Raw genomic sequence first — 72089 nt, 5'->3', positions numbered from 1 at the left:
ATCAGCATAATACATTAATACAGCCAAGTCAATGTTTATAGCAGCCCAATTCACAACAGCTAAACAATGGAACAAATTTAGGTGCCCCTTAATAGATTAATTTATTAAGAAAATGTGGTATATAAACATAATGGAATGTTACTCACCTTTAAAGAAGAATGAAATTATGGGATTCACCAGTAAATAGATAAAGTTGGAGAATATTATGCTAAGCAAAATAATTGAATCCCCAAAAAAGCAAAGGCCAAATATTTTCTCTAATATGCAGTTACTAATTCACAATAAGGCATGGGACACTAAAGAAGAATAGCATTACCTTAGATTAAGTAGAGGGAAGTGAAGAGAGTGAAAGGGTTGGGATGTGGGGATAGGAAAAATAGTAGAATGAAGCAGATGTTATTATTCTATTTATATAAGTGACTACATGACCAAAATGATTGTACAACAATCACTATATCCCATCTATGTATGATATATCAAAGTGCATAAATGCATTCTACTGTCATGTATAACCAATTAAAACAAACAAAAATTTTTAAAATAAACCATAAACAGAACTTCCCAGAATTAAGGAATTTCATGAAAAAAAAAGAAATTTAAGATTTATAAAGATAGAGGAAGGCATGGAGATACAAACCAAAGGTATTCACAATCTCTTCAATGAAATAATATCAGAAATTTCCCAAATCTAATGAGTGAAATGGAAAATCAAATGTAAAAGTCTTCCAAAACTCCAAATTTACAAAATTACAACAGATTCACATGAAGACAATATAATGAGAATGTCTAGCATACATAATAAGAATAGAATTTTAAGGCTATAAGAGAAAAACATCAGACTATATATCCTGGGAAACCAATATGGATCACAGCTGATTTCTCAACCCAGACCTTCAAATCTAGGAGGTCCTGGAATAGCATGCCAAGCTCTGAAAGAAAATGGATGCCAGCCAAGGATCCTAAATCCAGCAAAATTAAGCTTCAGATTTGAAAATGAAATAAAAACTTCCATGAAAATAAACAAATTAAACAGAATTCACAACCAGAAGTCTACACTTCAGAATATTCTCAAAAAGTCCATGAATATTAAATGGAAAAATGAAAAAAAAGTGAAGAGAGGAACTAAACTAAAGAATTATTCTAGCAAAGAAGTAACCAATTCAAATTAAAAACTAGAAGTCAACCAAAATGATTGGAAACACAAATCATATCTCAATAATATTCTTGAACACTATTGGCCTTTATTATAAATCAAAAGACATAGACTGGCAGATTAGGTTAAAATCAAGACCCAATATATGCTGTCTTCTATAGACTCACCTCATAGTCAAAAACATTGACAGACTGAAGGTAAAAGGATGGGATAAAAAAACATATCACTCACATGGACTGTATAATCAAGCAGGGGTTTCTATCCTCATATCAGATGAAATGGACTTCAGGTCAAAGTTAATCAGAATGGAAAAAGATGGAAATTTCATACTACTTAAAGAACTATACATCAAAAAGATATAACAATCATGAATCCCCTACCAATGTGCACCTATGTACATCAAACAAACCCTTCTCAACTTTAAAATTCAAATAGATCACAACACAACAATACTGGGTGACTTTACCATGCCACTGTCACCACTAGATGATCCTTCAAACAAAAATTAAATACAGAAACCATCAAACTAAAAAATATCATTTATATTTAACTGACATATATAGAATATTTCAGCCATCAAAGAGCAAATACACTTTCTTCTCGGCAGCACATGGATCTTTCTCTAAAATAGACCATATCTTATTCCATGAAGCAACCCCTATAAAATACAAAAAATAGAGAAATCGGGGATGAAATAAGAGAAAAAAGTATTTAGAGGTAAATGAAAATAGTGATAAAACACATCAAAATCTCTAGGTCACCATAAAGGAAACACTACAAGGAAATTTCACTGCATTGTGTTTATTCATTAAAGAATATAAAGTAAAAAAAAATAACCTGACATTACATCTGAAAGCCCTAGAAAAAGAACAAGTTAACACCAAAAGCAGGGGCTGGGGATGTGGCTCAAGCGGTAGCGCGCTCGCCTAGCATGCGTGCGGCCCGGGTTCGATCCCCAGCAGCACCACATACCAACAATGATGTTGTGTCCGCCGAGAATTAAGAAAAAATAAATAAATGTTAAAATTCTCTCTCTCTCTCTCTCTCTCTGTACCCCCCTCTCTCTCACTCTCTCTTTAAAAAAAAAAAAAAAAAAAAAAAAAAAAAAAAAAAAAAAACACCAAAAGCAGTAGAACACAGAAAATAATTAAAATAAGAGCTGAAATCAATAAAATTAAAACAAAAGAAAAAATTTTAAAAATTGTCAAAACAAAAACTTGGTTCTTTGAAACAATAAATAAAATTGATAAACCCTTACCCACACTAACAAAAAGAAATGAAAGAAATAGAAAACTCACATGGCTAAAATTCATAATGAAAAAGGAAATATCATGACAGATAATACTGAGATACAGAGGAATAATTAGAAAGTATTTTGAAAATTTATACTCCAATAAAATAGAAAATCTTGAAGTTATCAACAAATTTCTAGGCACATATGACTTACACACACACTAAACCAGGAGGACATACACAATTTGAACAGATCAATCTCAAGCAATAAAATAGAAGATGCCATCAAAATTCTACCAATTAAAAAAAAACCTAAGACCAGATTCTCAGTAGGGTTCTACAAGATCATCTATGAAAAATTAACAACAATGCTTCTCAAATTATAAAAATAGAAAATGAGGCAACACTTCCAAACTCATTCTATGACACTAGTATCATTCTGATACTAAAACCAAACAAAGATCCATCAACAAAAGAAAACTTCAGACTCATATCCCTGATAAATATAGATGCAAAAATTCTCAATCAAAATCTGCCAAATTGCATACAAAAACACTAAAAAGAGAGTGCACCATGATCAAATGGGATTCATCCCAGGGATGCTAAGTTGTTTCAACATGTGGAAATCAATAAACATAATTTATCACATCAAAAGACTTAAAGAATCTCATGAAAATCCTAACAGATGCTGAGAGAGCATTCAACAAAATATAGCACCTCTTCATATTCAAAACACTAGAAAAACTAGGAATATTAGAAATATACCTCAACATTGTAAGTTATTTATGCTAAACCCAATGCCAAATTCATTCTAAATAGAGAAAATTTGAAAGCATTTTTTCTAAGAACTGAATCAAGACAATATGCCCTCTTTCACCACTTTTATTCAACATTGTCCTTGAAACTCTAGCCAGAGCAATTATACAAGAGAAAGAAATTAATAGAATATGAATAGGAAAAGAATTCAAAATATCACTATTTGCCAATAACATAATTCTGTATTTGGAAGAACCCAAAAAATATTCCTCCAGAAACATTCTAGAACTCATAACTGAATATAGCAAAGTAGCATGATATAAAATTACCACCCCAAAATCAAATTTGTTTCTATAAATCAGTGATGAATCCACTGAAAGTAAAATTAGGAAAATGACCCTCATTCACAATAGCCTCAAAAAACAATAAAATATTTGGAAATCAATCTAACAAAAGAAGTTAAAGAACTCTATAATGAAATATATGAACACTAAAGAAAGAAACTGAAGAAGATCTTAGAGATAGAAAGAACTCGGCAGAGCCAAGATGGCAGAATAGAGGAAGTACCTTTTCTGGCTGCTCTGTGGCATGAAACCAAGAAAGCAGTCAGGCAGCTTCTCCACAAGGTTTCATCTAAATGGAATACAACATCTCAGAATGAGCGAGAGGACCCCTATACAGCGGATTTTCACAGAAACCACCAGCACTGCAACCACCTGTGTAGAAATCAGAGCCTCTGCATTCCAGTAAGACTCCAAACTCTGGACCCAAGCCTGCAGTTCTAGTGTGTACAGGGCTCTCAAATGGCGCAGCAAAATCACCTAATCAGCACTTCTGCAGAACTTCAGACTGTGCTCTGCTCCCACACAGGACACTCAGCTGCTATCTAGCCACAGCCCAAGGCCATCCCAGCTCCCTCCACCTCATCAGACACCCAGCACTGGAAGCAGACTAACTCCATCTTGGAAATTTTTTTTCACCATTTTTTGGTGGGTGTGGCTATCAGCACTGATTGAACAGGTACCTGGTTTACAACTCCCCTCCCCTACCCTCCTCAGCTGCAATAACTTGGCAGTGTCTACCCAGCACAAAACAGCTCTCAGTTGAACAGGAGCACAGTTCGACTAGTGTCAGGCTACCCACATGGTGTGAGCCTAGGGGTGAGAGTTCTTGCTGTTGGGACCTGATAAGCAAGAGAGGGGAGGGGTCTAAAGCCTGGAGCCAAACAGAAGATCAGGATGGGGAGCTCCAGGCAGGAGAGGGAGATGATGGGTGGGGGCCTCAAATCTTATCACTCTGGTTACCCACACCACCCTGAGGGCAGAGACTCCAGCTTAAAATAGACAACTCCACCTACTGGAAGAGAAGAGAAGCAGGAAAGAAAATGAATTCTAAGAGTATTTTTTTCTTATTATTTTTCTTCTTTTTCCTCTACCCTTCTATTCTCTGGCCCTCACAACCTCAACATATGTGAAACCAAGAACTTTGCATGATATAGAACTTTGAGAACTGAGTCACCTGAATAATATAATATAGAAGAATTGCATAAGCCCCTCCTTTTTTTCTTTTTCTCTCTCTTTTTTCTTCTTTCTTCTTTCACCCTCCAAATTTTACTACTTTTACATCCTGTAATTTTCTAAATACATGTTTGTTTGTTTTTATGTACTCTGCTGTCCTCCCATGTACTTGTCTACCCTAAATTACTTTCTGTCTATTCCCCTGCTACTAACCCTCTTCATTAGAGTTCTTCTACAAATTTCCTAAGTTATATTAACCCCATATCATCACATCTTTCCCCCTTAGCATATTGTCCTACACCTGACCCCGAGTTCACTGTCTGCTGCCAGAAACTGTAAACCTTCCATGAAACTACTGATTATATTTTAAATAATAATTGAATCCAACATTTCTAGACATTGAGACTAAACTGTAAATGTCTTAATAACAATAATTTGCTCATAGGTGATGTATGGTTGATATTGGGATCTATTAACATTGTCCTTCCCCACAAAGGAGGGATCTTGGAACCATACAAGAACACTACAAATCTATAGGGTAGAAACAATAACACACCAGTCCCACAGAGCTAGAAAGAAAGAAATGTGAGCAACATGAAAAGACAAGGGAAGAAAATACCACAAACAAATCAAGACAACACATCATTAGAAGAATTGACAGCTACAGCAAAAAAAAAAAAAAATGACAGAGAAAGATTTCAGGATATACATGGTTAAAATGTTCTATTATCTCAAACAAGACATAAATAAACATATACAAGCAGTGAAAGATCACTTCAACAATGAGCTACATAAACAAATCCAAGAAGCAAAAGATCACCTCAACAGGGAGATAGAGGTTTTAAAAAAATTAAAAAATAAAAAAACCCAGAAATCCTTGAAATGAAAGAAATATCAAGAGAGGAAATAGAAGAAGCCATCAAAAGATTACCAACCAAGAAAAGCCCAGAACTGGATGGATACACAGCCGAGTTCTACAAGACCTTTAAAGAAGAACTAATACCAATACTCTTCAATTTATTTCAGGAAATAGAAAAAGAGGGAGCACTTCCAAACTCATCCTATGAGGTCAATATCACCCTAATTCCAAAACCAGAAAAAGACATCAAAAAAAGAAAACTTCAGACCAATATCTCTAATGAACATGGATGCAAAAATTCTCAATAAAATTGTGGCAAATTAAATACAAAAACATATTTAAAAGATTGTGCCCCAAGATCAAGTGGGATTCATCCCAGGGATGTAAGGTTGGTTCAACATATGAAAATCAATAAATGTAATTCATCATATCAATAGTCTTAAAGATACGAATCATATGATCATCTCAATACATGCAGAAAAAGCATTTGACAAAATACAGCACTCTTTTGTGTTCAAAACACTAGAAAAACAAGGGATAACAGGAACATATCTCAACATTATAAAGGCTATCTATGCTAAGCCTCAGGCCAACATCATTCTAAAGGGAGAAAAATTGAAGGCATTCCCTCTAAAAAGAAACAAGACAAGGATGCCCTCTCTCACCACTTCTATTCAACATAGTTCTTGAAACACTGGCCAGAGCAATTAGACAGATGAAAGAAATTAAAGAAATATGTACAGGAAAAGAAGAACTTAAATTAGCTCTGTTTGCTGATGATATGATTCTATACCTAGAAAATCCAAAAAAACTCCACAAGAAAACTTCTAGAACTAGTAAATGAATTCAGCAAAGTAGCAGAATATAAAATCAACACCCATAAATCAAAGGAATTTCTGTATATCAGTGGCAAAGCCTCTGAGAAGGAAATGAGGAAAACTACCCCATTCACATTATCCTCAAAAAAGAAAAAAAAAAGATATTTGGGAATAAACTTAACAAAAGAGGTGAAATAAAATACAATGAAAACTACAGAATCCTAAAGAGAGAAATCAAAAAAGATCATAGAACATGAAAAGATCTACCTTGCTCTTGGATAGGCAGAATTAATATTATCAAAATGACCATATTACCAAAAGCAATATACAGATTTAATGCAATTCCAATCAAAATCTCAATGGCATTTCTCATAGAAATAGAAAAAGCAATCATGAAATTCCTCTGGAAAAAAAATAAGAGATGCAGAATAGCTAAAGCAATCCTTAGCAGGAAGAATGAAGCAGGTGGCATCACTATACCAGACCTTAAACTATATTACAGAACAATAGTAACAAAAACAGCATGGTATTGGCACCAAAACAGGCTGGTAGACCAATGGTACAGAGTGGAGACACAGATACTAACCCACAAAATTACAATTTTCTCATATTAGACAAAGGTGCCAAAAACATGCACTGGAAAAAAGATAGCATCTTCAACAAACGGTGATGGTAAAACTGGAAATCCATATGCAACAAAATTAAACCCCTCTCTCTCACCATGCACAAAACTTAATTCAAAATGGATCAAGAACCTAGTAATTAAACCAGAAACTCTTCGTCTAATAGAAGAAAAAGTAGGCCCTAATCTTCATCATGTGGGATTTGGCCCCAACTTCCTTAATAAGACTCCTATAGTGCAAGAATTAAAACCAAGAAACAATAAATGGGATGGAATCAAACTAAAAAGTTTCTTCTCAGAAAAAAAAAAACAATCTGTGATGTGAATAGAGAGTCTACATACTGGGAGCAAATTTTTACCTCTCACACAGCAGATAGAGCACTAATCTCTAGGGCATATAAAAAATTCAAAAAGCTAAACACTGAAAAAACAAATAACCCAATCAACAAATGGTTCAAGGACTTGAACAGACACTTCTCAGAAGAGGATATACAACCAATCAACAAATATATGAAAAAATGTTCATCATCTCTAGCAATCAGAGAAATGCAAATAAAAACTACTCTAAGATATCATCTCACTCTAGTCAGAATGCAGCTATTATGAATACAAACAACAGTAAGTGTTGGAGAGGATGTGGGGGAAAAGTACACTCATACATTGCTGGTGGGACTGCAGATTGGTACAGACAATAATGGAAAGCAGTATGGAGATTCCTTGGAAACCTGGGAATGGAACCACCATTTGACCCAGCTATTCCTCACCTCAATCTATACCCAAAGGACTTAAAGACAGCATACTACAGGGACACAGCCACATCAATGTTTATAGCGGCACAATTAATAATAGCTAAACTGGGGAGGCAACCTAGATGCCCTTCAGTAGATGAATGGATAAAAAAATGTGGCATATATACACAATAGAATTTTACTCAGTATTAAAAAGGAACAAAATCAAGGCATTTGTAAGTAAGTGGATGGCATTAGAGAAGATAATGCTAAGTGAAGTTAGCAAATCCCAAAAAACAAATGCCAAGTGTTTCCTCTGATATAAGGAGGCTGACTCATAGTGGGGTAAGGAGGGGGAGCATGGGAAGATTAGATGAATTCTAGATAGGGCAGAGGGGTGGGATGGAAGAAAGGGGGCAGGGGATTAGAAAGGATGGTGGAATGTGATGGCCATCATTATACAAAGTATATGTATGAAGACTCGAATTGGGTGTTAACATTCTTTATATACAAATAGAGATAAAAAAATTGTTGTATATATGTGTATTAAGAATTATAATACAAAAAAACAAAGTACATGTATAAAGGTATGAATTGGCATGAACATCTTTATATAGAGAGATATGAAAAATTGTGCTCTATATGTGTAATAAGAATTGTATGTATGATATGTCAAGATCATTGTACTGTAAGTGCAACTAATAAAAACAAAAGAATAGTAATGCATTCCACTGCTGTCATGTATTTTAAAAAAATAAAGTCAATAAAAGAAAAAAAGAAAAAGAAGATGGAAAGAACTCCCATGCTCTTGGACAGGTAGAATTAACATTGTCAAAATGGCGGTACTGACAAAAGTGTTATACAGATTTAATTCAATTCCTATTAAAATCCCAATGACATTCTTCAGAGAAATAGTAAAAGCAGTCATGAAATTCATTTGTAAAAATAAGAGAGCCAGAAGAGCCAAAGCAATCCTTAGCAAAAAATATGAAGCAGGAGGCATAACAATACCCAAACTTAAATTATACTACAGAGCCATAGTAACAAAAAGGACTATTTCTTTTTCTTACTGCTGTTTTCAGTTTAAGCAGACAAGATTGGGGGATGTAGAGTACTTTCCATATTAAAATATCCTTCAGGTAATAAATGACCATGTGAATTATCATCCTTTCAAATTTGATAACAGTGACATCCCTTTACCAGAAGCAAACATCATGAATGACTACAAAGTGGGACTATGATCATAAAGGAAAGATCAGACAAGGAAAGTGGCCTAAATCAGAAATCAGGAGGAAAAGGTGTGCTATAAGTAGCGCCCTTATAGAGCAGTGGGTGCCTGGATTTAAGCACTTAATGGATGTCAGCCTCAGTGTTGTCATGCATGAGTTGAGGTTGAGGCAGCAAGGGACTGCTCCTCAGAAGTGGAACTATGCATCACGACAGCAGGGCAAACCTTTGACTCAGAACCTAAAGTCCAGTGGAGCATGATGGACAGTGAAAAGATGGCCACTACAGGAAGACACTGGAGGTGGCCAACACAAAGCATGCCATGGAGCCGCTGGAGTGTCCACATGAGTGGAATGAAGATGGGTTCTGAAAACTGGAGGAGATGGAAGTGACCACCTGGGTCACAAGCTGTGGAATCCAGGGAGTGACGGCCATGGTCTCCAGTATTCACACAACAGGAATCAGAACCAGTAGAGAGCAAGGGTGGTGCAACAGGAATCCACACCAACAGGTGTAGGTCAAATGCACCAAGAACGTGAGTGGGAAAGCAGAGTCTCTTCAACCAGTTGTGCTTGGAAAACCTCACAGCCAATGCAAAGAATAACAGATGCTTATCTCTCACCATGGTCAAAAAAATCAACCTGAAATTAATCAAAGACACAAGACCTGAAAGTATGGGTGAGGGTTTGGATCTTCCAGCATTTTGTATTTTTTTAAGGCATAGACATCTGTTCAACATGAAATTCATGACAGTGTTTCAGAACATAAAGATAAATTTAAATCTGAAAATCAGTCATGCCCTGCTGACTGCTGCAGAGTAGCATTGCATACCACAGAGGAAGTGATGTTGAAAGTCCAAGTTCTAATTGTTCCACATTGTACTATCCACAGAGAATGAGGATGCAGAAGCAATCCTGGCACCTTCAGTGTGGGACGTGTTCAAGGACAGCTGAGTGAGGATGATGTAAATGTGCTTCAGAAGATGAAATATAACAGAAATCATGCTGCTAATCATGATTTTCCAGATAGAAATGGCAAGAGCCCCTGAAGAAGCCTCTTTACTATAAGAGCATGCAATAATCCATGTGTTTAAGGAACTGAACAGTTCACAGAAGAAGAATTACAATAGGTCACAAAATAATGAAAAAAAGTTACATAACAATTAGAGCAATGCAAATTAAATCTACACTGAGATTTTGTCTCAGTATAGTCAGAATTGTAATTATCAAGAATACAAGTAACAATAGATGTTGGTGAGGATGTGGGAAAAAGATTAACTGATACATCGCTAATGGAATTGTAAATTAGGGTGAGCTTTCTGAAAAGCAGTAGGGAGATTCCTTAGAAAATTTAGAATGGAACCAACATTTGACCCGGTTATCCCATTATCCCACTCCTTAGTATATATTTTTATATCCAAAGGATTTAAAATCAGCACACTATAGTGAGACAGCGACATCAATGTTAATAGCAGCTCAATTCACAATAGCTAAGCTATGTAACCAACCTATATGCCTTTCAATAGATGAATTAATAAAGAAAATGTGGTATTTATACACAATGGAGTATTACTCAAGCATAAGTATGAATGACTTTCTGTCATTTGCCAGCAAATAGATGGATCTGGAGACTATACTGCTAGGTAAAATAAACAATCCCAAAAAATCAAAGGTTGAATGTTTTCTCTGGTATGTGGATACTAACACAACTCGAGTGGTGAGGGGAAGAGTAGAAGTTCAGTGGATTAGACAATGGGAAATGGGGGATAGGAAAAGGAAAGACAGTGGAATGAATGTGATGCAATTTACCCCTGTACCCATAGGAAAACAACACAGTGAATCCCACCATCTTGTACATGCACAAGAATGGTATCCTAACGAGAATAATATATATTCCATTCTTGTATAATAAAGTCAAAGTGGATTCTATTGTCATGTATAACTAAAAAGAACCAACAAATTTTAAAAAAAACAAATAAATTAAGATAACCTGGTACTTTGCTATCAATAGTTGGAAAAGGGAGACAAGCATGAAAAGGAACTGCAACTGTAGTTTAATTCTGTCCCAGGGATGGAATTCTAAATTTTCTGAAAATACAACCATACAAAACAGTGGTGGAGAAGGGCAGAGTCCAGCTTCAGCCCTGAGACCACCCAGTGTCCGTAACATCCACTTGGTATCTGGATGTTTCAGTTGTTGTCTGAATACAGTGTTCTTTCTTCAAGAAAAAAAAAGGGAGGCGGTGCTTAAAAAAACACTGAATTGAATAAACATTGATTGATTGTAGACAACAGATAACGAAAGACTAAGGAGACTAACAAGGAATAGCAAGTAAAGGATTATGAAATGTTCAGGAAAAACCTGTGAGAACTGGAAATTCATGATATTTAGAAAGTTAAAGATCAAAGACAATGCATTCTACTCTTTGTCTAAGCAGAGAATGGGCTGAATAGTTGCATCAGGAATGGTCAGGCAGTTTGGAATATAGGGGGGGAATCAGTATATTTTAGAAATGTTAAAAATGTGTTCCTCCTGTTATATTCAGGGAAATGATGTCAAGAAAGAAAAAAAAGGAAATTCATTCATTATTAGGGGCCACAGCATGAGAGTGATGATAAAGATTTGAGAATACCATTCCAGAAAAACTCACAGGAAAAAAAAAGAATTCTTACAGATTTACTAAATAGAAGAAGAATTATTTCAAAATGATTTTTATGGAATAATATGAAGAAATCAAGATTTGTATGTTTCTGTGGTGGAACTGTATGTAAAACCATTGAAGTGAAAGACCTTCTGGGGAGACAGGAGAAGGAGCAGGTGGTGGGTAAGGACGTCCATCCACAGGGGAGACTCAGCAGGAGAGCAGGGGAGGGATGGAGGAGGGTGTCTGCACCCCCTGGGCATCAGACCCCTTGACCAAGGCCAGGTGTGCAGCACCCAGCGCTCAGACTCCGCTGACAGCTCACCCTTTGCAGCGCGACCTTCATGTCTTGGTTCCTCAGAGAGTAGATGACGGGGTTCAAGGGAGGGGTGAGGATGGAGTAAAAGACGGTGCCAGGCGACCCTGGGTGGGGGAGTCTTGAGACACAGACCTCAGATAGGTGAAACCCCTACTGCCGTAAAACAGAAGGAGGGTGATCAGGTGAGAGAAGCAGGTGGACAAGGCCTTCCAGCGGCCGTCCCCCAAGGACATCCGCAGGAGGGTGGAGAGGATGCGGATGTAGGAGAGGACGGTGAGGATGAAGGAGCTCAAGATGAGGCAAAGCCCACCTCCTCCCTGGGGTGGAAGTTAGCACAGGAGAACCTCATGAGAGTGGGGGTGTCACAGAAGAAGTGCTCCACTTGGGGCTGGGGTTGTGGCTCAGTGGTAAAGCACTTGCCTTGCATGTGTGAGGCCCTGGGTTTGATCCTCAGTACCACATGAAAATAAATAAATAAAACAAAGGTATTGTGTCCAACTACAACTAAAAAATAAATTAAAAAAAAAAAAAAAAGAAGTGCTCCACTCCGTCAGGCCAACAGAAGGGCAGGGAAAGGTGTTGACGGTGTGGAAGGCTGAGTAGAGGGTCCAGCCCACCCAGGCCAGGACCACCAGTGCCCAGCACAGTCCGTGGCTCATGATGGTCCCATAGAGCAGGGGCCTGTAGATGGCCACCTACAGGTCATAAACCATGGCCGTGAGCAGAAAGCACTCAGCTGAAGCAAGCGTGAAAAACATAAGCTGAGCCACACACTCGAGGTAGGAAATGACCCCAGGGCCCTGTAGGGTGGTAGCCAGTGCCTGGGGATGGTGACCGAGGTGTAGCTCAGGTCCAGAAAACACAAAATTCTTCAGGAAGAAGTACATGGGTGGGTAGAGGCAGCTGTCTCTAAGCACAGCTGTGATGATGGACATGTTCCCTAGGAGGCCAAAGGCATAGACCAACAGGAAAGAGACAATGACCACTGGCCTCCATTCTGGGATGTCTGAGAAGCCCCTGAGGATGAAGTGAGTCACTCTGGTCTGATTGGACATTTCTCCCCCTCTGAAGTTGTGTTCAGATGCAGTGGCCACAGATAGCTAAGAGGAGGTCAGCTGGGAATATGTCCAGGGAGGTCCTTTGTCTAGAGAAGTTCATCTTCTCTCAATGGAAAAACATCCTAGAAACAGCTTATATAAAAATCATAATCCAGGAAATTGTATTTTGATGAATCACTCTGCAGCCTGTTCCCCAATTACACTGCAGGAAAACAGTGTCTCATAGAAGAGAGGAGAGGAGGGGAGGGAGGGTAAAGCAGAGAGGAGAGGATAACAGAGGAGGCAGATGTCTGACAATTTTTCCTCCCATTCATTGTGGGGGCTTCAGATAAGAGGTCTCATGTATTTATTTCATGCATTGACCCAGGTCACCACTTGGGGTGTTTCAGTGAATAGAGAGATGGGTCTTTTTTAACCCCTTTCATCCTCATGGTGCTCCTGCCCATAGATTTCCCCAGCCTTCCTAGGTTTTATAATCCTTTGAATAATACTTGGGAAAACACTAGCTATAATAAAAAACTAGGAATGGAACCCTGAAATGACACTGCTGTCCCACTCCTTTGTATTCATCAAAAAAAAACTAAAATTGGCCTAGTATAGTGACACAGCCACATCCATCCACGTTTACAGCACAACTCCCAAGAGCCAAGATAGGGGACCAGCCCAGGAGCCTGTGAAGAGATGAATGGATCTAGAAAATGTGGACTAATATGGCTTAGCTTACTCAGCCACCAAGAAGAATGAAATGGTGTCATTTACTGGTAGGTGGATGGAGATGGAGCAAAGGGATGGAGGTGGAGAACTGCATGCTGAGTGAAATAAGCCAGAGTAAGAAAACCAAGGGTGGAATGTTTTCTCTCTTATATGGGTTAGAACAAAATAAGGAATGGGGGAAAGAGTGGACCTCAAGAAGGGAAGACAGTGGAGTGGAAGGGTTGGGGTGGTGAGCAGGGATGGGGAGAGGAGGAGCTGAGAGATGAGGTTCACCAAACTATTCTGTGCACATATGTAAACCCCCAGGGAAGGCCACCCTTATGTTTATCTGCCCAGTGCTAATTTAAAAAACAACAAATAAATAGAAAGAAGGCCATTACAACAGGAAGGAGGTCAGGGAATAGGAAAGGGGAAGGGAAGGGGAAGTACAGGGGGCTGAAAGGTGGCAATTTAGTTTCATGCACATACTAATATTTCAAAATAAAACCCACTATCATGTATAACTATAATGCACCAATAAAATCATTAAAATTATTTAGTAAAAAAAATTTAGTGTCAAATTTCTATAAGGAAAGTCTTATATATGTACTTCATTAATTCAATTTGAAATATGAAATATGTAATATAATTCACAAAATATTATACACTACACTTACTTCAGTACAATATATTTAATGAACATAGATATATTTTAGAAAAAGGAGAAGATCAAAACATGTACTAAGAAATCTAAAGTTCAAACACATTTTCAAACAGTTGCTCTTTGTAGGGACAAGTGCATGGAGTACTGCATACATGGCATATGTTAAGGGCTTCTGGGTGGCAGGCCACTCCCCTTGTGCTAGGCACGTGAGCAGCAGGCCACTTACCCCTGTAGGCACAGCCCTGGGCATGAGGCCATGTGTTGCAGTCCCTGTGCTTGCTCCATAGCCCACTCCTTGATTGGTGGCTTCAAGGACAGTTAGAAGAAATTGCACTGATTGCTGCCTATAATCTGCCTAGCTGCTGCCTGAATATATATACATGGTAACTGCTCAATAAAATCAGACCTGCCTCCTGCTTGGTCTCAGAGGTCTTGATTAGTGACTCTGCAGCCACACTCTCCTCTATGCTGTTCCGTGGACCTCCTTGCTAGAAGAGAGAGAGCCCACACATCTTTTCTCTGCACAGATGTGTCCAGGGGTACCATAGTGACGTTCTGGCTCCTGATCCCTGTTGGGGATGCTGTCCCTCAAGCCTTATTTTTCAGACAGGACAGAACACTTGCTGTGACACAGCAGCAGGAAGGTGCTGGGGAGTGGCCTTCTGCAGACCTATTCTCACTCCTCCCAAGTTCACACTCACATGATTGACACTCCTGACTCAGGCAGGCCCTATGTCAAAGCTCTGACAACTGCTTATCTCAGCAACATTTTCAATAGGGAATTCTTATTTATTTTGGAAAGTTGGTTAAAGTTGGGAAATTTAACTTTATCCTAACATCTGATATGATTAAATATGTGCATGCAAACTTTTCTCCACAGTTACCTGCTGTGGAGAAGTCCTAGAATTATTTAATAGCCTCAAACACATTGACATTAAGTTGAGCACAACGAACATATTGGAGTTAGAATACACAAAAGCAATTATGAGGGATCTTTTATAAAATAACTCTGCTAAGAACCGGGGAAACTGTCTTCTACTGAATGCAGAAATTTAACATAAGCCCTTGATTCCAGGTGTGCGCACCAAATCCCTGCTCCTAGGGGTCTGGTTAGTGTCTGATTCCTACTTGCTGTCTTCACCCTCTGTGGGCCTGATCCTCCAGAGCAGGACAGGGCCTTTTTCCCTATGTGCAGTCTGTGCTCAGTGGAGAATAAAGGAGGGAGCAGCCTGAGTGCAACCTGGTGGAAGTTGCCCTTCACACACTCGGCTTTAGATGTGGTTCTGGAGGAGCTCACTCTAGCATTTCCAGCTGTGTGAGTGTGCAACCTCCTGCATAGGACATTCAGGAACCCTGCAGACACTCACCAGTACCCCACTATGAAATATGCTTGAATATGTTTGAGACAGTTATTGAATACCATTGCATGGTGGAAGCTCATCTGCTGCTCTGAGCCCTTTCTTCCCCAATTTACCCAAAGTCCAGAGGAGACATCTATTCATAGCAGAACCGGAGCACCAAGGGCACAGACCTGTCTCTGATCCCCACAACCACTCTCTGTATTCAACATTACTAAGAACTGAAAGAGGACAGGTGACCACAACTCTCCCCCATTGACTTCAGAACAATCAGTGGGCAGACAGAACTGAACTTGCAGGACACTAAAGAACATTATGTGCTAGAATTTGTCTTAGGACAGACATTTGTATAATACTTCTCCAACATGAACAGAGGGGCTGAATTTATGAAACCATCAAGCCCAATTATGAACTGCCTCCTGAAGACTCACCCCACTGTGAGGAAAGACTGAAGCAAAGGGACAGGGAGGGTGTTGTATGTTATGAAGGCCAAAGAGAGCAAGGGCAGCTGTACACACCTCAGCCAGACTCTAAGGACAGGCAGAGGGGGAAGTCCAGTAATGACACCCTTTTGCTGTTCAAGAGGACTTAACACCAAGCACAGGTCACCTCACACACACCCACACAGGGAAACCATGTCAGGAATGGGAAGGCAGGAAGATTAGTTCCTTGGCAGAATGGGAACTGAGCAGTTTTATGTCTCTGTTTTTATGAGAAGCCCTTGCTAGATGTCTATCTTGCTGATTGACTGGAAATGCCCACATCCTGCAGTGCTGCCAGAACTGCAACCTGCCTTCTGGGTGCAGGAGCCCAGAGCCCACAGGGTCCCTGTCACCTCCAGATGCTGCAGCTGCCAGGAACCATATCCAGAGAAAACAACCAGCTTGTTTATTCCACTCATATTGTAATAGCCCACAAGGCTGCATCTCACAGCTTTACAGGAAACCAGGAGACCAAGGAAACAGGACAAGTCATCTGCAGGTTGATGCCCTGCAGGTCAGGTGGCTGCAGGAGACAGCCAGACCAACAGACAGTGTGGTAGAGCAAGGCCATCACAAAACCTCCGCTCAGGGGAAATGACCAGCATGGCTCAGAATGTACACAGGAGCAAAGTTGAGAGGGAATTGGTTAGAAATTCCAGGATGGTGGGCCTGCTTCTGTCTTCCTATTTTATCCAAACTGATACGACATGATGTACACTCAACAGATGTTTGAAACACTTGCACTTTTTAGGCAGAATAGGACTTCATCTCATTTTATTGCATTGAACTCAGGACTTCAGGCATGCTAGGCAGGAGCTCTACCACTGAGCTACATCTCCACTCTAGGGATTTAACATTTAAAGGACAATTTTAAAATTTTTAAAGGACAATTTAAATTTTAAAATTTAAATTCTCATTGAACCAGTTTGTGCTCTGAGACTTTTCAATAATTTGCATGTCAGTAATAAAAATAAAAACAAAAATATTAAAATTAAATTCTAAACTAGAGCAACCTGGATGGCCATGAATGACAGGAAACAAGGAACACATGCAGGGAGGTGAGAGAGTTGGGGGAAGATGTGGGGTGGATCCTCTGTCTAGTTTGCCACAACACTGACCAGAGTGATAGTTTTGATGCATTAGCTGAACTCTGACCTTTAGGTTTTATCCCTATAATAATAGTGTCTCACAGAATCCACTTCATGGTCACATGAGTACATACACACACACACACACACACACACAAACACACACACACACAAACACACACACACACACACACACACACACACTGTGTGTTTGATAAACCAATCCAGACTAACTCCTCCTACATGTCACTGGTCAGGCGTGGTAGACAGTGTGAGAGTGGAGAGGATTGTTAACATTGGTGAACTCTGGAGTTGAACAAATAGGGAGACAAGGCAGGATGAGGATGACCCAGAGCTGTGCCCCAGAGAGCTCTGCTGCTTCCTTAGCTCTAACTTCAGTGTCCTCCAGGCCCCAGAGGATGTGTGAACAGACATGTCTCATCCAGTCCCCTGTGAGCATCTTAAACCAGGGGTGACGCCACCCTCCTCTTCCTGGTGACTTAGCCAGGCCACACTCCCTGGCCATCTGGGTGAGGTGCAGCATCCTCTGAGGTGAGTTCAGCCAGGCAGGTGGCCCTGGAGCCCAGGGCCATGGCTGTGCTTGGCTTGCTGACCTGCTGTTGAGGTGGTCTGTTAGGTAGGTCCTCACGGAATTTCCTCATCTTTCTCTATCACCTTTTTTCTGACAAATAGAAATGTGTTCTCATCTTCGAATTTTCATATAGAATTTATTTGCTGCAACATCTTAAGGAGTGTATTTTTATTTGGGATTATTTATGGACATAGGAGTATATATTCCTTCTTATGCTTCAGATGGTTGATAGGAAGCTGCATTAGATGTCCCAAGACTACAACTTTGCAGAGGGAGAAAGGCTGTCCTTGCTTCACATGGAGATGACTCCTAGGGTCACAGCAATGCTGGAAGTAAGTGTCCTGAGCATGTTCATTTTTCCCTGATGACACACGGTGAGTGGACAAGACCCGAGCTGTTCATGGCAGAGGGAGGACACTGTTTTCTAAGGACACTGAGGCAGTAAGGTGCTCTGCTTCACCCTGGGGTGGGACACGGCCCTGTCTTGAGTCACTTGTGTGATGTTAAGCAGAGACCCTGAGACCCTGGATTTCAGTCTGTACTAGAAGGAAATAAGAAGAGTAGGACCTCAGAGACTCTGTGAAAGGTGGAGCAAGGTCAGCAATTCCTGGATGCTGCTGGCTAATAAGTTGGCTGTGTGTTTGTCTAACAAAATTGTTACCAATTCCCCAAGTTAAACATGCACCAGGCTGTTCCCATGAAACGTACACAGGTGCCTAAAGAAGAGTAAGAGAGCAGGTGGGACAGGCCCAGGATGTGGAGCAGACTGGGTCCCTGGTCCTGTGTGTTCTTGGGGTGCTATACTCCAGAACAGTGGCAGAGCCTCTCCCTCACTGTCCCCTCTCTCCTGTGTCCTCTCAGAAAACTCTGTCCCTGTCTTCACTGCAGCTATTTGTGTCCATTCCTTGCTCCACTTTGTCCTCAGAGGTTGACAGGACAGAGGTGTGATTTCAGTTCATGGGAAAGATCTCAAATTCTCCAAAGAGCTCAGCCTTCATCTGCCAACAGGTTAGGATTTTATGGACAGGAAGTCTATCTGTCTATCATGTCTCTGTCCTCTGTCTATCATCCACCTACTACCCCCTACCCACCTACCATCTCTGTCCCTGGGCCTGCACCTCTCCTGCTGTCCACCTCTGCTGTGGGTCTCAGTCATGCTGGACCCTAGGGCTACAGCATCAGAAGCCGTGTAGTGTGTCCACTGCTTCAGTGCCTCCCAGCAAGGGCTGTCAAAAGTGGACTATCACATCTGGTTTAGGAAATACTACAAGGGAGAAAATGTGCTTCAACTTTCCTTTCTTAAAAAAAATAACTTTGTATTGTAGCTACTGCTAGTCTTTCTAGAGAGAAGAGACATCAGACCCTCAGGCTGAGAGAGAATCAAATTTAACAGTTATGCTTTCAGAGGCAGAAAATTGGAAAGGTTTAATTTCTTTAATTGAAAATGTGGAAGAAGCCACTATTGATTTCATTAAGAAAGGTGGGGCACATTTTATGTTCATTGCCCTTTTAACTTATTTTGTCACTATATAAAAATCCTGCCTCAAATATTGTGGATGCTGTTTTCCCTGTAGAGACTGAAAATGACCTCTAGAAGTACAGACAAGGTTAACAAGCCCTTGACCTGTGTTCAGTGTCTACACAGAGGTAGCTGAGCATCAAGACAAAGCAGGCATCAGTGAGCTGCCCCTGAGACCTCTCTGTGTGGTTCTGTTAACTCTCTGTCTCTCAGTGTCCATGAAAATTTATTGTGGCTGTCAATAAAGCAGATGGTGTTGGCAAAACAGACAAAGCCTTTCTGGTGAATAGCAGTGATCCCCGAATGCTTGTTCTGCACCTGAGATTGAATGCAAATGTCAGAGCTTGAAGATGGACCAGGAGGAGCCCTGCCTGGGCTGAATTTTCATAAGAGCTTTTCCAGGAAGCTGTGCTTAGTGAGGGTCATACCAATAACTATCTCAGACAGTTGTTCATATTTATATTTATTTATTCATTTTATACAAAATAAATAATGAAACATAAAAATTGTCAAATCCAAATACTTTCCTTTAAAGTTGATTGTAAGCTTTATTTGCATGTCTTTTCTCATGTAATCCTGAAAACCAAATATTGGAGACATAAATAGGTACCCAAATTGGAGAAATGAAGGACGGTATCTCATAACAGTAGCAGTGACAGCTAGGTCTAGGACAGGTTCTGAAGAGTGGGTAGTGCAGATGTCAATCAACAGCATGCCTATTTCTTCGTTTGTCAAAGTCAGAATTCAGGGAACTTTCATTTCTTTGCCTCACTTCATTCTCACCACTGGGGTCAGATGTTATTCTCATCATCTCTCAGGCAGAGTGGACAAGGAAGGGAAGGTCAGGGGTAGCAAGAGCCAAGGTAGGAAACCAGCCATGACCTTGGATTTTTATGGATGGGTGCTCCTCAGGTCTCAAAATGTTTGGTCCTGTGTGAAGACTTCAGTGTGCTGGAGAGAACAGCAGAGTCTTTCCAGACTCACAGAACTCCCGGCATGTCCTGGTCCTATAGGCGTTGGGAGTTCAAATGTTAAATGTGCATTCCATGAATTATGTCTCAGTAACGTTTTAAACATTTCTAGTATACCATATAGATCTGAGAGTTTTAGAATGCCAGCTAAAACCAGATTGTTTAACCAGAAATATTAACACTTATTTCACACTTGAATAACTTAAACTCAGGAATTAATGATTCCCCTTGTTTTCAAATGTCCCCTACTCTTTTGAGCAACGATTCTGAAAATATGCACTTGTCATTGACAAACTGCTTTCTTCAGGAAGTTCATGAACTTGAACTGTTGCAACCTCACTACAAGTTACCAACTCACTTCACCCACAGGTGAGCTTTTATTTTTATTTTTTTTTTGGTGAATTAAAGATTTTTATTATATTTCTTCAAATTATTACATTCAACATGTTTTTGCTTTGTATTGTCATATAAACCCTGATAAAACTCCTTAAGATAGGCAGCATGCTAAATGGTAAATGAAATGTTACTCCCAGCCCCAGAATACATTATTTGATGAAATATTACATTATTCTTACATAGATTGATGTATTAGGTGTCCTATTTTTCATTGCGTCTGGATTTGGGGGATAGCTTTTCTAAATAAGGTTGTAATTCTAAACCTTTGCTACTGCAGTAACAAAAAATGGATATGGCTAGAGTAACCAGAAAACATTCCTAACTATCAAATAGAAAAATAAAGCCAATTTGTTGTCCCCATGATGCCACTAAGTGCTATTTAGCTGCTTATAATGTCTCATAGACCAGATTTTCTTTCCCGCTCTTTTAAGTGCTAAACCATAGCACCACCTGTGGCTTTTACAAACTGATTTGTAGTTAATCTTTAAATGTATCTTCTGACATTTATTTTACAAATATATTCCTGATTTTGGGTAAGCTTCAAGTTCTATATACATCAGGTCTAAGATCTTACTAGGTGGACTCTAGAAAGACCAAGGATAACTGCTCCTCTCAGAGTAGAAGCAAATCACAGCAACATAAACTAAAACAAATCAAAAGAAGCAAAGCCCACGTCGACATCTCAGGATTTCAGAAAACCCCAAAGTGGCAGAGTGGATTTTCAAAAAGTCATTTATTGATAGGTTCAGATCCTTTGCTTCTCTCCCAGAGTTTTGCATATGTTGTTCCCTCTGCCTTGGAGTGTTTATCTGCCTTGAATCCGGAAGAGTGGACTCTTCAAGTACTTCCCTTCTTCACAGAACTACATCTACTTGTCTGTGTCCCCTCCATTGTTAGATCATGAGGTCCTCAAAAGGAAATCCCTGTGCCACTCCACCTAATCATCCTCAACCTGTAGCAGGTACATATTAAATACTTTTGTCAAACTGGCTTGGGCTACAAAGTCAAAGATTTAGAACAGGACTACACAAAGTTACAGCAGGTGGGCTGGGAAGGATTCTAACTTGCAAATGACATGCTCTTCCTTGAAGTGACTGCTACCCAATTCCTCTCAACAGGTGTCAAGCACAAAGGTAGGTCAGCTCCACTAGTGCCAGATCTTCAGATCCTTCAAAAATAACAAATTCTGGATTTTTCAAGGGAATTTCTGGAGTTCAAAAAAATGGCCAACCACTTGGTGTGGGCCAAGGGAAACAGGTCCATAGGCCATATATAGCTGCCAGTTTTCAACCTTTGCCTAAAGCCTCTCCCAGATCACTAAGTCCCAAGAAATCTTAGTCATACACTGGCTCTTGCTTCCTCCCACTGGTTGAGAAGATAGGTTCTAGCAAAACAACAGGGGTGGTGGGGGGGCAGTCTCTTAATCTTACTTTAGACAGGTTTTATAGTGCAACAAATTTAAATCTGGAATTTTATAACTTGAAAATCACTGACACTAGCTATAACCATGAACAATGCTATCTATAGTTCTTATGCTGGTCTTTAATTACTTGGAAGTCTTACTAAGTTCAGTCATTTTCTAGAATGAGACTATTTCATTAGCTGTGGTCCAAGATGTCCTCAGCCCAAGAATTGTTATAAGTGACAACTGTTGTTAATAATTTCTAAATTTGTAATATTAGAGTTATCAATTTATTCTGAAAAAATTTTTATTCTGAATTTAACATTCATTACGAAGCAAAGCATTTATTTGGAAGGATACCAGTTACCAGTCATAGAAAGCTTTTGTATGTTGAAAACGTAATTTTAATAGATAATTCTTCATCTTACATAGGAGCACAATAAAATACACCACATTCTGAAGAAACTCCAGAAATTATGAGAATAAGAGTGAGGAAAATTCAGATGGGGCTACAATATCCATTACCTTAAACTGCAAGAGAAAAAAGATTCCAAAGTGAAGGTTAACATTTACATATTTATGACTGGCTACATTTATGACTTGAAAATAAGAATCAGGCATTAGATGTGGAGAGAGGTGGAAAAGAACAGTTTGTGAGGGAAGAAACTGTCAGTGAAGAAAAATTTACTAATAACAAATTAAAGAATAAAAGGACCTCCAAAGCAAATACTAGGGAGGTAAAAGCACATTAACTGAAGATTTGATGCTCTCAAAGGAATAAACCTTTCTGATGACACTTATGCAAGCTAGTTGCTTGAGATACACTCTTAGGTCTATAAGGAAGATTCAAATGCCTCAGTAAACTCCAAATGAATACCATATTGGTGTTTCCTAATAACACACACCAGTGGCCACATAGGAAGTTTAAAGAAAAAGGTCATACACCACATATGAGGTAAAAATGTGGCACGACATGTGAAAGTTCTACATGTCAGTCACTAATGCTTTCTTTGCTGTGACTACCCCTGTACAGTAATTTGTCAAACATTGTGGCAAGACCAATGATAGCCTAACCAAATCAGACAATGAACATTTATTTTTAATTTATAGGAGGTTAAAAAAAAGTCAGACACTGATGCTTTATGCATGCTCAGGGCCAATTTATAAATAATCCATTCAGTAATTCTTAACATAATTTTGCATCAGTGAAAAGAAACTGGCAAAATCTCTTGCCATTCAATTTGTCAGATGGTGAAGACCAAAACAGAATGTTTCATCAGCATTTTTTAATTTTTAAATACGATTGTCACATTGGGAAAATGAAATAAACATAGTAAAATAAACTGTACAAAGGCAAAGTCGAATAACAAAAAATATTTTACTAAAACATAAGATTTACAGAATTCCAGACAAGCCATACAAAATGGTCACAAGTTTTTTCTTTCTTTCTTTCTTTCTTTTTTCTTTTTTTGAAGGGGGGAAATCTACACCTGACAGCAAAGTCACAATGTTATTAGTGAGGGCTGAGATATTTGTTTAATGTTCCCATTTTGATTCAAACAATCAAGCTTGTCCATCTACAGAGTCTGAATAAAGTTAGACTTGGCTAGAGAGCATATTCTAATGAACTGGTTAGCTGCTTTTAACCAAAGCAATTAGCTCACCATAAAGGGGAGTGAAAGGAGTCCATAAAATTAAAATAAAACTACCTTTCCCCTCAAAAAAATAAAATAAAATAAAAAATAAACACACCCATACCCCTGGCAGCTAACCCTGACAACTACCTTCATTCACAGTGCTTTATACTTAAACCATGATGGGAGAAATAAATAAAAGCAGAGAGCCACTGCTTTTAAACGTTTTACAACAATCCAGATGATACTTCTAGCCTCGGCTCATGCTTTACAACAGTAAATTAGGACAAGACATAAATTTGTTAATGTGCATTTAATCACCAAAGGACTGAAGATGGGCTTTTATTCTGTAATGTTTCTATTAAGACTGTGTCCATTAAATGCAAACAAAAAAGGAAGAAATCTTGGCAGAACAGGAGAAGTGATGCACACTTGATGATTGGATCGATTTAAATATTATTCATGGCATACAGCCTAGTCCATGCTCTAGCTGTTTCTATGGCTTGGGCTTCGTTGGTCTTCCACTGCTCCACTACATCATTTGCTAATGGATCATCTGGATTAGGAGCACTTAACAAAGCTAAGGATAGATAGCAGAACTGTGTGGATCTGCAGTGCTGGGGACCACTTATCTTTCAATATATCTAAACATATTCTTCTCAACTTGTCTACATTAGGATGATAAATTTTGGTCATGAAACGTACTTTAGGTGCTGCCATTGGGTATTCTTCTGGAAGGAATAGTTCAAGTTTAAAAGTCCCTCCCTCAAAGGGGGAATCCTGGGGGCCAGCAATGACCACATGAAAATAACGGGCGTTACTCTCTCTGGTTTTGCTTTAAGGCCAGGAACTGGTTCTGCCAGCAAACGCTGGGTTTCCTTGATGATCCTGCGGGGCAGCCCGGCCATCTTGTCAAATCCGGAGTTCGGCCTCTGTTTTCGTCTCCGGCTCCGCTTGCCTCACCCACGAGTGCAAGTCCCACAGGTGAGCTTTTAGATACTTTTTAAAATATATTATTTACTACAGGTCATCTGAACTCCTAGGATCTGCAGGCTCTGGTACGTCCTCTGGTTGGCACAATCAGGCTGGAGCACAGGTGTGTGGCAGCTAAAAAGTCACTTCAGCCCTCAGTACAACATTAACCCAAAGCTTTCTTTGTGGCCAAGGTGGAGCCTCATGGACATCACCACCTGGATGACCAACCACACAGGGTGGGCAGATTTCATCCTGGTGGGACTCTTCAGGCAATCTCAACACCCAGCCCTGCTTTGTGTGGTCATTTTTCTGGTTTTCCTGATGGCCTTGTCTGGAAATGCTGTCCTGATCATCCTGATACACTCCAGTGCCAAACTCCACACCCCCATGTACTTCTTCATCAGCCAGCTGTCCCTCATGGACATGATGTACATCTCCATCACTGTGCCCAAGATGCTCCTGGACCAAGTGCTGGGTGTGAGTACCATCTCAGTCCCTGAATGTGGGATACAGATGTTCCTCTACTTGACACTAGTAGGTTCTGAGTTTTTCCTTCTGGCAGCCATGGCCTATGACCGCTACATGGCCATCTGCCATCCACTTCGCTATCCAGTCCTCATTAACCATAGAGTGTGTCTCCTCCTGGCATCTGGTTGCTGGTTCCTGGGATCAGTGGATGGCTTCATGCTGACTCCTGTCACCATGACCTTCCCATTCTGCAGATCCAGGGAGATCCAGCACTTCTTCTGTGAAGTCCCTGCTGTGATGAAGCTCTCCTGCTCAGACACCTCGCTCTATGAGACACTCATGTACCTGTGCTGTGTCCTCATGCTCCTCATCCCTGTGACAGTCATTTCAGGCTCCTATTCCTCCATCCTCCTCACCATCCACAGAATGAACTCAGCAGAGGGCAGGAGGAAGGCTCTGGCCACCTGCTCCTCACACATGATGGTGGTCACACTCTTCTATGGCGCTGCCGTCTACACCTACATGCTCCCCAGCTCCTACCACACCCCTCAGAAGGACATGGTGGTTTCTGTGTTTTACACAATTCTCACCCCTGTGCTGAACCCCTTAATCTACAGTTTCAGGAACAAGGATGTCACTGGGGCTCTGAGGAAAATGTTGAGTGTGGGACCTGTCTTTCAGGAAACAGTAAAGTAGGGGATTTGAGTTCCATGGTTTCTCCTTCTCTCCCCGTCAGATGATGAAGATCTCCTGGTGCTGTCTCCTGGGCTCCTACTCCACAGTGCTGTATCCCTTTGCTCCTCTTAGGGGCAAGCCTCCCCAGTCCACTGCTTGTGCAATCAAAGTCCTCATGCAGCTCCCCTGGATCCACCTTATATACCTAAGTTGACAAGGACTTTCTCCTTCTAGGGGAAAATATTCATATCATTACAAAAAACATAGTGGATATTTAGACAAAGTGGCCATGAGGTGTCCTATTGATAGGTGGAGAGAGGCAAGGGATGGTGAAGAATATGTAGACAATTAATGGGTACACAGTAAACCATAGATGAGTCGAAGTTTAGGGTTCATGGGAGTTAGTTGTACTGTTCTTGTTCATGCTAATACTCTGCAAGTTTCAAATCACATATAAGAGTTAAATAACAGGCTTTCCTTCCTTTTATAAAAAGGACATTTCTGCTTGTGGCAGTGTGACATAGTATCTAGGATAACATGCTCATATCATGTGTCTAATTTTACTTAGTGCAGCTCTTTCTTTGCCTTCCTTGAGGAACATTCTCAAGATTCAACCATGAAGGTATCCAGTGGTTGTTGTTCTCTGAAATCTTTAGGATCCTGTTATGTGAAAAAGATTCAAGACCACATGGATGACCATGGGGGAAATGCCAATTCTGGGTGGAAGCAGGGTTTCATGCAGGCTCCCTACCAGAGATGCATCTGAGGTAGTACTTGAAACATTAAGAGATGTGGTTTGGATGTGATATGTTCACCAGAGCTCCTGTACCAATTCAGGGATATTCAGGAGGAAAATGACTAGATTATGGAACTATAACTTAATCATTCCATCTTTTTTAATGGACTTTCTGGGAGTTAAGTGTAGGCAGGTGAGGTTTGTCTGGATTAGATGGGTCACTGCAGGTGAACCCTGGAAAGGTGCTTCTTCTCTTTGGTTGAAATAACAGACATTTGTAGAAGAGAGATTTCATCCTCTTAACTAAAGAAAAAGTTGTCCCCTCCAAGAAAATGGCATTAAAACCTTATTACAAAGTTTACACATAGAATCTTGCTTAGGATTACATTCAAATTCTAATTCCAAAAATAGGGAGGGCCATTGAGTTTCCCAGTAGACTCCATCCTGCTTAGAATCTCTGAGTGGCCCTAGCTAGTAGGGACTTTTTTCTGCATTGTAATGCTCTTGCTCACCTTGGTTATCCTTCCCAACTTCAATATTGTCCTGCTATCCTGCGTGGACCCCTGTTTCCACACCCCCATGTACTTCTTAGTAATTTTTCTTCTTAGATCCAGACTTAAACTTGACCCCATGCCCCAGATGCTGTTCCACCAGCAGAGTGTACCCCAAATAAATTATTGCTGTCTCAGAAGTAAATGTACTAAAAATAATAAAAAATAACTCAACCTCATTTCTTAGAAATTTGAAGGAGGATATTTTAGAAGACACCAAAACATACTAAGATTTTCCCAGCACACAAACACTGAAAGGAATCATAAAATTTGTCAAATTAAACATAATGCTTCAGGAAATTCTGATGAAACTAATATAAAAATAACCAATGAAATTAAATGTTGTAGCCCATTATACTGAGTTACTAGTTTGAATACATAAGTATATCACTGTATATTTATGAAGAAAAGATTTCACTAAAAAAATGTGCAAAGAACATAGTCATTCCATAAAGTGGTCGTTACATGGAGAAACATGAAAAATCATATAGATATATTAGTAAGCAAGAAATGCAAGTCAAATATGACTCTAATAAATTTACTAAGGTGGAAAAATACCACACTCTAGGCTGGTTTAGGCAGATCTGGATGTTGTAACATGACTTGGTAGTTAACAGAAAGCAACTTATTGCTATATATCAAAATGTTTGGATGACTATTCCCTGTATGGAATTACTTTACAAAACAAACTAACTGAGAGAGTGATTTCTGTATAAGCATTTTTATTTCAGCTCCGTTTATAATTGATGTTTTTCAGCATAGAACAACTGTGCACCTTTAGAAAGGGACTGTATTTCTGTTTAAATCACCTGATATATAGTAACCACACTAAATCATTTTTAATAAAAGGCAACACCACAAATTTCAAGCTGAAGAGACTTCATGCAAGGAGTTGGCTGCAAAGTGGCCATGACCTAAGTGAGGCTGGTGGAGCAGAAGGGAGCCTGTCAGTTAAGGACCCCATTCCTCCCTCTGCATCTGCTGTGCACTCTCTACTGAGTGTGGAGACGGTAGCCCAGTCACAGGCAGGATGCCATAGCGACCCAGGTACCCACGTCCTGCAGTGCTGCTGGAACTCAAAATGCCTTCTGGATGCTGGAGCCTGGAGCCAACAGGGTCCCTGTTGTGCCCAGGTGCTTCAGCTGCCAGGGACCATCTCCAGCAGGGAGAAAAGCCCCAGTTTCTTAGTTTCTCCCAACACTCGAGGGGACCCCAGGGCTGTGTCCCACAGAGTTACAGGAAACCAGGGGGACAAGGAGGCAGGATAAGCCATCTACAGGCTGAAGCCCTGCAGGTCACAGGTAGGTACAGCTCAGGAGGCAGCCTGGCCAACAGAGTGTATGTGTGTGTGTGGACCAAGGCTGTCACAAGACCTCCATGGCAGGGTAAATAATAAGCATTGTTTCAGACATAGGTTAAAAAAAAAGTTGAGAAGAATTTCACTGCAAATTTTGAGAGGGAACTGTTAAAAAATAGATGTTGAAGGATATTGCTTCTGTCTTCCTCTATTTCATTGTAGCTGCTACAACAGGTGTACACTGAACAGATGTTTGAAACACTTGTAGTTTGTAGAAAGGATAGGATTTATTTCATTTTACTGCATAGCTAGTTATTGAACTTAGGGCTTCATGCATGCTCAGCAGGAGCCATAATCCCTGAGTTACACCTCCACTCTTAACATTTAAAGCATGATTTTTATCTGGGTAAATATATTACAATAAACATTTTTTTATTTTCAATGAAACATTTTAAAGTTTCAATGAAACAGTTTGTGCTTTGAGACTTCTCAATAATTTGCATGTCAGTAGTTGAAATAAAAACAAATACTTTAAAATTAAATTCTAACTTACAATGACCTACATGGCCAGTGAATGACAGGAAATAAGGAGCACAAGCAGACAGGTAAGAGAGTGAGGTGGACCTGTGAGGAGGACTCCTTCCAGGCTTCCGGGACACTGAGGAGGAGATGCTTCTCATACACACACACACACACACACACACACACACACACACACACACACACACACACGGTGTGGTTGATAAACCAATCCAGACTAACTCCTCCTACATGTCACTGGTCAGGTATTGTAGACAGGGTGAGAGTAGAGAGGATTGTTAACATTGGTGAAGTCTGGAGTTGAACAAAGAGGAAAACAGGAGAGGATGAGGATGACCCAGAGCTGTGCCCCAGAGAGCTCTGCTGCTACCTTAGCTCTAACTGCAGTGTCCTCCAGGCCCCAGAGGATGTGTGAACAGACATGTCTCATCCAGTCCCCTGTGAGCATCCTAAACCAGGGGTGACGCCACCCTCCTCTTCCTGGTTACTTAGCCAGGCCACACTCCCTGGCCATCTGGGTGAGGTGCAGCCTCCTCTGAGGTGAATTCAGCCAGGCAGGTGGCCCTGGAGCTCAGGGCCATGGCTGTGCTGGGCTTGCTGTCCTGCTGTTGAGGTGGTCTGTTAGGTCCTCATGGTATTTCCTCATCTTTCTCTATCATCTGTTTTTCAGAAAAAAATAAAATGTTTTCATCTTAAAACTTTCATATACATTTATTTACTGTAACATCTTAAATTTTGAGTTTTTTTCCAATTATTTATGAGCATATAATGTTATATATTCCCTCTTATGCTTCAGATGATGGTAGGAAGCTGCATTACTTGTCCTGAGACTGCAACTTTGCAGAGAGAGAGGGGCTGTCCTTGCTTCACATGGAGGTGACTCCTGAGATTGCAGCAATGCTGGGAAGCAAGTATCCTGAGCATGTTCTTGTTTCTCTAAGCACATAGATGGTGAGTGGACCAGATCCGAGCTGTCCATGACAGAGGGAGGACACTGTTTTCCAAGGACATTGAGCAGTGAGGTGCTCTGCTGTACCCAGAGACAGGATATAAACCCTCGCTTGGGTCACTTGTGTGATGTTAGGCAGAGGCCTGAGACCCTGGATTGTCAGTCTGTACTAGGAAGAACAAGATGTGAGGACCTCAGAGGCTCTGGGGAAGGTGAAGACAGTGATCCCTGGATGCTTTTGGTTTCTAGGGATGGCTGAGTATTTGTCTACCAGCACTGTTACCAGTTCCCTACTGAAGCATGCACCAGCTGTTCCTATGAAACTCCAGCAACTGCCTAGAGAAGAGTGAGAGAGAGCACGCCAGGCCCTGTTTGTGGAGCAGACCATGTTCCCTGATCCCCTGGTGTCTTGGGGTCACTATGTGTTGCTCCAGGACAGTGGCAGAGATTCCCCCAGGAGCCTCCCTCCCCTCATGGCCTCCTCTCTCCCTCCATTCATTCATCAAGTGCTGTCCACTTCTCCCACTGGTTGGTGGACTCTGGTCTTGCTCCACTTTGTCCACAGAGGTAGATATGGCAGCCATTGTGATTCCTGTTCATTCTCCATAGATCCTGCCCTTCATCTATCAACAGAGTAAGATAAGATGGAAAGGAAATCTGTTTGTTCATCCACCTATCATCTCTGTGTCATCTAAATAACTTCTACCTTGTACCCACCCACTCACCTACCATTCCTTCCCCCTTCTATGAACCTCTCCTGTCTTCTGCCCTGGGTCTCAGTCATGCTGGACACTGAGCTACAGCATTAGGAGCACTGTGTTCTCTGCTTCAGCCCTTCCCAGCAAAGGCTGTCAAGAGTGAAGTGCCACAGCTGGTTTTAGGGATTGTTACCAGGGTTCAAACAAAAACTTTAATTTCTTAAAAGAACACCTCTGCATTATAGCTCCTGCTAGTCTTTCTAAGAAGAGATGATAGAACCTTCCTGTAGATAGTGCAGCAAATTTAACAGTTAACCTGTCAGAACCAGAGAGCTGGAAATGTTTACTGTCTTTGAGAGAAAATGGGAAAGAAGTCATTATTGATTTCCTAAAGAAAGGCCAGGTGTGTTTTCTGTCCATCCATATTCCTAACTTATTTTGTCACTATTTAAAAACCCCACCTTATCTCATTTAACTGGTCTTTTTCTTGCATAGACTGACAGTGACCTCTGAAGTTCAATGATGTCCCTCTCCATCACTGTGCCCAAGATGCTCCTGGATCAGCCCCTGAATGTGGGATGCAGATGTTCCTCTGTGTGACACTCACAGGTTCTAAGTTTTTCTTTTTAGGTGCCATGGCCTATGACTAAGGCATAGCCATCTGCCATCCTCTCCGTTACCCTGTGCTCATGAACCACAGGGTGTGTCTCCTCCTGGCATCTGGTTGCTGGTTCCTGGGATCAGTGGATGGCTTCATGCAGACTCCTGTCACCATGACCTTCCCATTCTGCAGATCCCGGGAGATCCAGCACTTCTTCTGTGAAGTCCCTGCTGTGATGAAGCTCTCCTGCTCAGACACCTCGCTCTATGAGACACTCATGTACCTGTGCTGTGTCCTCATGCTCCTCATCCCTGTGACAGACATTTCAGGCTCCTATTCCTGCATCCTTCTCACCATCCACAGGATGAACTCAGCAGAGGGCAGGAGGAAGGCCTTGGCCACCTGCTCCTCACACATGATAGTGGTCACACTCTTCTATGGCACTGCTGTCTATACCTACATGCTCCCCAGTTCCTACCACACCCCTCAGAAGGACATGGTGGTTTCTGTGTTTTACACCATTCTCACCCCTGTGCTGAACCCCTTAATCTACAGTTTCAGGAACAAGGATGTCACTGGGGCTCTGAGGAAAATGTTGAGTGTGGGACCTGTCTTTCAGGAAACAGTAAAGTAGGGGATTTCGGTTCCATGGTTTCTCCTTCTCTCCCCGTCAGATGATGAAGATCTCCTGGTGCCGTCTCCTGGGCTCCTACTCCACAGTGCTGCACCCCTTTGCTCCTCTCAGGGGTGAGCCTCCTCAGTCCCCTGCTTGTGCATTCAGAGTCCTCATGCAGCTCCCCTGGATCCACCTTATATACCTAAGTTGACAAGGACTTTCTCCTTCTAGGGGAAAATATTCATATCATTACAAAATACATAGTGGATATTTAGAGGAAATGGTTGTGAGGTGTTCTGGTTTAGTGGAGAGAGAAAATATGAACAAAACAGGTGCATGGTTAATCAGAGGTTAGTCTAGGTTTAGAGTTCATTGGAATTAGTTGTATTATTTTTTTCATGCTAATTTTCTGCAAATTTGAAATGATGTATGAATAAAGAGTTAAATAACAGGCTCTCTCTTTTTATAAAAAAAGCAAATTTCTACATTCTGCTTGGGGGCAGTGTGACATAGTATCTAGGAAACCATGCTCTTATCATTGTGTCTAATCTTTATTGAGACAGTGCAGCTATTTCTCCACATTCCTTGGGGAATGTTCTCAAGGTCCAATCATGAAGGCATCTAGTGGATGATGCTGTCTGAGATCATTAGGATCGAGTTGTGTGATGAAAAATCAAGACCACATGGATGACCACGGGCAGAATGCCAGTCCTGGGTGGAAGGAGGGTTTGGGGCAGGCTCCCTACCTGAGATGCATCTGAGGTGGCTCCTAAAACATGGAGCTTATTAAAAGATGTGGTTTGGATGTGAGGTGTCCTCAAAGCTCCTGTGTCAAGGCAGGGGTATTCAGGAGGGAAATGACTGGGCTATGAGTGGTGTAACCCTGTCAGTCCATCTTACTGTGAATGGACTGACTGGGAGATAAGTGTAGGCAAGTGGGGTTTCACTGGAGAAGGTGGTCACTGCAGATGAGCTCTGAAGGGTGCATCTTCCCTTTGGTTTAATAACAGACATTTATAGCTGAGATAGTATATCCTCCTGGCCACAGTCCTGGCACTTAGGCTCATGGCAAAATGTCTGCAGAACAGATGCTCAGTGCCAGGAGCTGAAGTCACTGTTGCTTGTCAGAGACCCTGTGTGGTAGAATTGGAATGTTAATCAGGACATATAAGAGGATAGCTAATGCAGCCACAGGCGTAATCAGTACCTAATCAACTATGCAGATTTGTGTCTTGCCCATAGAGACCAAGGTGGGTGCCCATTTGTCTCCGGGATATTTGCCAAGTCCCTTAGGTTTTGGCATTGCAAGCTGCTCTCTCCTTCCTTAGCTCAGATTCATTTGTACTCACTCTCCCTTGACAGGAGAAGATGCAGCTGGACAGGAAAGTCCTGAGGACTCCCTGTGTCCTCCCAGGTATTACATATACTGTTCCTTCTCACACTTCCCACACCAAAGCAAGTTAGATGACTATTTCTAACATGGTGAGTGCAGAGCTTTGCAATATTCCCCTTTCTCCGTAAAATAGAACAGAGCCATCTCCTGAGGAGGCTTGGGACGTGGACAGAAGGTTGAGAGACCTGGTGAAGAAGCTTCCTGAAGTGGGAGGGGTGGATTCTATTTTCTTTGAGGAACCAGCTGGAGATCCTTTGGCAAAGCAGTTGTATAAAAGGTGTTTCTGGAGGAGGAACAACCACAGAAGTGGTGCTCATGGTGCCGCAAGCTGACCACTGAAGTCGCAGACGTGCTTCCAGGATTTCTCCTAAAGCGTCTGCAGCTCTTGTCCTCTGCTCCTGTTTCTTACTGTCCACTGAGCAGTGTACTGTTGAGGAAGCTGGAGAGGGTGGTGTGGGAATAGCTGGCGCTGTCTTCAGCTGCTGCTTTGGCACTGTTTGTACCCTCTGGCCCTTGGTGTGGTCTCCTTCCTCCTCCTCCTCCATGCACAGACACCCTCTTGGACCTCTTGATCACACAGGCCATTACTACTAAGTTCCAAACACACACTAAAGTGAATAATTACTCCCTTCATTTAAAATCCTACCAAAATATAAAATTTGTTCCAGTAAGACCATATTAGTTCACATGAATAACATGAAGTTCACCCCCTTAATTCTTAGTGAACAGGCCAAGAAGGAGAATGTCACCCAGACTCTGAAGAGTCTCTCAAGTTCCCTTTCAGTAAATGACATAACCAGAAGCAGCCTTCTGACTTGGCTCTGAGTGGTGGATGTCAGGAAACTTTCCCCCACTAACTCTTTCCCCTATCTGCTGCCTAAGCATGTGCTCAGAGCCAGCCTGGCCCTCCACGGCCCTCTGCCTGCTCATGTCCCCTGTAGCTCCTTGGCTGAGCACCAGTGGGGCAATCAGCTCCTTGGATCTTGTCCAGGTAGTCTAGTTCTCAGCTGAGTGAAAGCATCCAGTAGATGATGCTGTCTGAGATCATTAGGATCGAGTTTTGTGATGGAGTTTTGTGATGAAGGCAAATGGGTTCAAGTCAGAGGCAGTTCATTAGGTGGAAGCAGTTAGACATTAGCTTTACAAAATGATTTTAATCTTTGTAATTTTTGGGGGGGCATTGATCTTGTGTGGCCTAACATGTACTACCATATTTTGCTGGGGGTGGTCACAAGATGTACTTTACATAGAATTTTCAGTAGTGTCAACTGTGGGTTTATAATTCACTTTTGTCCATGCTGTTTGTCTTTTTGAATGTTTTTAAACTGTTGTTTTGATATTGTGTGGTTTTGTTGTTGTTTCTGTGTGTGTGTGTGTGTGTAAGCACACACATGATCCAATATGGCTTCCTGTCACTGCACAAATCAGAGTCCTGCTCTTCATATGCAGCCAGACTCTAAAGAGCACAACCTACATCCTCTTACAAACAATTGTGAATCAACAGTAAAAGCTAACCTATAATATTGAGGAAAACATTGACCTCATAACACAATAATAATAATGTAGGAAATGATTATTATCAAATTCATTTGGAAAAATAACCAATCAATATTCTTCAATATTCTTTGAAGGTATCAAAGTCCACAACTAAATGCAGCGTGGGATCCTGAATGAGATCTTGGGACAAGATGGGGCCTTCGTGGAAGAACCGGGGAGCTGTGACTCCCAGGTCCTGGCAGGAGCGGCCTGGTAGCTACAGTGAGGGTGGGAGAGGCTGGGAGAGGACCAGCAGCTCTGCTCAGATGGCCAGCTTTGCTGCAGGTCTTCTCTGCATGTAGCACAAGGCGCATCTGAAGTCTTTGTAGCACTGGCTGCCATGGGGAGGGGTGACCAAGGGGAAACCCTGATGCTGTGATATTCTGCTTCTCTGGTAGCCCTTCCTGGCAGTTCCATGGCTGTGTTCCTGTAAAGGTCCCTAGCTGTCAGATTTGGTGCACGTGCTTCTGTGTGTTCCAGCACATTTCAAAGCATAGAAAGGGTTAAAGTCATTCATGACATAATTGCCCAGGGAGCTTGCTATTTCTTCCCTCGATTAAGAGACAATCATCTTTTAATGCAGAGTAATACTCCATTGTGTATAAATGCCACATTTTTTTTTTATCCATTCATCTATTAAAGGGCATCTGTATACGGGGTAAAATTGGGAGTTCATAACCCACTTGAATCAAACTGTGAAATATGATGTATTAAGAACTATGTAATGTTTTGAACGACCAACAATAAAAAAAAAAGAGAGACAATCATCTTCCTAAAAGCCCCATAACACATTCTGGCTCCCAAGGGACCTCAGCAATCACTTTAAGGGAAGGCTGCCCACTTTTTCTGGTGAGCTGAGTCTCAGTTAAGCTGTACCAGGTTCAGCTTGTCCTGAGCCCTTCCCGCAAGCCCAGGGTCTGGATCCAGAAAAGCCAGAACACAGTTCCCATCAGGGACACAGCATCTCTAGCATGAGGAGCACAAACCTGAGGGTTCCAGAGCTTACTTTTCTGATATCATGCTTGAGAAAAACTTATTAACCCTTAGCAAAGTGTCATATTTCAAAGTTTTGAATATTCATATGATAAGAAAAATCACAAGTGATAATTAAATAAGTTAGGCAATAGAATATTGAGTACCTTGTAACAAACTACAAAAGTTTTTAAGAGATCTTAAATATACTGGTAGAATGGCAAATAAGGAAAAATAACATGAAGCATGGCAGGACAATTCTACAGAAAAAGCTGTATGTAAATATACTCAAAGAATTCCCCTGCTACACAGAAAAATATTCTTTCTTTGAGTTTTATGAAATGAAAGAATTCAAATTGACTAATGATATTGAAAGCGACAAAATTCTATTATGTTAATAAGTACAGAAATATGTTGAAAAAGGGAAAAAGAAGATTTTAGGCAGAGTAATATTTGGCAGAAAACTTTAAAAGCTCTATGCATTTGGTCAGCTGAGGGCCAGTAGGCAGAAGGGGAGGCAATAGAGACACAGCTTCCATCCCCGTGGATACAAATCGGCTGTGGTGATGGTGGCAGTGGCAGAGAAATGAATGGGCCAGTGCTGGGTTTGCAGGGACAGAGAAGAGGAGACCAATGGCCCATGCTGCCCCAGGCCCGGGCAGCAATCTCCATAAAGGCAGAGCTGTCTGAAGGGTGCTTACTATTGGGCCTACCAACCACCTCCATTCTGTGTGGCCTTAAGAAAGGCATCACTAACTACCACACCCCCCCACAGGACATGGCAAGGAATCCAACTGGATCTTACAGGCCTGCCTGTCTTAGTCTTCTCACCTAGAGAAAGCAGTTTAAATGCTGGTGACACATCCCCAAGAGAGAGGACAGGTCATCAACACCTGAATTGCAAGGATCTGAGCTTTCTGCTAACCACACTGATTGGTTAAGGATAAAGCAAAGCCAGTTTTTGCTGTAAGCGAAGTCCAAGCTTTCCCTCCCCTCCAGGACTACACCCACACAGTTGCAGACCTCCCTAAGGTAAGGTCCTGGCATCTCCCAGTTCCACACTCTGAGAGCAGAGACTGGTGGGCCTGGGAGCCTGAACACATTGAGGCTTATTCCCAAATGCACACAATTGTGAGCCATGGACACATTAATCAGTCCAAGAAGTATCTTATAAATTGGATGCTTCTAGGTACCCCAGTGGGTTTGGGTGGAGACCATGGCAGTGATAAGATAATAAATGAGCTATTCCATTAGGATCAGGGTCACAGCTATGGAGTGGGGCAGAGACATGGTTCAGGGTCTTAGAAAAGCTGAGTGCTATATAGCTGGTGGTACAAGTTGAGACCACCACTAAGACTATTGCCAGCAGTGTGAGCACACATCTGCTATCTTCAGTGGTTGATGGATTCTTTCAAAAAGTCTAATTCTGGATCACCACCAACAGGCACAGCTGCCCAATAGTGAGTGTATTTACAGCAGGGAAACCACACCAACTTCTACCCCATTAAGTGCAAAGGTACATAGTATACCACACAGGTATACCAGTGTAAAAAAGGAGATGTTAGATGACATGCTGGAACTCACTCCTTACCCAAGGTAAGAAGAAAGAGAGACCAGAACTTACCTAGTCTATGGATGGGTCACCAGAGGAATGGCTCTGAATTGGATGGTGCTGGTGGTCTTCTACTGCCACCATATGATTGGGTTTGAGAAGTGCATGGAGTACCTGTGTGTACCAAAACCAGACAGGAAAGTAAGTCATTCTAGGCAGCTTGGCCAGGCCCTCAGCAATTTGAGATTATTATTATTATTTAGAGAATTTTAATTATACATAGCAGTTGGTTTCATTTTGACAAAATTACACATGCAAGAAATTTGGTTTCAGTTCCCATTCCTTCCCCTCCCCAACTCTCCTCCTCTGCTCTACTGATTTCCTTTGGCTCTTTTACTTTCTTGTTTTTTACTGGTACTTTCTGCAATATGCATAAAGATGAAATTCCACGTGGTGTGTTTACATATGCATGTAATATGGTTTTATGAAATGCATTCTGTATCTTCCCCTTTCCAATCTCCCTCTGGTCTCCTCCTACTCCAATGATCTTCCCTACATTTTAAATTTGATCCTCCGCCATCTTCATTTATTTAATTTGCTCTAGCTTCCACATATGAAAGAAATGATTGGCAGACCCGCGGACATAAGACAGAGCCCAGCCCCAGGCCCAGAACTATAGAAAATCAAAAGTAGACAGAAGCAAGGTACAGAGGCAGAATGACCGAATGTCCAAGCTGCCAGATTTATTTAAATCAATAAGTTATATTAGGTCCCTGGCATCAGTAGTACATTATTGTTCATTGTGTCATTAAGCTGGTTATAGAGTTAGCAATATTATGCAGCTTATTCCTCAGTTACACACTATAGTTGCAAGGTGCAATGTTAGGAGCTCTGTAAAGCTCTCAAGAAAGTCAAATGTTTAAAGTTATGATTATGTGGACAAGTTCAGGTGCAGAGGAGCTTGGTGAAATTTTGTGGTTGTCTAACAAGTGAGTTTCTTTATTCCAAAGAGCTGTGTACCTGAGATCAAGGTCAAAGCTGATAAGGCTCTAATACAGAGCCTCCTCATGCAGGGCAAATTGCAACAGCAGGCAGGCATTCTGTGATTTGCACAGAAGTGTTCCTAGCAGCGAGACATTCTGTGCCTCTGCACAGTAACTTCCTACCACCAAGCATGCCAAAATCATGAAGCAATCAGACACTTCAGAATCCTTACATAGAACTACCTCTGCCACTCAGAAGCCCAAGCCCATTACTTCTACCAACCTGCTGACCCATGCCAGAGCCCATGCCCAGGCTAAGGACCATCCCGGCCACTCACAGGGGAGCCCAGGCCCAATCAGGCACAGTACCATCTGACATGTGTGAGAGCCCAGGCCCAGGACCGCCTCTGCTCAGAGCAGAAGACCATGCTGGGGCTCCCCATTTACCAATGCATTACTCCCCCAGCCTGCCTCCATCTTGGAACACTGCAGCCATTGCTATAGCCCTCCCCAAGTTGTAACCTCCACCTTTGAACAACAGACAGAGATTGGAGGCAGCTGCCTCCTGAAGCACAGCAGGCCAAGTGCTGCATCTCAGAACAGGCAGCCCAAAGCCATTGTATGGCCCCTCATTTTATCTCCATCTCTGAAAGTGGATGAATCCATCTTGGGACATCCCTATTGCTATATTGAGTTACCTCCGCTACTGCCACCACCACCTTTACCTGCAGTAGTATCCATCTTGGAACACAAGCCCAACACCAAGGTGAGGGAGAGGTAATCTTCAGGCACACTACAAGATTATAGGGTAGAAACTGCAATACATCAGATCCACATTATGAGAAAGGAAAATAGAGAGACAACATGAAAAAAGAAGAGAAGAAGTTGCCCCAAAGAAACCAAGATATTGCAATAATAGAAACAACAGCACAATTAATGAAATGTCATAGAAGGAGTTCAGAATGTACATAATTAAAATGATCTGTGAATTAAAGAATGATATAAGAGAGCAAATATAGGAAAAAATTGATCACTCTATCAAAGAGATAAGAGAGCAAATACAGGTAGCAAAAGATTACTTCAAGAAGGAGATAGAGATTCTGAAAAAAAAAAAACAGAAATCCTTGAAATGAAGTAAACAATAAAACAAATAAACAACTCAATAGAAAGTATCACCAACAGACAGAACATCAGTTATAATGAAGACAAAATATACAATTTTGAAAATAAGTTGAGCACATAGTAAAGATTCTAAGAAATCATTAATAGAACTTCCAAGAATTATGGGATATCATCAAAAGACCAAATCTAAGATTTATTGGGATAGAGGAAAGCACAGAAATTTAAATCAAAGAAGTATTCAATCTCTTTAGTTAAATAATATCCAAAAAAATTCCCAGATATGAAGAATAAATTGGAAAATCAAATACCAGAAGCTTACTGGACACCAAATGTACAAAATAACAACATATTTACACCAAAACACATTATAATGAAAATGCCTAGCATACAGATTAAGGATAGAATCATAAAGGACACAAGAGAGAGGAATCCGATTACATATAAGGGGAGACAAATTTGAATCTCTACAGATTTGTCAACCCAGACTCTCAAAGCTGGGAGATTCTGGAGCAATATATAGCAAGCTCTTTTTTTTTAAGTTAAAATTTTAATTTATTTTAACACACCTCAATGAAGTAGGGAAAAGGCAAAATTTTTACAAGGCATATACAGCATATCAAAGAGGCAGCCTTTTAGAAATCATGCTGTAGAAAAGAAAAAGCAGGACATGTGGTGAACTAGTTCAATCAAGCTTTTATGATACCATATGTAAATACGACAATCTGAAGAATTTGGCAAAGATTTATTTTTGTTTATCTCCAGTTTAAGTGGATACATCTGCTTACAGTAAAGCTGTGTAAGAGCACACAAAAGCTGAACACAAACAGTAAGATCAGACCCAGCAATCCAGAGCTGCAGAGTAAGACCAAGTAGGTGCCTTCAACAGAAGTTCAACCGTCCAGGTGATGGCGGACAGTCGGGGGCTGGGGTCCGCACCCAGCAGAAGGCCCTCAGGGTGCGGCTGCACAATGGAGCCTGCAGCTGTACCTGGGTTCCATGGCTCCTGATGGAGACAGCCCACGTCCACTATATCTAATATGCCGTTGAAAACAGGGATTATAAGGCCACAGTATTTCTTTTGGACGAATCCCTTACTGTAGTAACTTTTTCCTATTAATGTAGTTCAGTCTTTTGAAATATAAATTATTTTAACAATTAAGGTTACAGTTAATTTTTTTAATTACTACATAATAACTATTAAATTATTTATACTATTTATACCTAATATCCAAAGGAAATTTACTACCAAATCTTACAGTAACTATCAGTCTGACATGCTTATTAATTGATCCCATAGGTATAATTACAGGCCAGCATGATTTTAGTGTCTGCTATTTCCATTTTACTAAGTTATGAGCACAGCATTTATGGAACAAATAAACTCAAGTGGTGCGGCCACCCAAGGATCACTGTAGCGCCAGCCGTCAGCTCAGGAGGGAATCCCAGCACGCCAACAACGCCAGGTCCACATCTCCCTCAAAAGGTGCTGGTGGAGGTTGTCAGGCGCCTCCCAATGTAGATCCCCAATCCAATGGCCAGGAGATGGGACAGCAGCAGAAAGAAAGACCTTGAGGAACTCTGCCGAGAAGGTGCTCCCCTTCTTCATGACACTGGTGTTTCTCATGCTGAGCGTGGCCGTGCGCTTGGGGTGTCGGAAGAGGAACTCCTTGGCGGGGATGTTTTCTGGCCGACTTGACCAATCCCATATCCAGTCTGAGTTTTTCTTTAAGATGCTTTCGACCTCTTTCCTTCTCTCAAGATAATCTTCCTCGGACTGAGAGCTGTTCTTCTCACCGATGCTGTGGGCATCTGTTTCTGAAGCTCTGGTGTTTTCTTGTGGCATCTGTGAGCGCGGTGGGCTGTCACAGTGAGAGCTCTTGGAACTACTCCATCCAGATTCGTGCTGGGCGTCCAGCAGTATTTTTTCCATGTAACCATTATAAATAGAAACTGAGGCTGGAACACCGCTCCCATTCCCGTTGCTGAAGTGCAGCTCTACCCAGGAGCCCTGAAGGGTCTCCTCCTGCATCCCGGGGGCTCCGCTCTGCGACATGGCGCAGGAAGATGGCTAGACAGCGGGGTTGCGCTCGGCTGTAGCTGTCTCTGCGGCGACCAGGGTAGAGGATGCACGCCGCCGGCCAACAGCTCAGCACTCTATAGCAAGCTCTTAATGAAAATGGATGCCAACAAAGAGTGTTACATCTAGCAAAATTAAGCTTCAGATTTGATGACAAAATGAAAACCTTTCATGATAAATAAGTTAAAAGAACTTGTAGGGAGAAAGCCTGAACTAGAGAACATTCTTGGCAAAATATCCCAGGAGGAGATTAAAACAACAATGAACAGTGAGCAAAGGGAGGAACTACACTAAAGGAAAGGCCAATCAAAGGAGAAACCAAGTCAAGATAAAAACCAAAAATAAACCAAAATTTCCAGGAATACAATTTATATTTCAATAATAACCTGAATGTGAATGGCCTAAACTCATCAAATAAAAGACATAGACTGACAGATTGGAATAAAAAAAAAATTTTTTTAAAGGCCCAACAATATGCTGCCTTCAAGAGGATCATCTCACAGGAAAAGACATCCACAGACTGAAAGTGAAAGGTTAGGAAAAAACATATTACTCACATGGACCATGTAAACAAGCAGGTCCTCATGTCAGATAAAGTAGACTTCAGACCAAAGCTAGTGAAAAGGGATAAAGAAGGATATTTCATGTTGCTTAAGGAATTTATACACAAAGAAGACATAGCATTCACAAATATGCCACAAACAGTTGGACATCTATGTATATCAAATAAACTCTTCTCAACTACAATTAAATAGACTACAACACAATACTACTGGGTGACTAACACACCTCTCTCATCACTAGAAAGATCTTCCAAACAACAACTAAACAAAGACACTATAGAACTCAATAAAATAATCAATCATTTGGACTTAATATATATATATATAGAGAGAGAGAGAGAGAGAATATCCCATCCATCAACAAGCAAATATACTTTTTTCTCAGCAGCACATGGATCCTTCTCCAAATAGACCATATGTTATGCCACAAACCAGGTTTTAGTAAATACAAAAACTAGAGATACTATCCTGCATTCTATCTGACCAAAATGAAGTAAAATTAGAAATCAAAGATAAAATAAAAAAATGTAAGCTACTCCAACACCTGGAGACTACATAATATGTTATCAAATGACTCGTGGATAACAGAAGACATCAGGGAGGAGATTAAAAAAAATTCTTACAGATAGGTGAGAACTCCAATGTAACATATAAAAATCTCTGGGACACTATGAAGGGAATATAAAGAAGAAAATTTCATAACATTAAGTTCATTCATTTTAAGAATAAAAAAATCAACAAATAAACCACCTGACATTACAACCCAAAGCCCTAGAAAAAGAAGAACAAACACCAAAACTAAGACAGAAAATAATTAATATCAGGGTGAAAATCAATAATATTAGAACAAAAGAAACAATTCAAAGAATTGACAAGACTGGTTTTGTGAAAAAAAAAATAAAACAAATAAAATTGATACATCATTAGTCACCCTAAAAAAGAGGAGAGAGAAAACTCAAATTAGTAAAATTTGTGATGAAAAAGGAAACATCATGACAGACACTATTGAAATACAGAAGACAATTAGAAAAAAAATTTTTTTTGATGACACCCTGCTAAGTGAAATAAGGCAGCACAGAGAGCCATACTGTCTGGTCTCACGCACAGGGTGAGCTACAAGGTGATTTTACAGAAAGTACACGAGTAGTCACCAGAGGGAGGAAGAGAGGGGAGAGAGGACAGGGTGGGCCTGAGGGAGGAGGCTGGGTATTAGGTACAAGAATACCTCAGGAGGGCCAGCAGTACTGCCCTCCATCACAGGAGGTGACAGGGGTGCACAGCATGTCCCTGTGTATTTCATAATGAAGCTGGGAGCAGTCCACAGACACCAAGAAATGATAAATGTTAACAGATGGAAGAGCTAATGCCCTGATCTGATCATGACACACTGGAACAGGTGTGCAACTAGCTCATTGCTCCTCATCAAAATGTGCAACTTAAATGTGAATCAACACTAAAGAGGAAAATGTTTCCTTTGTAGGAAACAATCAGAGTGAAATGGCACCTCAAGGAACTGTAGAGAATACTTATGCATTGTGCATCTGGAGAGGTGTTGACACCTGGAAAAAATAAAGAAAAAGTGGCTGACAAAGCTCAAGCCATCTTCATGACACAAACATACCTGGAAATAATGAAAATCCCTAATAGGCCACAGCTCTAAAAAACCTGAGCCTAACAAGATAGTTAAGGATGAAGGACAAAAGGCTCCCTCCATCATGATAAAACCAAGACAAGGATGCCTGCTGTCACCACTTCCAGACAACACAGCAAGAGGAGTGCTACCAGCCACTCCAGGAAGAAAATCCCTGTGTTCCAGACTCCAGCCAACTCACATAGCCCTAGACAGTGGGTCAAAATCACTGACTTCACCAATCAGATACAGGTGGGTGCAGGTGACTCACACTCAGACTTATCCACAGAGACAGCATCCACAGGCCCCAAGTAGGAGGAGACAGCGACACAGTGACCACAGACACGATGTGCATTTGACTTTTATTTCTAGCTTCCCGCTCCCTAGAGTCTCTACTGCAAAATAACAGGGGCATTTGATGGTGTTTCTTCACTGCTGCTCCTACCAGAAAGCCTGCTCACAGGGGGAGATCAGAACCTGAGAAGTTATGGGGCTCCAGTACACCCACACATACACAGAGGCCTCACACAAACCTCCTCACAGGGCCACAAAGGCTGCTACACTTTCAAAGGCTGAAGTGAACAACCGCATCTCGTGTGTCATAGTGGTGGCTCCTGGACCTTAAGCCATTTTTCAAAGTTGAGACAACCAAAATTGGTTCACAATGTAGGACCACATGAAATGCTGTACTATTAACCTAGGGCTGGGGTCCAGCTGAGCAGAGAGGGTTCTGCCAAAATGGCTGCCAGACCTGGAACAACCCACACTGTGGACTGAAGGAAGCAAGGGCTGAACTGAAGCAGTGGGAGGCCAGAGGCCAGCCACAGCTTGTTCACCACTTCTAACAAACCTACCTCCCACCTGACCAGACCTGCCCCACACACTCACCATTTTCTGCCTTCTGGAGAGTCCAGAATTCCTTCCCGTGGACCTCATAGCACCTGCAGGTCATAGGGAGACAAATGTGAGCCAAAGCCACCTGGGCCTCATACAGCAGAGAAGACACAGTCCTGAAGATGGATTCTGAGCTCCACAGGGTGAGAGATACAGGCCTCTGACTGGCCAGGGCTCCACAAGACCCCTCTCTCACCCCAGCCCAAATATGCACACTCTGGGACCCTGACTGACAGGAGATGCATCATGCTCCTGGGTACGTAGGCCAGGAAGACAAGGTATTGGCAAAAGCCCTTTTCAGGCAGGACTTCCTCCCTGCAAGGAGACCTGTCCCACCAGGGGGACATTTCCACTCATGCAGAGCTGAGCCTGGCTTTCCAAAGCAGGCCCAGTTGGGTAGGAAGCTCTTCTGGGCACAGAGTCCCAGGCATATGTGAGGAATTACAGCCTTGGTTCCAAGGCAGCCTACCCTGACCTCAGAGAAGGTGTGTGCCTGGTCAGGCCTGACTGGGAAGGAGGGAGCCAGGCATAAATCACTTGGGAAGAGGCCAGGGCTTCAAGGGCAAGGCCTGCTCATACTTTTACTCTGTCAACTAATTTTCAGACAGAAAAAATATAAAGATAATCAGGTAGTACAAGTATTAAGTGCATAAAAAACTAATTGCATGACAATAATATTAAGAACTCAGTGAAAGCAAAAGAAAACACTTGAACCAGCTCAGGTTAGAGCCTACCTCACTCACAGTTCAGAATGAATACCCACACACAGAGGGGTCAACACATTCCCATGTTGACAGCCACACACTGACTGCTAAAATGTGACCCCAGGAGAGCTCATTCCCTGTGTCCAGGAGGGGACACTTAAGTATTTATCTCTCAAAACCCACCATGCCCGCTGTCTTATAGGTTTTCTTAATGAGAAGATAAAGGAAATCCAAAAGAAGAGAGTGATACACCCAAATCTATTAAAAATGAGGCTCCTTCATGAAACTGCAACAGGGTGCAAGATGACTGCTCTACCTCAGGGCAAATGCCTGCAGTCTTTACAAAGGAAAATAAATTCACATAAAGGGAAGATTAAATGGAAAAAGAAATGTCCTCACAAATGAATAAACATGAGAAAATTACTGAAAACCTTTCCAAGAACATTGAAATATACAGAAAATTGCTCATGCAAATGATATTCAGTAAAAAGAAATATATGGTGATATGAAATAAACCAGGATAGACAGGTGTAAGACATAAGTGCACATATATGAATAGTCAGAGCTCATCCAGACATTGCACTGGAATTTTCTAGTAATTTGAATTCATCCATAATCTATAATCTGACAATGTTTTTCCAATGTCTACAACATTTATGAAGTGTGTGCACTTGGGGGCCAAATTTTTAAAAAGAATGACATTATCAAGATTAAAAAGTTAAACTGGAAAGAAGTGAGGTTCTTAAAAAAGGAGAGATCTGGAAGACCCACAGCCTGAGACAGCAATAGGAATCTAGCCAACTGAGGCAGAGAATCCACACAATACAAGTTATAGCACCACAGAGAGAGAGCACTAATGATAACATTGAGTTATTCAAAACTCAAATAAGACAAAACCAAGTAAAATTCTGCTTCGTCATTTATGGTGAAACTATAAGGAATGACAGAAAGAATTGGCACTGAGCTTATCTCCAGGCAGAGAAGAGCAGTGAGAGAGGTCAGCCAGCCCAGGGTCCACTGACCTTTATTTGGATGGGGACATATGGATGTTTAGATTCATACTAAACTGAGAATCTAAAAAACAAATTATTTCAGTGGGACATAGTGAGTGTCTCATGCCTGTAATCCATAGTGGCTCAGGAGGCTAAGGCAGAAGGACTGAGACTTCAAAGCTAGCCTCAGAAACTTAGAGATGCCCTAATTACCTTAAGGAGACCCTGTCTCTAAATAAAATATTAAAAACAACTGGGGATGTGTTGTAGTAGTTTAGTGTCCTTGGGTTCAGACCCCAGATTGGTCAAAGGGGAGTGAAAGGAATGGAGGGGACCTGGAAATAGGAAAGGTAGTGGAACAAGATGGGCAGCATTACCCTAGATACATGTATGGTTGCACAAATGGTTTGACTGTACTTCGTGCACAACCAGGGAAATGAAAATGTATGCTCCATTTGTGTACAATAAATTGAAATGCATTCTGCTGTCATATATAACTAATTAGAACAAATAATATTAAATAACCATGAGTGGATAATAAAGTGTGTAGAATCTTTTTTTTTTTTAAAGAGAGAGTGAGAGAGGAGAGAGAGAGAGAGAGAGAGAGATTTTTAATATTTATTTTATTTAGTTCTCGGCGGACACAACATCTTTGTTGGTATGTGGTGCTGAGGATCGAACCCGGGCCGCACGCATGCCAGGCGAGTGCGCTACCGCTTGAGCCACATCCCCAGCCCCAAGTGTGTAGAATCTTAAGATTTACAAACTGTAAAACCTGGAATCACTGTTCAGAAACTAAACAGGTGGAACATGAGTGGCGGTGAGCAGATGAAAGGGATAAGAGACAAATCTGCATTGTTCCAATGGCTTCGCATGCCACCTCTCTCTGAGGAAAGGCTGAGCTTGATGAGATTCTGAGCCAGGCTACTGCTGGCAGCAGATTCAGTGATGGTGAGCTGCTATCAGTAGATCTTCCACTGGGCTCACAATATTCACCTGTCCTCCAGACATCTGAAGGATCTCATTTGTTTTGGTGCCTTGACACATGATTATGCAGCCAGTCAAGTTGTTTCGGACACTGAGTTTGTGAGTAGCCTGACCAGGTGCATGCAAACCTGCTGGACAGCCTTTCACATCCGAAGAGCTGGAATCAATGTTGTTTAATCCCGTGTGACCATTGTGTCCCAGGACAATGAGAGTGTTGCTTTGCCAATTGGTACAACTTGGTCAAGGCTAGCTAAGGAATGGCAGACTGTCCTTGAATGGCACAGGTCTCTAGAGGGGTTTCTCTATATCAGGATTGAGGCACATGGATGAGGTGCTGTGGGAAAAGTGTGCACTGTTGCTGCTTGTGCTGTACCTGCCCTGGATCCCTGAAAAGAGGACTACAGAAGATGGCATCTTGGGCATATGGGATGAGCAACACAGTGGGGGCACTCAAACATAACTATGCACATCTGTGTGACACACTCAGTGATGGATTGAGAAATGCCTGCAATAGCAAAGGCCCATCCAGCTGCATTAGGGAGAATGTCCTTGTCACCTGGGATTGAGCCCCTGTGCTCTGTCAAATTTCCTTCATCTCATAAACATGTTTTCCAATGAGGGAGCCACACTGACTAGCAGGGACCACCAGGCTCATAGTGACTGGTGTCTACTGGCAGGTGTGCTATGGTTCACAGAGTTGCTGATGTTCTCTTCCAGTCTGTCAATGATTATAACAAAGCTTTGAAGTTGGCATTAGTGGATCCAGCCAATGTGTCCATTCTCCCAGCACAATTCCCTCTACAACATTCATATGTGCAGCACTCTCCTCCCATATCTTAACTGATTCTTCTTTCAGAAAGATACTGCCATCTTCCTTTATATGCATAAGTAGCTGAATGCTGTGACATTTAATCCTCCTTTAATCCCACTGGTGTCCATGTTGAACAAAGTTATAGGAATTGGACTTCGAGTGTTCAAGACTTTGGTCACTAGTCGGGGTAAAAGCCAAAATCTGCAGCTGTGAGGCAACTGAAGAAAAAAAAAAAAGATTGGGCAAAAAGAAGGAGGGGCTGGGAATGAAGAATAAAGGAGCACAAAGGGGGATTGAGAAGGAAGAAGGGATGGGGAAGGAAGGAGCCAGGATTAGGAAAAAGATGGAGAAATAGGAAGGCAGGAAGAAAAAAGGAATGCAGGAAAAGGAAGGGAGTAGAGGAAGAGGGGGTGGAGGAGGATGAAGGAGGAAAGAAAGCAGTGTACAAAAAAGAAGGGAGAGAAGGAAGGGGTGGAGGGATAAAGAAAGAGAAGGATGAGGGATGAAGGAAGAAGAGAAAGGGGTGGGAGAAAAAGGGAGCAGAGGAGGGGAAGAGTAGGAGATGGAGAATAAAGAATGGAGAAGGGGAGGAGGTAGGAGGAGGAGGAGGAAGGGAATGAAGTAGGGGCACAGGAAGGGGTAGAGGCTTAGAATATGGTGGAGATGAAGGAGGGAGTATGGCTGAGAGGTATAAATAAGGAGAAGGGGATGGAGGAAGATGGAGTGGAGGCAGAGGAGGAGAAAATATAGGAGGAAGAAGAGGACATGAAAGTGGAGGAGGGAAAGGGGATGGAGAAGGAGAAAGGGGGAGGAGGAAGGTGTTGGAGGGAGTAGAAGGGGGAAGAGGAAGTGATGGAGGAGGAGTAAGAAGAGGAAATAGAGGAGGAAGGGTGTTGAGAAGGAGGTGGAGAAGAGAAGAAAATAGAGGTAGAGAAAGGGTGGAGGAGGAGGAAGACTGTGGACAAGGGATGAGGAGTACAGCAGGAAGAGAGAGGATGGAGGAAGAAGAGGGGGAGGAGGAAGAGGAGGGAAGGTGGAGGAGAAAGGGATTGAAGGAGGGGAGGAGGAGGGGTTGAGGTAGAGGAAGTAGTTTGGAGGAGTTAGAGAGGTGAAGGGAGAGGGGGAGGGGTTGGAGGAGGAGGAGTTATAGGAGGAGGGGGTAAAGGCAGAGAAGGAGGAGATGGAGGAGTAGGCAGTGGAGGCAGAGGAGGAGGAGATAGAGGAGAGGTAGGACAAGGAGAAAAGACCTGGGGCAGCAGAGATTCTCCTGGATGCTACTTTTGCTGCAAAGAAATATCCTAGGTGTGCTGGGCACAGTAGCACACCCCTGTATTCCCAGCAGCTGAGGCAGGAGGATCAAGAGTCAAAGCCAGCCTAAGCAAAAAAGTGAGGCACTAAGCAATTTCACAAGACCCTGTTTCAAAATAAATACAAAATAGGGGCTGGGGATGTGGCTCCATGTTTGAGTGCCCCTGAATTCAACCCCTGGTGAAAGGAAAGTGATCATGGACAGTCATTTGGACCCTGGGTTCCAGCATAGTTATTGGACTTGTTGATACAGCAGTCTTGAGACCCCATCAATTATTGATGGCTAGCCCTACAAGAATATGGGGACTAGGGTCAGGCCGTGCACCTCTTTGTGTACTGGGACAGTCTGAAGCCCAGTGGCCCGTCGTGAAACATTTTAGAAAGAGTCTGGTAGGTGGCCTTAAATTGGAACATGTCTTGCTCCACTGAGGCTGACAAGATGATCAACAGTCAGTACTCCATTATGTGTTCACGGGGGTTACACAGTCCTCTGAAGATGATCTGTGAGGTCTATGTAGAGAAAGAGAAATAATTTTGGACCCAGAGGTCAAATCTGAGGGAGGAGGGAGTCCCTGAAGACCACTCTGGTGGTCAAATGTGAGTTTTACCCTCTTCCCAGGTTTTGGCACCAAAATAAAAGGAACATGACCATGGCACTCAGAATGACCAAGAGATCTTTATTGTAGCAGTATCTGATTGACAGAAAAAGGAGGAGGGAGGGAGGGAGGGGGGGGAGAGAGAGAGAGAGAGAGAGAGAGAGAGAGAGAGAGAGAGAGAGAGAGAGAGAGAGAGAGAGATGAAAAAGAGAGAAGAGAGGGAGAAAGCAAAGGGGGAAGGCAAAGTGAGAAGAGGGGAGGGCCTGACAGGAGAGAATTTTTATAGCCAAAATCTAATGGGGTCTATGGGTCTGCAAGCTGCCTTGTAGGCATAGTGATTGGATCATACAGTAGTTGCTAAGGGTGTCATCTTCTGCCCTCAGGCAGGGGCCCAATGTGGGTTTCCATTGCACCAGACAAGTGAGGGTTGAGTGTTCAGTTTTGAGTGGGTTTCAGTGTTCAGTCTTGAGGCAAATAACTTATAAGGCACCAGAAGGGTGGGGGTTGAGTGTTCAGCCCACCTGCAGCTAACATTTGTTCAGCCTGCCCTGCAGCTAATACTGATATCAAAAGGAAAAAGTGTGTGTGTGTGAAATATAATACACACACATAACACACACACACAACACACACACACACACACTAGGTTGAACACTGAATAGTCCCAAGCATCATTCTTTATGCTCCTCTTTGATAAGCCCAAATCATGTCAAAATATTTGGTGGACTTTTTCTTTTTTGGTTTTGGTTTGTTTTTATACTTCAGATAATAAATCAATCAATAATTTCTTTACATTCTTATGAAAGACCTTATGTAACCAGGGATACTGCCACACACATGTGCCACAAATTTTCACCACAGAATAAAATTACAGTCATTCTTCTATCCAGTTGTTTTATACCAAGGTGCATTAAAGAATCTTGTTGAAATTGTTCAGATAAACATACTGATTGGAATCATTGTCAGTGTCATTGTAAATGGAGTTTAAAAAGTAGTATTCTAGTTCACAGCCCACTCATCACACTCCTTCACTCAGGAAGCAGTTCAGCATGGGATATGTCACTTTGATAGACACAAAGCAAATTGCAGATGCATGCTTACAGGATTTTAGATCTGACATTAAATCACTGAAGTCGTGATTTTAGTGCAGGAAAGTGAGTGGCACTGGACAAAGGTCACAAGAAATAGTTTCAAATCTGAGAACATAGAGGGATGAATATATTGAGGTGAGGTTTGAAGTGTCATAGGGCAAGTCTTGGTGAGTCAACCCTTATTTTCAAAAGCTGACTGATGGTTCAGATACAAAAGTGTGTCACCAGGAAAACCACTGGGCTTTCTCAATGAAATTGTAAAGATGGTTTTTCTTTTTTCAGTATTAACTTTATCAGCATGAATTTACTAGGAGAAATGATGATTTTGAGGCAGTTATTCTCAGGACTGTGTATACTCCTCTGGCTATTGTCCATCCTAAGTTGAAGCATAGACCATTTCTGAAAATAGATTGACTCAGACCTGTACCAGGGCTCACTGTATCACTATTGCCTCTCATCCTTCATTTCCTCATTAATTTATCCTCACCAGTGTGAAGTGGAACAGCCCTGTTACTAACCAGCACAGAAGACTAAAGGACAGGCAAAAGCATACATTCCCAGGGAAACCAGGACTTCCTCATTTTAAAAAGGCATCTCCAGGGCTGGGGATGTGGCTCAAGCGGTAGCGCGCTCGCCTGGCATGCCTGTGGCCCGGGTTCGAGACTCATCACCACAATCACCACATACAAACAAAGATGTTGTGTCCATCGAAAACTAAAAAATAAATATTAAAATAAAAAGGCATCTCCAACCCTCTGTGGCCCAGGAAAGGGAGTGGTCATTTCCACCTTCCGTCAATGTACCTATCTCACCAGGTGGGGCCTAGGAGAAAATGTTGCCTACATTCTTCTTTCAAGGCAGTGCCTGTCTCAAGTCTGCATCTTCTCTAGAAAAGTTCTGTCAAACTGAAACACGGTCTCTCACAACCACGTAAGACATGCAAGTTACCGATATTGAGGAGAAAAACATGGGAAAACAAGTATTTCAGTTGCCCATATCAGTATCCTGAGATGTCCACAGGGTCTGCCTCTCCCCCTTTTCCACAGGAGCAGCCCACAGAACTCAACCTTCTCAAGAAAAGAAGATGTGGCATGTCTGTCATTCTGTCATTGCTTCCCCACCCACCATCCTTGTGGAATCCTACACTTCCGTAGTGACATGAGGCCCTCTTTTAGGTTCCAAAGTCAGCTCATGTTTTAAGTTAACCCTGGATTCTTTCAGTATGGTAATGGGAAAGGATGCTTCCATATCCAGGGGAGGCTGTGAGGACAGGTCACATGACATTCTGTGGAGATTACCAGCTTTTGTGTCTACAGGACTGTGATCTTGATTCTATATTAGAAAACCAAATTTCAAACCAGGTTAACTTAATTCCAAACCCCAATAAACCACCAAGGACTCCCTATACAATTATACTCTTAATTTGCCTTTCTTCTGGACACTCTTTTTAAGTGTTCTTTGTATAAGCCCTTGCTAGACCCCTGAATCAATAGCAGATTTCCTCTATCTGTGAATTGCTATTATTTCAAATAACCAGTGTTTGGGAAACATGGGGAGTCCCTAAACTCACTGATTTATCATTACATATTGGTAAGTCCCAAAGGTGTCTCTCAGATCTTAGCTACAAACCTTTTTGTGAGTTCTTTATTTACATGAATATTTTAAAGTTCAGATTATGCCCAGTATAAATTTGAGCTCAATGTCAGTCAGACTGGGACTGAGAGAAACTGGACTGTAAACAAAAGCAGGTTGATATTTGTATACATATACACACAAATCTCAACATATACAAATACATATACATATGCATATATGTATACAAACACATACATCTATATGAATGCAAGAATTCTAAAACATCTCCACTGTGGAACCTGTGCATTTCCAGATAAAGGAATTGTTCCTTCTAAAGATCAAATATAATTATAGTGATAAGATTGGAGATGTTTGAATCTAAAAAAGTTTCTAAATCTGTAGAATAAATTGGAGAACATAAAAGAGAAAACAAATGCCTCAAAATCAACGAGGTGCATTTTTTTTGTTTTAATAAAACACTAAATAAATGAAATGTCATGTCTCTAAAAAACTATTGACAAAGGTGAGAAGACTACTCCCCCACACACAAATCTTCTTGCTTTTAACATACATATATATTTATGACTGAGATGGCTATAGGGACTAAGAGAGCACCCTCATACATATTTATACCAAAATTGTAGGTTCCAACTTAAAAATTCCTGTTTTGAGAAATCACCAGAGCATTGTAAGATAAACCCTCCACTGTAATGCTAGATTTCTGAAGGATCCACTTCTCAACTGGACTGCTCCCCTAATAAAAAGAGATCCTGAACCCTAGTACAATACAGAACAAAACTGAGTTAAGAGTATGTCTCTGGTTGGAGTTTCTAAAAAGTTCCAAATTCCCTTTCCAAATTAATAAAATAGCTAATCATTTGCTACTTTCCCTATTCCACCAGAGCCCCCCTTCTCAAACCCCTGGTGACAGTGTGCTCTGCTAACTGATGAACCCAGCTTAATTCCATCTTAAGATTGGGAGCCATCTTGTCACAAAGTCATGAAAAGTTAATTTCTGTTTTACTATAAATTCCTGAGATTTATCATCTACTTTGGAATTCCTACCTGTACCTTGAACTCACCCATGCCTGGCTTGCCCTGACCAGAACAACCCTCTCTGAAATCTCAGTGGTACCTCATAAATTCTGGCTTTCCTTGACAAGATAACAATCCTCTCTGAAACTCTAATAGTGCCTCATAAATTCTGATGTTGGGATTTATATTTACTCCCTAAGTGCTAAACCACTTAGACCTTTAACCTACTACTTGCCTTTGTATTATGCATTTCAAAATCCTGTTATCTGTAAGTTCTCAAGACACCCCCCTTTTTGCAACTTTTTGTGCTATAAAACTGAGCTCCTAGATAGTTAGAGTACTGTCTTCTATTCCCACATATTTCAGGAGAGGGACAGTCCCGGCTGGTCGGAATTACAAGCTTGCTTTAATTTGATTTAAATTGGAGTCAGTGGTGTTTTCTTTGCATCATGGTTTAACACTAACACTGTTGACCTCTTTCTTATTCTATTTCTGCTACACTACAAACTTCTTTTTGGGAACAAGATAGTATAAAAAAATGAATCAGTATCTTATTGAAGGCAATATTTTAAATACCCATGTGGAGTCCAGGCATAGAAGTAAGTACTCAGAGGTACAGCACTTGGCTCGTACGTGTGAGGCATTGCATTTGATTCCCAGTGCTATATATAAATAAGCAAATTTAAGAAAAAATAATGGTCCATCAAAAACAACAACAACAAAAATATTTTAACAAAAGGAGAGACTGCTGAGTTCACCATGTCTGTTGCCTCTTTTGCTTTCTGCCACTTCACATTCTCCATGACACAGAAAGTTTGGCCAGTGGTGCACGGGATTGCTCTTTATCCTTCTATGTCCACACTTCACTTTTATTCTTGACACTTACAAGCAACAGGGATGGGGAAGAATTGAGCTGGTTCAAGGCCAACTAAAGAACCATCCTGCACCTTGATACCAGGAGATCAGCATAATTGTTGGGATAATGGCATAGCAAGAAGCATTGAAGGGTCTTGATGACCAATGTCATTTGTTAGTAGGTTTCTGGAACTGCCTACTACACAAAACTACTCCTCTCTACAGAAATTTCCTCTGAAAAATTTGGGGTACTCATGCAAACTTGAACTTTACACAGGTAATATATTCCTCTGACCCCAGTAGTGCTCATGTTTTGTGTGGTACTAAAAGATTTTAGCTGCCCAATAACCTACAATGGAAGTCACCACCTCAATCTTCAGGAAATGTGATTCATTCTTATTAGGGTTAGTACAAAATGCATAGTGATTTTGTCACTATGACCATCAAACCTTCTTATATGACTTTTGGAATGTTATTAGTGTGCTAAGAACAGCCCACACACTGACTACTTGAGAATACTTGAATACTTGAGATAGCCTCTCCCATGCTTTATTAGAAGCTAGCATCATGGTTTCCTCTTCTTTTTGTACCTGGACCTGGACCATGAGGCATCAAGATGCGAACCACATCACAAGTGCACACTAGAATATCAAGGGAAGCAGAAACACTAAAATAGAAAGGCCACATCTACAGTCTGCAAAACAAAACTTGTTAGGCAAGTAATGATGTACTTAATTCATTCTCTGTCTCCCTCTCTCTCCCTCCTCCCAGCCACCATGAGGTAAATAGTCTCTCTTTTCTACATCATTCCATGTTTTGCTTCACCTCAGGCCTAAAGCAAGGTGGTCAGTCTGTGATACACTGAAAAAGTTATATGACCATGAGCCAAAATAAATCTTCCCTCCCATAGGTCGAATTTTCCAATGTTTCTATCAGTACAATGGAAATGTGACACATAAATCAAACTTAAACTTGTAAAGGCTCTATCAGATTTCTGGTTCAGAGTTTCTCAACCTATACAATTTTTTTTTCTGTTCTTCAAAGGAACTGTAAATATTAGACTCTTTCACACATTACTTTTTTCCATTACCTTTCATGTATAAGAAGTAAATATCACACATTTAGAGAGTTTCTCTTCCACTATGAGTGAAATGGCTTTGAAAGCAACAGGGAAAAATGATTTATCACTTCTTTAATGATTTATCAGTTTTTGTAGTGTGAATCCTTTCATATTTGAAAATGAACAGGAAAACAATTATTTCCCAGAACTTTTGCATTGAAATAGCATTTCTTTTTCTTTTATATTTATTGAGTTGTAGATGAAAACATAGTATCTTTTTATCTTTTTATGTGGTGCTGAGGATTGAACCCAGTGCCTCACACATGCAAGGCAAGCGCTTTACCACTGAGCTATAGCCCCAGTCCCTGAAATAGCATTTCTAGTTATCATTTTTTTAATGCTTATTAGGGGAACTGCACCAAAGGAAAGTGTTTACATTAATATAGCTTTGTTCTCATTGTTTATATTAATACAGCTTTGTTTCAGTAAAGTTATTTTATGTTTTTAAATGTCACTGCAACAAATGACTTACTACATTGTTTATGCACAAAGAACTTCTCAACAATATGTTTGTTCTTGTATTTGAAGGTAGGAAGATCAATTGAAAGCTTTTGCACATGTTGACATTCATAAGGCTTCTATCCAGTATGAATTTGTTTGTGATTTGAAGCTAATAAGAGAGGTTAGGGATTGTGGCTCAGGGGTAGAGCGTTTGCCTACCACAGGTGAGAAACTAGGTTAGATCCTCAGCACCACATAAAAATAAATAAGTAAAATATATTCTGTACAACTACAACTAAAAAGAAAAAAAAATTACACAATACACAATCAGTTTTTTTCTCTGTGATATGAGTGTGCTATGCAATTGAAGGAGAATGGAAGTCCTGAAAGCTTTTTCACATTGTTTTCATACAGTCTTTTTTTGGTATGAGTTTTCAAATTGAATTGGAATAAGCAAAGGTTGTACCACATTATTTACTTTCAGGAGGCCTCTCTCCAGTATAAGTTCCTTCATGTATATGAAGATAAGCATAACTAGTCAAATCTTCACCAGACTATTTACATTTTTAAAGTATTTGAAGATAAGCCAAAATACTGAAGGCTTTACCAGACCATTTAATCTCACAGGGCCTTTCTCCACTGAGATTGTTCATGAATTTGTAGGAAAAGAGAAAAAGAAAAAAATAATAATTTTTTTTCAATTTTTTGGATATTGATGAACCTTTCTTTTATTTATTTATTTATCTATATGTAGTGCTGAGAATCAAACCCAGTGCCTCACACATGCTAAGCAAAGGCTCTACCACTGAGCTACAACCCCACCATGAAGGTTTAACACCTTGTTTACATTCATAGAGCTGCTCTCTAGCATGAGCCTGTTCATGCACATGAAGACAAGTGGAAGGACTAAAGGTTTTACCTCAATGTTTACATACCCAGGTAACATTCTTTCCAGTATGAGTATTTTCTTGGGAGTGAAGTTCACCAGTTGAAGCAAAGGCTTTCCACATTGTTTACATTCATAAGGCTTCTTTCCTATATGATTTTGTTCATGTGAGCAAAAGTAATCAAGGAAAAGCTTTCCCACAGTGTTCACACTAATAATTTTCTCCAGAATGATTTTGATTAAGCCTTTTAAGGCTAGACAAAGTAGTGAAGACTTTTCAACATTGTTTACATTTATAGGGCTTCTCTCTACCATGAATTCCTTCATGTGTATGAAATAGAATGGACTGAGTGATGGCTTTGACTCACTGCTTAGTCGTAGGGCTTCCCTCCCATATGGGTTTGTTCATGTGAGTAAAGGCTAGAGGACTGTGTGAAGAATTTGCCACACTGCTTACACTTATAGGGCTTCTTTCCAGTATGAATTCCTTTATATATTTGCAAGAAAGAGAATACAGTGAAGGTTTTCCCACATTCTTTGCATCCATAGGGCATCTCTCCAGTATGAATTTATGTGTGTATTCAAAGGTTAAACAAACTAGTGAAGGCTTTAAAACATTTTGTACATCCACAAGGTTCTACTCAGTATTAGTTTGATTATGTGTTTGAAGGTAAGAGAAGGGAGTGAAGGCTTTTCCACATTTTTTGCATTCATAGGGCTTCTCCCCAGTATAAGTTCTTTCATGTGAGTGAAGACTAGAGGACTGATTGAAGGCTTTGTCACATTGCTTACATTCATAGGGCTTCTCCCTAGTATGAATTTGTTTTATGTTTTCGAAGGTAAGCTAATACAGTGAAGGCTTTTCCACATTCTTTGCATTTACAGGGCTTCTCTTCATTATGAGTTTGTTCATGTGAGCAAAGAGTAGAGGAATGAGTGAAGGCTTTGCCACATTGTTGACATTCATAGGGCTTCTCTCCAGTATGAGTTGGTTCATGTGAGTGAAGGCTAGAGGCCTGAGTGAGGGCTTTGCCACACTGTTTACATTCATATGGCTTCTCTGCAATATGAGTTTCTTCATGAACCTGAAGTTCAGAGGAACAAGTGAAGACTTTACCACATTGTTTCATTCATAGGGCTTCTCTCCAGCATGAGTTCGTTCATGTGAGTGAAGGTAAGATGACCGAGTAAAGGCTTTACCACACTGTTGACATTCATAGGGCCTCTCTCCAGTATGAATTCGTTCATGTGAGCGAAGGCTAGAGGAATAATTGAAGGCTTTGCCACACTGCTTACATTCATAGGGCTTCTCTCCATTATGAATTCTTTCATGTGAGTGAAGGCTAGAGGAATAAATGAAGCCTTTGCCACACTGCTTACATTCATAAGCCTTCTCTCCATTATGAGCTCTTTCATGTAAGCGAAAGCTAGAGGAATGTCTGAAGGCTTTGCCACATTGCTTACATTCATAGGGCTTCTCTCCAGTATGAATTCGTTCATGTGAGTGAAGGTAAGATAACCGAGTGAAGGCTTTACCACATTGTTGACATTCATAGGGCTTCGTATGAGTTCGTTCATGTGAATGAAGGCTAGAGGAATGAATGAAGGCTTTGCCACACTGCTCACATTCATAGGGCTTCTCTCCATTATGAGCTCTTTCATGTGAGTAAAAGGTAGAGAAATGAGTGAAGGTTTTGCCACACTGCTTACATTCATAGGGCTTTTCTCCAGTATGAGTTCGTTCATGTGCATGAAGATAAGATAACCGAGTGAAGGCTTTACCACATTGTTGACATTCATGGGGCTTCTCTCCAGTATGAGTTCTTTCATGTGAGCGAAGGGCAGAGGATCGAATGAAGGCTTTGCCACACTGCTTACATTCATAGGGCTTCTCTCCTGTATGAATTCGTTCATGTATTTGAAGGCCAGTGGAAGAAATAAAGGCTTTCCCACATTGTTTACATTCATAAGGCTTCTCTCCAGTATGAGTTCTTCCATGTATTTGAAGGTTACCAGATGTAGCAAAGGCTTTCCCACACTGTTTACATTCATAGGGCTTCTCTCCAGTATGAGTTTTCTCATGTGAGTGAAGGTGAGAAATCCGAGCATAAGCCTTGCCACACTGCTTACATTCATAGGGCTTTTCTCCTGTGTGAGTTCGTTCATGTATTTGAAGTTCAGAGTAACATGTGCAGACTTTACCACATTCTTTACATTCATAGCACTTTTCCCCAGTGTGAATTCTTTCATGCTTACGAAGTTTACTGGATGAAGAAAAGGCTTTACCACACTGTTTACATTCATAGGGCTTCTCTCCAGTATGAGTTCGTTTATGTATTCGAAGGTAGGAGAATTTAATGAAGGCTTTACCACATTCTTTACATTCATGGCGCTTCTTACTTGTATGAGTTCGTTTGTGTTTTTGAAGAGAATATGAATGAGTGAAGGTTTTCCCACATTGTTTACATCTGTAAGTCGTCTCTCCAGGAGGAGTTTGTTCATGCCTTTGAAGTTTATTTGAAATAGTAATGGCGCCTCCACATTGCTTATATCCAGGTGGCTGCTCTCCAGTATGAGATGGTTGATATTTTTGAAAACACCTGGAACACCTGAACTCTCTTCCACATGTCAGACCTCCACTAGGTCCATTTACAGTGTGCTCTGACACCTGGCATTGAACACTTGTGAGAGAAATGGAGGATTTTCTCTTCTCTTTACATTCATATAGCTTTCCGCCACACTCCTCCTTCTCATATGGTTTGTTTGCAGAGTGAGATATGATGGGCCTATTAAGGAAATGTGACATGTGAAGACCTGTCCACACATATTGTTTTCACATGAACTGACTAGCAGGAATGTTTTTTTAAGTCTAAGGTGTGGAATCTTTCTGAGGTTTTTCCACACTGAGTACCTTTTCAAATTTTTCCAGAGACTACCATATGACTTCTGTAAAAACATAATAATAATAATTACAAGTACGATTTATGGTTGGATCATTAATACTTTTACATTTATTAATAGGCTTTGGACTTACACTATTACCAATATCATGGAAAGTACTGTTTTTTTGTCATATCTATACTGTATGCTCTTCGAAAATCAATGTAACAATTACTTTGTAAACTGCTTCTCCACAGCTACTACTAAAGCAGTGCTATCATAAATGAAGCTTGTTAACACTGTCAAAAATTCAATAGTTTTTGAAAACAGTAAACTTTAACTATGTTACGTTAAAGTCCATATTTGGTGAAAAAAAGAATAAGTATAATTCATCTCATGCTTGTTTCTGTTGCTTATTTGTGGAACTATAGGATGTGCTAGAATTCCCTCAAGGCACTCGGTTTCCTCATATGAGTACAAATTACCTTACATCTCTCTTGGTATTTGTGTTCTGATATTCCATGTTCTGGTCCTCCCATGTGTCTCCTGAAATGTAGTCCCAGAAAAGTCATTATGCATCATCATGATTTCAGAATGCATTATGGGATTTACAATTTGGACAACTATACTGCTCCCATTAAAAAGATGGTAAAGGCGGGGAGGAAACAGGATTATGGTATTTATGTTGCAGAGTGCAATGACATTAGGCCCAAATTATTCCTTAAAGTACTCCCTTTCTCACACTCCAAATTCATGAGGGGGAAAAAAAACCAAACTTCCAGGTGCTCTGTCTTTGATTATGTAATGAAACGTCATCCTTACCTATAGAAGCCAGGTTTCTAAGGACTTCCCGCATCACATCTCTGTAGAGATTCTTCTGGGAAAGTTCCAGCAAAGCCCACTCTTCCTGGGTGAAGTTCACAGCCACATCCTCAAAGGCCACTGAAGTCTAAAATGTCCCACAAAAGTATAGGGTATACCAGGAGAGATTGACAGCATGAGAGTTCTATTCTCTACATGTGAGAATAGATGACTCTACATGATTCTGTGATCTCCAAATATTCAGTGTCTGATTTGGTTGTTAAACTTGTACTCTGTCTGCACTCACTTCCCCAAATGGGCATTCCAATATAATAATGAACTATCAGGAAAGCATCAGCAGAGAAAAAAAAATACCCTTCTCAATTTTAATCAAGAAAGTAAGGTATGCTCTCAGGTCACCCCTAAGATCTTCTCAGGGTGAATGACTAATACATGGAATGATGAAGCCCTACGACCTCATGTGCAGAGGAGAGCTAATATTAGTCTTTCTGTCAACACCTATCCTGAGAAATACCTATTGACAAAGTTGTAGTTTAGCTGGTAGAAGGTGGTAAAGATTTGGATAGGATCTCACCAAACTATGCATTTAAACTGAGTCACAGTGCTTGACAGTGTAGGTAAGCAACACAGGATGTGCTGAATGATAATGTTTACTTCAGAAATCATGTTATTTTGTCCCACTCATACAATAGAACTTCCAGGATCAAAGAATCCCAACACCTCAAAAGAAAAAAAAAGAACAAGAATTGTAGAAAACATCTGCGTATCATGCATCTGGAGAAGTGTTGATACCTAGAAAGAATGAAGAAGCAGCAGCTGACAAAAAGCAAACCCAATTTTGTGACATTAACATGCACATACCTGGAAATGAATAAAACACCCTAAAAAGCCATGGGGATCTACAAAAAGTGAGGCTACACTGAAGAACAAAACCAGGTCTCCATGCTCTCACCATTTCTAGAAATCCTACCAAGAGGGGGGCTCCCAGGGAAGCCAGGAACAAAGTCACACCATTCCAGACCTCAGGGCCAACTCTCACAACACCAGACACTGAGGCAAAATCAAGAACTCCACCACAAAGATAGAGGTAGGAATAGGTAACACATTTGCCTTGTATTTCTGGCTTCCTGCTCTCTACAGTCTCTACTACAAGTGGATAAGGACATCCGACAGGGTTTCTTCACTGCTGAACCTACCAGAAAGCCTGCGACATGCGGGGAGATCAATACCTGAGAAGTCCCAGGGTTTTAGCACACAGAGGCCTCACACAAACCTCCTCACAGGCCCACAGCCACTCAACTGTCACAGGCTGAAGTGATCAACCCTATCTCATGTGTCAGAGCGGTGGCTCCTGGACCTCAAGCCATTTTGCAAAGTTGAGGTAACCCAAATGAGTTCACAATGTAGGTCCACACAAAACCCTGCCCTGCAAAGTTCAGAGCACCAGCACTCATGATTTTCAAAGCCTGGAAGCACCCAAGAGGAAGATGTGTTCCCAAGGTCAGGGGTGAAAATATTAGTAAACAAAACTCAATAAAAATCAATTAATAATCAAAAATCAGCTTTGCACTTATAAAATTCTGAAATGCAATTCTTAAAAATTCATTTATAATGACACTCCAAGAACAAATATAGAAGAATAAAAAATATAATAATAATATATGCTACATACATACACAATAGAAACTATAAAACTTATTTTCTAAACTGTAATACTTATTGGAAGAAGCTCAAGATCCAAATAAATGAGAAACTATTTCATGCTCATGGAACAAAGGTTTAACATTATTAAGGTGGTAATACTCCCAAAGAATCTACCAATTATATTTAAACCCATCAGAATCCTGGGTGATGATTCCTTTATAGAAATGCAAAACATCATTCAACATTACAAGGGACCCCAAATACCACAGGACTTTGAAAATGAGCATTTTGACTAGCAATGAAATTAGTACAAAACCTGCTCTAAGTCAACAGTCACAAAGTGGCACTAATGGTACCTGTAACACATCGTAGATGAGAAATGACAACACCTCCAGGGAACAGAAGGTCAGCCAAATAGCAGTGGAGCTGCTCCACACAGAAACACAGAAAAAGAAGCAGAACAAAGGTGACCCTGGAATAGCCTCAAATTTCACATAACTTCATGATGCACCTCAGTCCTTACTGCAAACTCTGGGACTCAGCACCACTCTGCAGGGAGCAGCCTGAGCGCCCTGTGCAACATCAACATGCTACAGTGATAAAGTCACACCACAGTTCCCCGTATCCAAGGCCAGCCCAGGACGTCACCAAGAGAAAAAAGAATAAAGAAAATGAGGTACACATACACAGTGGAATTTTGCTCAGTCATAAAGAATGAAAGTATGTCATCAGGATGAAAATGGGTAGAACTAGAAGACAACATGCTAAGTGAAATAAGTAAGAGCCAGACTTCAGATGCTGAATGTGTTCTTTCCCATATGTAGAAGCTAGAGGAAAATCAGGATAAAAAGTGGGGTAGGCAGGATCCCATGAAAACAGAACAGAGATCAGTACAGAAGAGGACGGAGATTGAGAATTCGGGAGGAAGGAAAAGAAAAGAGAGAACACTGGAATGAAGTTGGACAAATTATGCTATGTGCATAGATGAATCATAAAATATCATATCATAAAATATCATAATGAATTTCACCATTATGTATATCTATAAAGCATTAATTAAAAAAGAAAACTGTAGATAAACAGAAGGAAGTCTAGTAGAGTAGCAGTAAGGAAACAGAAAGAGAGTAGGAGAGAGAAAAGGGAGTTACTGGGGACTGAAGTAGAGCAACTTACACCCTATGCTTGCATACTATATAAAAAATAAAAACCCAACATTAGCCAGGCAAGGAGGTACACACCTGTAATACTAGCAACCCATGAGCCGGAGGCAGGGGAGGCCAGCTTCAGCAATATAGCAAGGCCCTAAACAAGTTAGAGACAGTCTAAAAATAAAAATAAATAAATAAAAAGAGCTGGGGATGTGGCTCAGCGGTAAAATGCCACTGAGTTCAATTCCTGACAGCAAAAAGATACATAAATAAAACAAACTCTAATATTATGTATAACTAATATAGTAATACAAGTGGAAAGAAAAAAAAGGGGGTTGCAATTTGAGAAAATCTGGGAAGCACTGCCCTGGGTTTTATACTCAGCATCACAAAAGAAATAAATAAAAAAAAAAACAGCCTATTTTTTTTTCTTAAAGCCCTAAAACATTTCCAATAAAAACAATGATCAAATAGAAAAGATTAAAAACAAAGAACCAAAAAAACTTTTTTTTACCTTGCTCACCTCTGAATAAATATATTTCACATTTAAGGAAACCTAGGTCTGCAATAAGTGAGCAGATCATTTTAAAGTGATAAACACAGAAAGGGCTGGAGATAAGGGAGCAGATGTGTAAGGATCAAGGGGCTGGTAAGGTCCCTGCCAGCCGGACATCATCCCACCTGGTCCTGTTCAAAGAAACACTCCATGATCACCCTCCCAGGAGACCTGGACCATGACTCCAGTCTAGGAGGCTTTCAGGTTTGCACAGCACTGCACTGGGGTGGATGATCCTTATGCTCTGGGAGAGTTTTCTCCTTCACAACTGTGAGAAAATGCAAGGGCAGGAATCACTGCTGACCTGGGCCCTCAGCACAAGCATCCACAGGCTCACTGTCCACCTGTCTCCAAGGAATGGGAACAGGGCTTGGGGGATTCAGTGTCCCTAGGAGGCAGCTGTCTAGGACATTAATATTCCTGTCCTTTTCTCATATTTACAGATCTGACTCCAGGACATTTGTCAGCCCCAAGGCCTCCAGCTGCTCCCCTCACAAGCTGAATGACACACCTCATAATGTCCTCTAGAAGGAGCTGACCCAGGGCCTAAAATTGCCTGCTTCCTGTAGGACACAGGGCGGCCTAAAGGACTTGAGGCAGCCCCAGGCAGGACAATACAGTGGCTGAAAACAAGGGATGCTGTGAGGGATCCAAAGGAAACCTCTCCACAATTTGATAAGGTATCAATTCCTGGGGAAGGAAAAAGAGAGAGAGAGAGAGAGAGAGAGAGAGAGAGAGAGAGAGAGAGAGAGGCACAAGTTCTCTTAACAGTGAAGTTCCAGGTGACTGTTCTCTCCTTTCATCATATGAAAAATTCATAAAAAGAAATGAAAATGCTGTGAACTTAGAAGGGGAGTCAGATCTGTAAATATGAGAAAAGGACAGGAATATTAAGAATGTACCAAAAGCCCTGGTAGGGCATAGGAGGGGGAAAGGAGGGTGACTCCTTGAGAAGAAGAAATACAGAACCCTCAGACCAGCATCTTCTACCCAGGAGCCCCACACCTAAGGCAGGATCCCCTGAGACCCGCTGCCTTCACTTCACACTGAGAACCTAGGGCTGGGGTCCAGCTGGGCAGAGAGGGATCTGCCAAAGTGGCTACAGACAAGCAGCACACTGGGAACCCACCTGCACCAGCCCACACCATGGCCATCAAGGGCTGAGCTGAAGTAGCACCTGACTCAGGTACTCTTGGCTGACACTGATACTATAGAGATGACAGTGGGAGGCCAGAGGCCAGCCACAGCTGGTTCATCACTTTTAACAAGCCTACCTCCCACCTGAACTGCCCCACACACTCACCATTTTCCGTCTTCTGGGGAGACCTGACATCCTTTCTGTGGACCTCATAGCACCTGCAGGTCACAGGGAGACAAATGTGAGCCAGAACCACTTGGGCCTCACACAGCAAAGAAGACACAGTCCTGAAGATGGATTCTGAGTTCCATAGGGTGAAAGATACCGGCCTCTGAGGCTGTAGAAGGCCACCCCCTCCCACCAGCTGACTGCTAACTACCAGGGCTCCACAAGACCCCTTTCTCACCCCAGCCCAAATATGCACACTCTGGGGCCCTGACTGACAGGAGATGCATCACGCTCCTGAGTTCGTAGGTCAGGAAGACAAGGTATTGGCAAAAGCCCTTTTCAGGCAGGACTTCCTCCCTGCAAGAGGACCTGCCCCACCAGGGGGACATTTCCACTCATGCAGAGCTGAGCCTGGCTTTCCAAAGCAGGCCCTGTTGGCTAGGAAGCTCTTCTGGGCACAGAGTCCCAGGCATATGTGAGAAATTACAGCCTTGGTTCCAAGGCGGCCTACCCTGACCTCAGAGAAGGTGTGTGCCGCCTGGTCAGGCCTGACTGGGAAGGAGGAAGCCAGGTATAAATCACTTGGGAAGAGGCCGGGGCTTCATGGGCAAGGCCTGCTCATACTTTTACTCTGTCAACTAATTTTCAGACAGAAAAATATAAAGACAATCAGGAAGTACAAGTATTAAGTGCATGAAAAACTAATTACATGACAATAATAAAAAAAAAAAAAAAAGAAAGAAAAACCTCAGTGAAAGCAAAAGAAAACACCTGAACCAGCTCAGGTGAGGAGCCTGCCTCACTCACAGTTCAGAATGAATACCCACACACAGAGGGGTAAACACATTCCCATGTTGGCAGCCACCCTCTGACTGCTGAAATTTGGCCCAAGGGGACTCATTCCCTGTGTCCAGGAGGGGACACCTAAGGATTTATCTCTTGAAATACACCATGCCCCCTGTCCAGTAGGTTTTCTTTATAAGATAAATTCAAAAGAAGAGAGTGATACACTCACATTTGTTAAAAAGGGGTTTTCTCCATCAAACTGCAATAGGGTGCAAGAAGGCTACCCTACCTCAGGGCAGATGTCTGCAGTCTTTACAAGAAAAAAAGAAATTCAAGTGCAGAGAATAATAAAAGTAAAAGATATAGCCTCAAAAATAAATTCAAAATGAGAAAATGACTGAAAACCATTTCAAAGAACATGGATATAAACAGAAATTTGCTCATGCTAATGGTATTCAGTGAAAAGCAATATATAGCCACATGGAAGTATAAAAGGATAGACAGGTAAGAGGGTAAACACACAAGGATGAACAGTGAGAGAGCTGCTCCACATACTACAGTGCAGTTTATCCATAATCAATAACCTGAGAATTTCCCTGTGTGTACAAAATTATAAAGGGTGCACACTTGGGGACCAAATTTAAAAATAGAATGAAATTGTCAAAAACATAAAAATGAAACTGGAAACAAGTGAGATTCCTGAAGCAGGAACAGGGAAGAAATTGGGAGACCCAAAGACTCAGACAGCACAGGAGTCTAACCAACTGAGGCAGAGAAACGACACATTGCACATTATAGAACTCCAGTGATAAAGCACTAATGGTAACATTAAGGTACTGAAAATTCAATAAGACAGAACTAAGAAAAATTCTGCTTCCTCACAGCTGGTTAAACTAGAAGGAAAGACAGAATTAGCACTGCACTCACCTCCAGGCAGAGGTTGGAGAGAGCAGGGAGAGAGGCAGCCTGAGAGAGGCAGGGCCAACCCACCCCTATTTGGACAGGAATATATGGGTATATAGCTTCTTACTAAACTGAGCATTGAAAAATTATTTCAAAAACTCTGTTCTTTGTTACATCAAATTACTGTATCCAAATAAATGTTAATCCATAATATAAAAATCTTCCATTAAAGAAGGAATGAAATTCTTGGGCGGGTGAGGTGTTACATGCCTGTTATCCCACTGGCTTGTGATCCAGAGGCAGAAGGATCATGAGATCAAAGCCAGGCTCACAACAGGGAGGCATAAGCAATGCAATGAGACAATGGCTATATAAAAAAGAAAAAAGAAATTACACAAAAAGGGCCAGGGATGAGGCTCATTGGTTGAGTGCCCCTGAGTTCAATCCCCACTACCAAAGGAAAAAAAGAAAGAAAAAAAAAATGAACTTGCTACATTCTTGGGACAAACTAGAATTGTACAGCAGCAAGACTTGATAAAGAAAGCAACAGAAACCAGCTCAGGAAAGCACCCTCTTATCCACAGTTCACCAGGAATCTCCGCTTGGGGACCACTCTCACAGAGGTTGCAGCTCATGTGGCTTCTCCTAGGGAATGAGGATAACATGAGCAGCTGGGACATTTGGTTCTGGAAGGTCACTGTGCTCTCCTCTCCCCAGAGTGGAATGTTCCCTCCTGTAGGACCTCAGTTGTCACTGGCACCCAAGCACCCACCAGGAGGCACATGAAGGTCCTGGCCAGTGAGGCCTCTTTCCTGAAACCACTTCTGACACCTACAATGTGAGTTTGATGAACACCAATCTGTTCTCCAGAATCACAAGTCACTCAAAAGTTCAATTCTGACACCACCAGTCAGCACAAACCCTAGTTCAGGGTCAGCTCCACAATACTGCCCCACTGTAGATGCCAGCTGCAGGGCAGGAGGGCCAGCCACACTGCTGAGAGCCAAGAACTATAAACTGGAACTCCCATCACCCCTCCTCAACTTCACTGATTTGATTTTAGCAAAGCACATCACTTAGGTTCAGTTTAAAGGACTCAACTCAGGATTGGCCAAAATAAAAAGATATGTAAGAAAAAGAAAGTGTCAAAGAGAATTCTGCAAAATAAATCTATGATTCAATAACCCCAACACTGCATTCTGCTAGAGCAGTTCCTGCACAGAAACCCCTTCCCATTATGACTCAAAAGATGTTCCCTTTTTAACCCATGGCAGATACACATTGATCCTGAAAATCCCTCCCCTCTTTTTTTCCCCTCATAAGTGATAAGGGAACCAATTTTGTTTTCAGGGATCAGAAAAATACTTGTTAAGCAAAACTGACTCAAATTTCTCTCCTTGAACCAGGGCCCTGCACTCCGACCCACTGACAGCAAGAGCCAATATATACCCTTCTTCCTGAGAACAGGATGACTTCTGGTGAAACATTCTGGTGAACATTCTGGTGAAACATACCCCTGAGAACAAGATGACTTCTGGTGAAACATTCTCTGACCTGGGATCTGACTCTCGCCTGTCCCTGTGCCCTCCTCTGCAAAATATAAGAGCTCATGATTCGGTGAATCTTTATAATGAACCAATTAGTCTGCCACATGTATTGGGGAAACGTACTCACTTTCTGCAACCACAAAGGAACAAGATCTTTCCTATTTCTTTTCCCAGGTAGCATTTCCAAAGCCAAGTTGTAGAATTCTATTTTAAACCCCTCTCCCACCCCTGCTCCCTCAAAAAGAACACACCTGAAAGGAGAAAAAGGTACATAAGAATTTTTAACTAGACAGGTGCAGTAGTGCAGGCCTACAATCCCAGTGACTTCAGAGGATGATACAGAACAAACACCAGTTCAAAACTAGCCTCAGCAAGTTAGCAAAGCCCTCACTAAGTTAGTGAGGTTGAATTTTTGTAATAAAGAAACACACTTCTGGACTGGGGATCTATGTCATTTGATAGAGTGCCTGCCTTGAATGCTCAAACCCATTCAATCCCCAGCGCACACACATACACATACACACACACACACACACACACACACACACACACACACCAAAAAAAAAAAGAAGAAGAGGGCTGGGGTTGTGGCTCAGTGATAGAGCATTCGCTTAGCATGTGCAAGGACCTGGGTTCAATCCTCAGCACCACATATAAATAAATGCAATAAAGGTATTGTGTCCAACTACAACTAAAAAACAAATATTAAAAAAAAAAAAGAAGAAACCAAGTTCTCTAACACATGAATACATTCATATCTGCAGCCACACTGAAACATAGGTTTTCCCTTTTTTCTATTCCCAGGTAGCATTCCCAAAGCAAAGCCCTGGAATTATATTTTAAATTAGCAACACCCCCCACCCCGCAAAAAAAGGCATCTGAGAGACTCGGTAAACTCACTCTGGGGAACAAAACCAGTACATAAGAATTTTTAACTAAGGAAATATAAGACCAAGTATTTCTTTTCTGTTTCTAGCCTTCTTTCCCCACTGAATTATATCTCTATCTTACTCTTTAGGAATATTTTCTAATCAGCTCTACTAATAAACTGCATTATACAATTAATAAAAAAAAAAACTGACACTAAAATACCTGAGCCAGTCTTTCCAAGACAACAAATCCAGGCAGCTGCAGCACCACTGGACACTGACCTGTCAGACTCCAGCTTCAGGTCAGGCCATCTGTCACTAGGCACAACCTCCCACCTGCCTCCTGCTGCTGAAGAGCTTTGTAGGGTTTTGCTCCACCTTGCTAGGGTTAGTTTCCCCTGCTCTTTAGGATAACTGTTCTTCCTTCAAAGCTCTGAATGCATCCAGAGGGCAAGAACCATGTGTGTCATGTTCCCTCAACACCAGCATCTCACTGCCTGACCTGAGTATCTCCAGCTGCTCCCCTGAGAGGCTGCTTCCTATACCTTAGGCTGTCCTCTAGGAGGAGCTGATGCAGAACTTGAAATTACCTGCACCCTTCAGGGCACAGCACACCTGTGGGCACCCTGCTGCAGCCCCAGGAAAGGACAGATTGGCTGAGGACACAGGACCCTGTGTGGTATTGAAAAAATACCTCTGCCCAAAGACTCTGCAGAGGTGTCTGTTCCTGGGCATGATGAAGAGATGCATCAGGACTTTATGAGGACTTTCTAGGTAATTCCTCTCTGCTTTCCACTCCTGAGAAAACTTTGCCCACATTAAAAAAAATAATAAAATAAAATAAAACGTTTTTTTAGAAGTGCTATTAATTAATAGATGAAACTATCAAAATTAAAACACCATCTGGTCAGGTGTGGTGGCCCATGCATGCAATTCCAGTGCCTCGGGAGGCGGAGGTAGGAGGATCCTAAGTTCAAAGCCAGCCTCAGCAACCGCAAGACACTAAGTAACTCAATGAGATCCTGTATCTAAATAAAATACAAAATAGAGCTGGGGTCTGTAGGGGTCTGCTGCTAGCCCTAGGAGCAGCAAAGTCTCAATGGGAAATGGATTTCACACCCAGCTTCCTGCACATTTAGGAGTATGTGCTGTAGGGTACACAGGTTAATTCTGTGGAGAAAACAGGGACAAACGGGAACCCCAAGGGCCAACTGTCACTGACAGAACACACCTGAGTCCGGATTCCATGTCACCCTCCCCTGCTCACCGCACATTCTGGGAGCGTCAGGCTGCATGAGCTGCCTAGATAATGACCCAGAGAGGTCGCCAAAAGGGAGCGGAGGAGGACAGGGACCTGCTGCCCAGCCCAGCCCTGAGACAGACACCCAGGACGACTAGCCAGAGAAGACTCGGTCACCCTCTGCATCTGAACTCGGGGACCTGCCACCCAGCCCACCCCGCGGGATCAGGGGGATAAGGTCCAGGGTCACCCGCCAGCAGGGACTCGTAACACACTATGCAGCCGACTTCGTGGACCCGCCATCAAGCATTCCTCACCCCGCGGGATAAGGGACAGGGTCCAGGCCACCCGCATTGGGGACTCCGCCCCACGCTCCGCAGCTCACAGGGACTTGCGTGGCCAAGGCAGGTGCTCACCGGGTCCGGCCAGTACTAGCCGCACACTCATCGTTTTGGAGGGGCTCCAGTGACCCGCCGTCCTTCCTAGGGATGTCCGATATCCGAGCTCGGCGGGGCCCCAGGATACGCAGAGTCCCTGGGGATCCAGCGAAGTGGCAAAAGCGCAATGGAGGAAGGAGCGAGTTTGCGAGAGCCCGCCCTTCCCCTCCGTCTGCGCACCTGATTGGACAGTTCCTCCTCAGCGCCTAATTGTCCGCCTCACAGTCTTGAGTGACAGCTATTCTAACCAGTCGGTGGCTGAAACAGGCCAGAGTGACAGGCTCTTGGCCCAGCCCTTTTCAGGCAGGGCTTCCTTGGCCAGAGGGTACCTGAGCCTGGCGGGAAACGTTTGTATTCTTCCTGGTGAGGAAGGCAACAACTGAAGAGGACTAACGAATGTCAGCCATATGTACAAATAACTATGCTGTTCACGATTGGGAGTAACTTGAGAATTTTATTACGATTTCAAATTGCATGACCTTCCTCACCTGTGTTCTTTTAGACGGCTCAGCCCCAGCTATGGGAAAGGAAGGCCCTGTTTAATTGAAATAAAATGTGTCATGTATTTTTAAATTTTCAGAAAGCCACCTAAAAAACGATAAAGAAACAGTTTAGTAGCTCAGGCATACCTCAGTGGTAGAGTGATTGTCTAGGAAAAAAAAAAATCCTAAAAACAAGAGAGTCAGTTACAGGTGAAATTGGTTGTGAGTTCTTTAATGTAATATACATAAAATATCATTGTTTTTCTATGCAACCGATGCAGTGAGGTATTACTGTATGCGCATGGCCCACAATCCACTGAGGCAGGAGAAGAGAAGCAAACCTTAGGTCACCAACTTTCCTTTATTCTTCAGAGAAGTCAATCCATCAGGCATAGGAGGGTTCATTTTCTGGGTATGGAAATACATTACCCCCCACCCCACCGTGATACAGGAGTTTGGAGACTGTAGACATGCAGTTTGGACAGTCAGGGACCTAGTACTGCAAGTTAA

The 72089-nt window shown here is 41.6% G+C and overlaps 2 protein-coding genes and 5 pseudogenes across 3 annotated transcripts; 2 read left to right on the top strand and 5 right to left on the bottom strand.

Moving 5' to 3' along the window:
* Positions 1-11816: 11816 nt before the first annotated feature.
* Positions 11817-12928, bottom strand: LOC144367218 (olfactory receptor 8I2-like; annotated as a pseudogene).
* Positions 12929-21221: 8293 nt separating this feature from the next.
* On the bottom strand, positions 21222-24638 carry LOC101975997 (ubiquitin-conjugating enzyme E2 N pseudogene; annotated as a pseudogene).
* Positions 24417-71114, bottom strand: LOC101971895 (uncharacterized). The gene is given in 9 exon segments (XM_078053011.1): positions 24417-29631; positions 44553-44605; positions 57009-57785; positions 57787-58088; positions 58091-59745; positions 60325-60385; positions 60662-60788; positions 65313-65365; positions 70978-71114. Coding segments are annotated over 7 exon segments (2424 nt in total). The 5' UTR covers positions 71015-71114; the 3' UTR covers positions 24417-29631; positions 44553-44605; positions 57009-57596.
* Positions 24907-25869, top strand: LOC144378572 (olfactory receptor 2T29-like). Its single transcript, XM_078053022.1, has one exon. The coding sequence runs from the start codon at positions 24907-24909 to the stop codon at positions 25867-25869; it is 963 nt and encodes a 320-aa protein (XP_077909148.1).
* LOC120885690 (olfactory receptor 2T5-like) lies at positions 31139-31854 on the top strand (annotated as a pseudogene).
* Positions 40118-65365, bottom strand: LOC144378577 (BCL2/adenovirus E1B 19 kDa protein-interacting protein 3 pseudogene; annotated as a pseudogene). Its single transcript, XR_013440404.1, has 4 exons — positions 65313-65365; positions 44553-44605; positions 42029-42085; positions 40118-41560 (listed from the first exon to the last, which is right to left on the bottom strand). The product of XR_013440404.1 is annotated as a BCL2/adenovirus E1B 19 kDa protein-interacting protein 3 pseudogene (transcript).
* Positions 47043-48180, bottom strand: LOC120885691 (poly(rC)-binding protein 2-like; annotated as a pseudogene).
* Positions 71115-72089: the final 975 nt, after the last annotated feature.

The sequence above is a fragment of the Ictidomys tridecemlineatus genome, chromosome 1, assembly GCF_052094955.1.
Source record: "Ictidomys tridecemlineatus isolate mIctTri1 chromosome 1, mIctTri1.hap1, whole genome shotgun sequence".
Taxonomy (NCBI): domain Eukaryota; kingdom Metazoa; phylum Chordata; class Mammalia; order Rodentia; family Sciuridae; genus Ictidomys; species Ictidomys tridecemlineatus.
This window is presented reverse-complemented; position numbering and strand designations above follow the sequence as displayed.

Coding starts and splice junctions, on each gene's coding strand:
- LOC144378572 (XM_078053022.1), top strand. CDS start 24,907: ATGGACATCACCACCTGGATGACCAACCACACAGGGTGGGCAGATTTC.